The sequence below is a fragment of the Nicotiana attenuata genome, chromosome 1 (assembly GCF_001879085.1).
Source record: "Nicotiana attenuata strain UT chromosome 1, NIATTr2, whole genome shotgun sequence".
NCBI classification, from domain to species: domain Eukaryota; kingdom Viridiplantae; phylum Streptophyta; class Magnoliopsida; order Solanales; family Solanaceae; genus Nicotiana; species Nicotiana attenuata.
In genome coordinates, this window is record NC_031989.1 from 65514160 (window position 1) to 65586248 (window position 72089).

The following is a 72089-nucleotide window of genomic DNA, read 5'->3' on the forward strand; positions in this document are numbered from 1 at the left end:
TGAAGAATATCCCAAGAATACTCCCTCATCACTTCTGGGATCAAACTTACCTAGGGAGTTTTTTCCATTATTGTGCACAAAGCACTTACATCCAAATGCCCTAAGATGATATATTTGGTTTTCTCCCTTTAAGTAACTCATAGGGAGTCTTCTCTACAAGACGTCTAGTCATGCATCTATTGATAATGTAACATGCAGTGTCTACAGCCTCTGCCCAGAAGCTATGGGGCAGCTTACTAGAAAGAAACATAGTCCTAGCCATGTCTTCAAGAGTCCTGTTCTTTCTTTCAACTACTCCATTGTGATCTATACCATTTTCATCACAAAATTCAGCAAACTTAGCATTTTCAAATTCAGTTCCATGATCAGACCTAATGGATGCAAGTTGATTTCCTAATTGTTTCTGAGTTTTTCTAACAAAGGCAGTAAACATGTCAAATGCTTCATCTTTAGATGTTAGAAATAGTACCCAGGTAAATCTAGAATAATCATCAACAAGTACCATTACATATTTCTTTCCACCTCTGCTCATGGTTCTCATTGGACCACAGAGATCCATATGGACCAGTTCCAACGACTTGGTTGTGCTTACCATTTTCTTGCTTTTGAAGAATGATCTTACCTGCTTCCCCCTTGCACAGGCCTCACAAACTTCGTCTTCCTTGAACTTGATGCTAGGTAACCCTATCACCAAGTCCTTAGAGACTAATTTGTTTAGCTGATTCAGACTGGCATGACCAAGTCTTTTGTGCCACAGGAGGGGATCATTATCCAGCACACTCAGGCAGGTTAGTTCATTTTCTAAGAGAGTAGACAAATCTACAATGTAAATATTGTTAACTCTTTTTCCCTGCAAAACAATCTTGCCAGTGGTAAGGTTAATCACAAAGCATTTAGTAGAGGTGAATGCTACAAGGTTACCTTTGTCACACAGTTGTGACACACTGAACATGCTGTATTTCAAGCCATCTATCAAGTAGACATTCTTAATGGAGTGAGAGTCTGTCTTACCTACCTTTCCAACCCCAATAATCTCACCTTTCTTCCCATTTCCAAAGGAGACATTACCTCCCTTTAAGTCCTCAAGTGAAAGGAACTGGTTCTTGCTTCCAGTCATATATTTTGAGCAGCCACTATCCATGTATCATATTTGGCTACTTCCCTTCACTTGGACCTGCAAAAAGAAATCAGGGGTTAGTGTTAGGAACCCAAACTAGTTTGGGTCCCTTTCTATAGGCAAAGGAATAAATCAGATTCCTTCTAGCCCACCCAGGCAGCCTATTTTTTTCTTGAACAAAAGCTTTGTTCTTTTGACTGGCCTTTTCTTTTGCATTGCATTCTTTTTTGTAATGGCCAGTCTTGCCACAGTGTGTGCAGATTTTGTTCTTCTTTGTAGTTGCCAAAGGACCATCAGTGACTATGTCCCAGAGTTCATAGTCCTCTCCTATGATATGATCTCTCATCCTGTTCTTCCACCAGGAATAGTCCTGACCATTGAAGAGTGGAGGCTTAGCAGTGGATTGCCCTTCCCAGTTCCCAGGTGGTGCACTCTTGTTGATCTTTTCCTAAGGTGTTAGCCTCTTCAAGGATAACCTGCTCTGATACCAATTGATGTTCTAAACGTCAATACCACACAAGAGGGGGGTGATTTGTGTGGTACCCAATTTTCGCTCTAGAAGAACCTGGTTCTTCTAGATGTACTAACTACTACTGTTTGCGGAATAATAAGTACATAAAATAAAGAACACAGAGATTTTTACGTGGAAAACACCTGGCTCAAAAGGTGAAAAAACCATGACCTACTACTCAGTAGGATTTTCCCAAACTTCCACTAATATCACTGAGCCAAAACAGCATTTACAAAAACTCTTTGTAAACCTAAGGATTAACTCTAATCCCGTTGTAGCACACAACCTCAACTGTTGCGACAACTTCAAGTTAGCTTATAACTTGAACACTCTATGTACCTAATACAATTGCTTCTATGAAAGTTGAAAGGTACAATTTTAAACCACCTACTACAATTGAACTAGAATCAAAGAAAGACACTATGGAACTGATTCTTCTATCTCGTTCAAGTAGTTTCAGGAGTGCACGCTCAAATCTCACATAAATTGCTTGCAAAATCGCCTTGCTCTTTTGCTCTCAATTTACTTTAACTTCTGCGTATGTGCAATACCTGTAAAAGAGAATAATCACTATCTTTTAATAGGTTAGTAATCAGAGTTTGATTGGGACTCAATTGCTGATCTCTATCGTAGTTGAGTCCTTGAAGATCTCAAACTCCAACACTATCTTTATCCGGATTGTGTTCTATTCATATAAGGAGACTTTCTCCCCTTATCCAATATGCAACTTTTTCGATCAGATCAGGAGATATTGCTGCTTGATCAGTAGGACTTATCTCCTTCACGTGCATCTCACATGTATAGGTTGATCATGACTGTGCTTCACACGATGGACCTGGTCCATGACTGAGTTCTTTTGTCATTCTTCAAAACTTCACCTGTTCTTGGGCCAACAAGCTCCCCACGAAATTGAGTCCGTTTTGCTGAAGAAATTCAGGGAGACTCTTCACCAAAGATCTGAATCTGAGAAGTTCCGACTCTTCCCTGAAGTTGAAAGAAAGTTTGCTTGAGTTCCAGGCGAGAACTTAGGCGGATGTTCACAATCGGTAAGAGTTAAAAATAAGGATTGAAGATGATTAGCTAGGTTTTTCGGCGTCGGTTAAGTGTTGGGACCGGGAGAAGAATAAAGAGAAAAGCGACTTCGACATAGATCGATGGTCTTTGAGGAGTCGGTTTTTGCCCTATGAACGGGCCTAAGAACGCGATAGAGGTTTCTGATCGACGGACAGATTTGCTACCGATAGGAGAACCGATCGCGACCAAAAAAATAGGTCGTTCCTGAACATGGAAACGTCAGATTCTTCCACCCTACCCCAGACTTTCCGAATACAACTTCAACATTAGTGTAGAGGAGCTGGTATTGACATGAGGAACATTAAAGAAGTATGATTCCGGAAGCCAATGAGATCAGATCCCGGCGGGAGTGATCTAATTTGTGGTGTGAATACCACAGGACAAACGGTCACCGGACTAGAACTACCGGCATTTGCGCAAAGAGGTGACAAAATTGCTGAAAAATAGCCATCTCAGGGAATTTTTAAGCAACCGGGTTGATTACAACTATGGTCGCAATTGTAATAATGTGAAGCCTTCAAAAGCAGAAGAAGATCCCCCCACGCTTGACGATCAACATGATTTACGGGGGAAATGAGATCAATGGAGTTACATTTTCGGCGGCAAAAAAGACAAAAGTATCACTGATCCACAATAAAAGACTTCGGGAAGTTGCTGAAGACGACATCACTTTTACGGAGGAAGACACTGATGTACTGCTGCTACCGCATAACGACGCCTTGGTAATTTCTCTAAATGTCTTAGATTTTAAGATTAAGTGTGTTCTGGTGGATCCAGGAAGTTCGGCCTATATCATCAAATGGAGGGTGTTGGAGCAAGCCAAGCTCACCTAAAGTATCATTCCGGCCATAAAACTCCTCACTGGGTTCAATTTCGCAAACGTATCAACCTGGGGAGAAATCTTGTTTCCCACAAATGTTGAGGGGGTGATGAAGACAACCCTTTTCGAGGTAGTGGATGGCGATATGGGTTACAATATCATCTTGGGGAGACCATGGCATCATGAAATGAAGGTTGTGCCATCAATATATCATCAGTTACTGAAATTTCCAACGCCCGAGGGAGTTAAACAAATAAGAGGTGACCAACCGGCAGCAAGGGAGATGAATGCAATCTCAGTCTCCAGTAGCAAAGGGAAGGAGCATGCGGCGTAGTAATTATGGAGCCGGCGCCTGTTCTAGAGCCAAGAAAAGTCAGCCATGGGGGAAGGGGCGTCGGAATCCTATCAGGTGCCAAGGTATTTCCAGGTACCAGAAGAGACAGACGCAACAAAGTCCACAACAGAAGAACATGAGCAAGTCACATTGTTCGAGAAATTCTTGGAGAGGAAATTCTACTTGGAATAGGACTGCACCCCGAACTCAAGTCTAGTTTTATTGAATATCTTAAATTTAATGACGAGTGTTTTGTGTGGTCGCATGCGGATATGACAGGTATCCCGCCAGAGGTGGCCATACAAAAGCTAAGCTTGGATCACAACATTCCTCCTGTAAGACATAAGAAACATCCTATTGCCGATACCAGAAATAAATTCGTCAAGGAAGAGGTATCGGTTCTATCCAAGAGGTAAAGTATCCCAACTAGCTAGCTAACGTAGTAGTAGTTCCAAAGAAGAATAATAAATTTTTCATGTGCATAAACTATAAGGAATTAAATAAAGCATGCCCTCCGGAGGATCAGGAAAAAACGTGATGCCTTTCAGGCTAAAGAATGCCGAAACTTATCAATGGCTCGTGAACAAGATGTTTGAAAAAAATAGGGATATCCATGGAAGTTTACATAGATGATATGCTTGTAAAGTCTTTGAACGCAGATGATCATCTCAAACACTTGCAATAAACTTTTAATGCCTTAAGGAAGCACAACATGAAGCTTAACCCCGAGAAGTGTGCATTCGGGATCAGCTCCGGTAAGTTCTTGGGATTCTTGGTGTCACAAAGGAGGATCAAGGTTAACCCTGATAAAATCAAGGCCATCAAAGACATTCTATACCAGCTATCAAGCGTAAAAGAGGTTCAGAGGCTAATAGGGAGATTGGCTGCTTTGAGCAGATTCATTTCCCGGTCTTCGAAGAAATGCCATCATTTCTTCTCACTGCTAAAAAAGAAGAACAACTTCGAATAGACCCTAGAATGTCAATATGCTTTGAGGGATTTGAAAAGGTATTTGTCAAGCCCTCCGTTACTACCGAAACCGAAAGAAGGCAAAAAACTATTGGTCTACTTAGCAGTTTCGGAGGGAGCGGTAAGTGTTGTTCTAGTCTGTGAGGATGAAGGTACGCAATCTCTTATCTATTACGTTAGTAAAATTTTAACGGGAGCAGAAACTCTCTACCCACATCTAGAGAAATCGGCCTTAGCTCTCTTAATCGCCGCTCGAAAACTAAGGCCTTACTTCTAATGTCATTCGATAATTATGGTGACCACATTTTCCATGCGGAATATCCTTCATAAACTCAAAATTTCGGTTAGGCTGGCCAAGTAGGCCATAAAAATGAGTGAATTTGACATAAAAAATAAACATAGGGCTGCAATTAAGTTACAAGTTTTGGCTGACTTTGTGGCTGATTTCAGTCCGAGACTGTTACCTTTGGCAACCAAAGAAGCAGTGATGGTGTCCGAATCGACATCAGGAGTTTGACCCTATTCACTGATGAAGCTTCCAGCGTAAAAGGGTCTGGGATAGTACTAATCACACCTTCAGGGGAAATCCAAAGGCAGGCCATAAGAACGGTCCTGCTGACTAACATTGAGGCGAAGTATGAAGCTTTGATTGCAGGGCTCGAATTGTCTGTGGGAATGGACTCCGAGGTCAAAGAAATCAAATGTGACTACCAGTTGGTGGTAAATCAGGTCTATGGGATCTTCGAAGCCAAGGAGGAACACATACAGCAATACGTAATGAAGGTTCAGGCTCTTATATCTCGGTCTCAAAAGAGGTCATTCACGCATATTTCGAGGGAAGAAAATACAGAAGAAGACGAATTAGCTAACCTTGGCTCGTCCACGAAAATGAAAGGATCGGACTTCGGTACGATCATACAGCTTATGCACTCGATTCTGGATGCGGATAGCTATTACAATGTAAACGTGACTAATTTGGTCTAGGATTGGAGAAACGAAATTTTTGACTATCTCAAACACGGAAAACTGCCCGAGGATCCTAAGGCATCTCGGGAGCTACGAACTAAGGCCATACTATATAGTTTCAAAGGAGGTCAATTACACAGAAAATATTTCCAAGGACCGTTGGCCCGATGTTTGGGAACCTCCGAGGCTAACTATATTATGCGAGAAGTCCACGAAGGAATCTACGGGAACCACTCGGGCGCAGATTCCTTAGTACTAAAATTAATAAGGGTAGGATAATATCGGCCCCATATGGAACAAGAAGCCAAAACATATGCTCAAAAATGCGATAAATGTCAACGCTATGCACTGTTGGTGCATCAACCGGCAGAGCCACTACATTCAGTTCTGTCACCATGGCCGTTCATGAAATGGAGGATGTATATCATCGGACCGTTGCCCCCAGCCTCCGGTAAGGTAAGATTCCTTTTGATTAAAACTGACTATTTTTCTTAGTGGGTTGAAGCAGGTCCTTATTAGAAGATCGGCGAACGTGAAGTAGTAGATTTCTTGTGGGAGAACATTATTTGTAGATTTGGGATACCAAAATAAATAGCCTGCGACAATGGGCCACAATTCATAGGCGTAAAAATCACAAAATACTTTGAAGATTTGAAAATCAAGAGGATCACATCATCACCTTATCATCCGAGTGCAAACGGCCAAGCAAAATCAACGAACAAAGTCATCACACAAAATCTCAAAAAGATATTAGAAGCAGCTAAAGGAATGGCCCGAAGAGCTTCCAGGTGTACTATGGGCATACCGAACAACTGCCAAATCAAGCACGGGAGAGACTCCTTTTTTTATTGGTACGTGGCAGAAGCCTTGATCCTAGTGGAAGTAGGTGAACCTATCATGAGATATTTTTGGTCAAATGAAGAAGCAAATAGTGAAGCAATGTTAGTCAATTTGGAGTTACTCGATGAACGCAGGGACTTGGCGTATATAAGGATGGCAGCTCAAAAACACCGAATAGAGAGATATTACAATCGAAGGGCCAACCTCCGTTACTTCAAAGTAGGAGACTTGGTTTTAAGGAAAGTAACTCAGAACACACGGGAACACAATGCGGGAAAGCTAGGTCCAACATGGGAAGGTCCCTACCGGGTTTCAATTGTCACCGGGAAAAGGGTCATACGAGTTAGAGAATCAAGATGGAGAAAAGTTTCTAAGAAGACGTGGCACACCTCAAGAGATATTATTGCTGATGACATCACCTGTACTGAAAGTATGTGTTGCACTCTTTTCTCTTCGTCCGGCTTTTTGTCCCAATTGGGTTTTTCTGGCAAGGTTTTTAACAAGGCAGCAACAGAAATCATACTACCAAGGAAGTTTCAACAACAGTAGTAAGACCTTTTAATGACAAGGCGCACAAGTGAGTAACCACTATTGAGCGGTTAGATAGTCTTTAGCTCGATAGCAAAGTTCCTACCAGGAAGTTGAGTTAGCAGTTGAATAGAATTACCCGACAGATCACAAATGCAAGCCACTAGGGGATTGTTAGATAATATTTGGCTCGATAGCATAAATTCCTGAGGAGAAGTGAAGTTTGTTACCGAACTGAAGATTACCTAGCAATTCACTAGTGGAATCCTCGAAGGTGTAAAACTCCCAGTGTTCTAATTCGCATTCTTCGCATTCGAACATTGGGGTGAATTATATCAGGATATGGCAACAACAACTGCCACTTCGACCGGAACACAAAACCCGAAAACATAATTGTATCATCCGGACAGGGGACTGCACGGCCATCCCCGGAGAAACAAGTTGTATAAGTTAGCCACAAGAAATGATAATTTTTTTAGCACAACGACTGCTTATGTACTTTTGAAATGGAAGAAATAAAGTAAAGTCCTTTTATTTCTATATTGTTTCTTGTCTGAACGATGAATTAATTTTATCATTTGAAAGTTAAACAAGTAATTCAAATACTAGTGTCGTAATGAACAGGAGACATCCTTTTCAAGAGCACCATAAACACAAGAGGCCCCTCTCTTATGAAAACCCTCACGTTAAAGGGTTGATTTCAGAAGAAATTATGCCCGGAATCCCAATGCTTTCGGAGGAGAATACACCCAAAGCCTTACATGATCAGACGCAAATAGTAAAACTTATGCAAACACTTAAACAAAAAAAAGATGCAACAAAAACAAACTTTCGCAAATACTTAAACAAAAAATACGCAAAGAACAAACTTGAACAAATATTCAAACGAAAGTACGTAGAAAGGGAAACTTATACGATACTTGAACAAAAAAGTGTTTTTATTTACAAAAAAGTGCCAAACGAACCAAGCACAAAAGTTTGAAAAGGAAATCAAGAACTAAGCTGCTGCATCTCCGGAACCTGGAGGAAGAGAAGCATCCGCGCCCCAGGAGAAGTGGGTAGATCCGTCGCCGGTTCGATATCCTGGCCTTCATCATTTTAGCCCTCAACATCATCACCTTCCGGTTCCTCTTCAGTTCTCGAGAACTCATACCCGAAACCAGAAGAATATTTAGCATCTTGCATGGCCCGAAGACCCCTTTTAGCAGCCAACTCCAGCTCACGGGCTTTAGCGATTCTGGCATCAAAGTCAATGACACCTGCGTTAGCCTCTTCCAAGGTTTTTCTTGTCATGCTGTACATAGCATATGTTTCTTTCAACAATGAGAGAAGCCGCTCGGTGCTGAAGTTCTCCTTTAAGATGGCCAACCTCAGCATAGAGGTTGTCTCACGCGAATCTCATGGAATGGAGGTTGGCTTCAAAATCACAGACAGTGGAGTCATAAATCTTAATACGCTCTAAGGCTTTCTTATATTTCTCGTCCAACCGTGCATGCTTTCCTCGACAATAGCAAGTTCTTCAGCCTTGAAATTTGAGGCTGCCTCCAAATTATGCAATCTTTCAGTAGAGGCAGACTCACTATCGGATGCAGCAAGGACAACATTATGAACTTCAACCCATTTGGCCTTAGTTTCTTCATATTGTGCCCTTAATGGAACAAACTCTTGGCTAAGATTCATTGCATCCTGTTCGCTTTGCTGCAACTGAGCCTCCAATTCAACAACCTCAACAACTCGAGTTTCTAGTTTTGAGAGGCGAGCAACAATTTGGCCCCTCTCGTCGAAAGTTGATCCCGCTCGGAGGTAAGTTCCTCCTTATCACGAATCAATCTTTGAAGGCCCTTGGAGGCAAGGAAATTGGCATGCAAAACAAGAATGCATATTCAAAACTTTTCCTTAACACAAGTAGAAGACACAACAGAAGAAAACAAAGACTATACCACCGCTGTGTTGTGCATAGCATTGTTCAATAAACATTCTCCCGAGAGAGTTTGTATCTTTTCCCAATCTTCCTCTGAAGCCAGGGGCTTCAGATAGTTAGCATGTTCCACCAGCCAGGACAATAGATTGTATCCAGTGGAAACCGAGAGGGTGGCGACCCTCCTCCTTTGGAGATCTTCTGAGGGAGCAGCATAATTTTGCCCCAGGTTCCCATGAACTGGGGATTGGGGAAGAGGGACATCCTCCTCTCGGGCAGATGCGACCGACAGAAATGATGTAGCATCTGGTGGCGAAGGCTGAGTTGGAGAAGAAAGAGATGAAGTAGATGGCGTTGTAGGGCGAGAAGTGGCTGCGGCAGGTTACAATGCTAGTTGATGGTTGCTCTTCAATCGAAGATGGAAGAGGCCCGGTACTTAGCCCTTTCGTACCGGGCGTGGCATCTGGGACTCGAAATCGTGAGTTGGCATCTTCTACCACATCAAAATCCCCCCAGAGTGCCAAGGCATCATCCCCGATTTGTGTAGCTAACTCAATAGATTGAGCATTCCGTTGAGTTGATGAAGGTCGTCGTCTCTATGTAGAGAATCCCCCTCATCACCACAATATCCAAAGACGACTCGGGTTCTGTGCTCTTTGCCTTTTTATTTGTTCCCCCAGTCGCGGATGAGCGTCTCCTTTTTTTGTTGTTTGTTCTCCGGCCAAGGACTCCGAGACGAAGCACTTGCACTAGAAGCAGGCCTGGAACACTTGTTTGCGTAAAGGCTTTTTGCAGCAGCCTCGCTGCATCAGTAGGATCAGCCAAAACATCCTCCTCAAGGACAACAACTGAGCCCTGAGGTAGACCTAAATTCAACAAAGAAAAAGGGGCAAACAATTTCCTTACATGAAGGGGAAAAATGAGATGAGTTTTACTTACCATTATTTTTGGCCTTCGATCCGTATTTGAGGGCTAATTCCTTCCAAATATGGGTTTCTAGCGTAATGACGTCCAAAATCTTTTGGACCCACTGGTCTAAACCTTCAACCCGCGGTGGAACCCACCGAGTTGCTGAAACAAATAAAAGAGAAGGAATTAGTAACGACATGGAATGATCTTTAACTAGAAGAAGGGATAAAAGATGGACTTACGAGCACGGTTCCATAATTCCGGAAGGATGACGTTGTGGCCGAAATGATATCCTTGGTAGCAACTTCAACGAACTGTTCCATCCACCCACAGTCGTTGTTATCATCCATGCTGGCCAGTAGGCAGGGTGGCCACGTTTGCTGAAGTTAATCATTCCCCCGCGAAAAATCCTAGGGGAATAGAGATTCATTAACCGAGCTAGGGTTAGCTCATCTCCCATCTCCCGGAAAAAATGCCGAAGACAAGAGACTGTTCTCTACACAGAAGGACTTACCCGTGCCAGACCCACTTGGGGATGCAAAATTCCACAATAACGGAATCAAGCTCCTCGCTCAAAGAGAATGGCCGCAAAGTGAAGGGATACATATAAAAATACATGAAACTCTTCTTGGGAATAGTTATTCACTCCGCCAGATCAAGATCAATAATTTCTAAATCTTGGCAATTGCAGTCTTCTTTCACACTGGGAATGCTGGAAGGACGAATGAAAGAAGGGTACACGCTAACAACTCACGTGTGAGGGTTAGCGGATAACTCTTTGGTCATAACAAGACTCTTTGGGATGATAGTGCTTACCGTAGGAGGAATGATGTTATCAACTTTACCTTTATTCTTTGAAGAACTAGGGTTTCTGGAAGAGGAGGCCATTTCTTATCTGAAAAGAAGGGAAGTTCTCTCTCAAGAAGAAGGTTAAATAAAGCTTGAAGACAAAGTACGAGTTGAGTAAAGGGAGTTTGAAAAAGTGTAGATAATTATTAAGTGTAAATGAAGAGGTTTGATACGTATAAGTAAAGGTATAGGCGGCTAAAATCGTGGCCATAATTCCCTCGATGACCGGCAAAAGTGATGTGTGTTCAGGGCATTAAATGCGGAGAGACGTGTGTCTAATTAACCGTCAGAAACTTTTCAAATTGGATTAGAGAATTTCCCGCCAAAAAAGGTACTTCTGCCAACTTCCCGGTGACACAAAGTTATGTCACCGAAAAGCAGGGGGTCTATTTGTATGGGGTAAAATATGTTCATATTTAAGGAATGCATGAGAAATCCACACGTGGAACCGAAAGCAGAAGATAGCTAAATCGAAGGCAATGATCTCGCTTGTCACCGGAGAGAATGATACTCATAACGACAAAATTAATGCCGCCATCCAATAGCATTCGATGAAGAATATTTTACAACATTAAGTGCATGATCCGTTACAGAGAATACGACATTTACTACCCGCCATTACACATACTTTAGTGGCCCTCATAATTGTCATTAAAGAGGAGCTTATTCCTAGGACCTTGTTCCCTAGGTGCAGCTATAAATAGTGAGCTCTTCCATCATTGTAGAGGACACAAATTTTCTAACAAGCATACACTATATTCTATCAAAAGCTCAATAACATTTTACTTTCTTGCTTATTTGTATTATTCTTATTGCTCCGGGTAGCTCTGCGCCCGGAACCAAGATATCTGCCGACTATTTCAATTTTAAGGCTAAGTCTTATATTTCTATCTAATTCATCTATTATTTTTGGGATCAAATTAATTCACTTTTTTACAAACCACGTATAAATTCAACTATACCGTTTTACGGGTAAACAAATAGCATATGATTAGGAAAGGCCATTCCACTTCAGAAAAATAAGTAAGTAAAAGCGGTAAAGAACATATTTTATTAATAATCGAATAGTATTTGAATGTTATTGATTTGATTTAATTTAGATTCACGCCGCATAAAATTCAGTAAGAAAGATAGCAAGAACCTCTTCATTTTCTAAAATTGGATTTAAAATCTTTTGATTACTAGTAAAGTAAGGTCTCCACATTCTTAGGGATAGAACTAGAAAGATAATGGCTTTGTCTTTTTTTTGGTGCAAGATAATGGCTCTATCAACAAAAAAGAAATGCATCAAGGCTTAACAAGACAATAACATTTTGTTATTTCCCAGACAATCTATTCTGTTCATTATTTTCAATTCAAGTTACAACCTAGAAAGAATTTTTTTAAATCGAATTAGAATTAAAAAAGTTGCTTAAATCACTAATGCCGACAAAATTTTGTAAGCGTATTCTTACACAATCTCGTGGCATGTTTTTTTGTCCAGGAAATTTCATTGTATGTGTATTTTTAAGTCATTATTCAAATTTTTTCTCCGTTTCAAAACGCATTGTAAATATAGATCCAGCATCGGTTATCACTTTCTGTCACGATCTAATTTTCACCAGAGGTCGTGATGGCGCCCTACGGTGCCGTTAGGCAAGTTAACGGCAGACCTCCAATTTAATTATATATTTTAACTTTTAAATCAGGAATAACATTAAGTAAATGAAATTAAATCTAGAAACCAGGGAAACATATGTTCTTCCTTGTCAAATCATAGATTATGAATAAAATATAAAGCGAAGTGATAATAACATTAAGTACAACCGTGAACATCCACTAGAAATTGGCGAGCGCAAAACACACATTTAATTATGCTTGCGAATCAAAGATATTATATTATAATATCGTATCCACAGGGATTGGATTTAAACAGTATTCTCGTAGTTTCTAGCTTGACTGCTATCCAGTAGGATCAACAATTGAGATTTATATGACTAAGAATTGAAATTAACTAAGAATCTAAAGCTATTGACTAATGACTATCGAGACAAGGAATAAGCAACTAAGGTTATCAGTTGGAGAAGATAGGTTATCAAAGCTTCAACGTGTTCAAATTAGCTTCAAATTATCTTAATAGCTTGGAACCACTTTCTGCAAGGCATATAACATAATAAGTGCGATACATTAACATTTAAGCTCAAACACAATTAAAATGCAGTAATTGGAGTGCAATCTACGACTAAAATATGGGATTCTAGCCTGCATCAACACCCCACACTTAGACCATTGCTTGTCCTTGAGCAATCAAACTGCACTTCACATAGAGACGACCCTCTTATCAGATAACTTCCCTAACGCATCATGCCAAGAATACTTAAAACATACTAAGCACCATATCATAACATCCTAGCCTCAACACTCGACTCACAAGCACCACACATTTTTTTTTCACAAACCGCTCACTTACTCTAACACAGAAGTCAAAGTCATTGCCTTTCCTTTGCAAGTCATGTGACCTCACACAAACAATAGAGAGTAGTTCCGCATATAATAAAGTTCAAGAATAATTATGAGTTCTAGATAAAAAGAAATCACTCACTCTTAGAATTAAAATTCATGTTCCACATAAGACGTACCATAGGTTTGCCCTTAGTGTAATACTCTACTAATTCGAGCTCATTCAGTCAAGGATCTACTAGGACTTTATTTGGTTGTAATGTATGCTGCGGGATTGATAGGATACATTTGGATATAAGAGTGACTACACCTCCCTAAGCACTTTAATACATACATTTAACTGTTCAAAACCCACACATGTCAAACCATAACTCCACCTTCACATCAATATACGTCAACTCCCTACTTCTTTACGCACAATTGCATCAAGAGTTACCACTATCAAGGAATATTTTTCACAACCATGCAACTACTTTTTTCATTACTTTTTCAATTCAGGTGGCTCTTACTTTTTTAAAACAATGCACATTTCTCCTTATTTCAATAGTTCCACTCAAAAGCCAAACCAAAATCTCACGCTTTAACTTTTATAAAGTTCGTAACAAATTCAAGTGCTCACGAGAGGTAAAAGGTTCAAACAGGTGGTCAATTCAAACAAATGGTTAGGGCTTTTAATGTGGTTGCCAAAGAAATGTGATTACATGCTTAAAGGAGTTAACTAGGATACATAATAATTAGGTGGGTAAAAGCATATAATTAGCTCCACAAAGAAACACCTATATCATTTTCAAGACTGAATAAAACTACTATTTCGCTTTGCAAACACAAGGGGCAAGCAAAATAACACAAAGCCTCACACACACATGGCACATAACTTACTTAGGATCGGATCTATCCCGATTCTATAATCAAAGCAGTTAAGCAGAGTCGATATCAAACAAATTAAGGTACTTATCCATGAGTCATGAACTAAGCCTAGGCGTCACAACTAAGGCACTTACTATTCTCTAGGCATAATAAAGTCCGGAGATATTGCTTTCATTTCAAATCAAAGCACAAGGTTTCCTTATTCCTAATAAAAGAAAAACTAACTACACCCGATTCATAGAAAACCCTTGGAAAAGAACCACGACACTAAGAAAAACCAAGGGGTATTTATTACACTACCTAAGAAAAACAAAATAGTTTTTTTCCGACTTTAATCCCTCAAGAAGACAGCCGAGGAAATCCATCATCGGGAAAAATCAAAATTTCCAATCAAAAGAAATGATTACAAACACACATATACATATATACATTCCCCACCCCACACATTAAATGGTAACATGTCCCATGGCACACATTAAAAAGCATAGGGTAAAGGAAAATTCCCTGAACATCTAGTCGGGGTCTGAGTCGAAGTTGGGCTCCATCCCTCGCGCCCGAACTAATGTACACATCCATGCGGATAGCTTATTCTCGGACTTCTTTGGGTACACCCCACACTTATCTTTCTCGCTCTCCGCAGACTTCTCTTTCGCACACTTTACTTTCCATTCAACACTCGCAACTGGTTTGTCCTTTTGTTCCCCCTTTGCTACCTCCATCTTAAAAGTCACAGTTTCCTCACCCACTCTAAGCATGAGTTTTCTCTCTTGTATATCTAATATAGCTCTACCCGTCACTAAGAATGGTCTTCCTAGGATGAGGGGTACCTCCTTGTTTTCTTCCATATTTACCACTATAAAATCCACAGGAAGTACGAACTTATCCCCCGGAATTAACACATCTTCCACTATCCCCTCGGGTGTTATAGTCGTTTGGTCTGCCAGCTGCAAAGATATAGGTGCAGAACTTATCTCTTCAATCTCCTTCTCTAGTTTTCTGTAGATAGATAGAGGAATTAAATTAATTAAAGCTCCAGAATCACATAAGGATTTATCCAAAATTAATAGTTCCTAAAGACCAAGGTATAGTAAAACTCCCTGGATCTCCACACTTTTGTGGGAGTTTATTTTGCATTATCGCGTTGCAATGCTCTGTGAACTTAACCACTAAGGTCTCCTCTATTTTCATATTCTTCGTAAGAATATATTTCAAGAATTTAGCATAAGCAGGCATCTGTGAGAGCACTTCTGTGAATGGTAAGTTTACATTAATCTGTTTTAACACATCCAGAAATCTCTCAAACTGCTTATCCAGCTTTTCTCTACTTAGATTTTGGGGGGAAAGGTAGAGCAGGCATATGGTTGCTCGCTTCAGGTTCCTCCCTTCTCGAGTTTTCTTCCTTCTTCATTTTCTCAGCTTCCATTGCTTGCCCACTTCTCAAAGTTACAACATTCGCTGTTTTTCATTGTGATTTCTTTCTGTATCAGCCAGGAGCATTCCTAGGTGTTACACCCCATGTTTTCATACGTGAAAGTATGCGATAAATAAATTGATGAAAGCTCGGAAATGAGATGTTATATCCCGCATTTTTGTACGTTAAAGTTTCGTCGAAAGTTAATCGATGTGAGCTCGGGAATGAGATTATTTTGAGAATATAAGTATTACGCTATTTCAAACAAGTGATAAGTAAATTCGTGAAGGTGAGAGCGAATCAAAGAAAGTGAGTTCGTTGAAGTTTGTCAATTTGGGATAAAATACGATCCGAGCTATAATACTCGGTATTTATGGACTAGTACCATACAAGGTACCACATCATCATGATAATAAGGTGTATAAGGTATGTTAAAAGTGAGTAGTATTTTAAGTAATTTGAGATAATTCTTAATTGTGTGGGCATTAATCCACGTGTAAGTAGCTAGAATGACTAATCACTACTTAGTAGGTGGACGTGGATACACCTAAAGAAGGGGTTCTCTTATGATTAGCTGGCTGGAGGCTTGACAACATAATTGATCATAAGTGTAACACGTGTGATCAAAAGTTCCACGTAATCATGTCACTTTTGGAAACAAAGTGAAACTATTTCCTTTTCTCTACTACTACTCGAATATTAGTATAACTCATTTAATTGAAAAGGGCATGATGCTTGAGAATTTTTGAGCAGCAAAGCAAAACTATTTCCTCTTCTCAAAGTTCGATTGCTCAAATTCACGAAGAAGGCAATTGAACTTCAAGTTTCTTATAATGCTTAACTCATATGGGCGATTCCCAGAGATTATGATTGAGGTGTGGAGGAGATTGTTCATGGATACAAGTAAAAAGTTGGCCTTAAAGGTAAGTTAAGGCTATCCACTTTCCTTTTGGCATGATCCATACGATACAAACGAAACGAGCAAATGCACAACTTCCATAAATGACTCTATTCATAGAAATACTAGAGGTTCCTATGTTCTTGATTCCCCATATGTCTTATTGTTCTATCGTCTGTTCATGGGTCTCAAAAAATACGTATGTTGATAAAGTTTATTTTATGATATTAATCAAAGGCATAATGGTCTTATGATGTTCCAAGAGATTTTATTGACGTACTTCTCATGCATTGCATTCATTTATACATGTACATTGACCCATGACCAGATGGTATTATATATGCGTATATATGTATATATATATATATATATATATATGGGATATGGGAAAAGGTTACGGCGTTATATACGCATCGCTGCCTGATCAGCCGGTATACATTGATGATTTGCCCATAATGGCCGAGATGACATGATGGGATGCCCTCAGAGGCTTGATAATGTTGTGAACGCATATACCTATGCATGGTATGACATTTATACGCATATGCATGACATTATAATTATTAATGATTCATAGAGTTATTCTGACTTACATGTTGATTCTTTTACTCTATGTTTCTCTCATGTCTATTATTTACTGATTTTCATTCCTTACATACTCGGTACATTATTTGTACTGATGTCGCTTTGCCTGGAGACGTTGCGTTTCATGCCCGCAGGTCTTGATAGGCAGGTTGAGAGTCCTCTAAGTAAGCTATCAGCTCAGCAGAAGGTGTGGTGCGCTCCATTTGCTCCGGAGTTGCCTATTTGGTCAGTATGCATTGGACACTTATTGATTGGTATGTCGGGGCCCTGTCCCCGCCTTATGACGTTTATGTACTCCTAGAGGCTTGTAGACATATGTCATATACGTGAATAATTGCATGGCCTTATCGACCTATGTTCAGTATACGAGTGATCATTTTGGTCTTATACCATATTTCATATGTATAAGTTTGTATTACAGGTTGTATCGTCCTATGATGAGTATTCTCTCATGTTTCGTTCTGGTTATCTCACGGCAACCTTTCCATCTCATTTACCTATAACCATATGATACGAAAAGATACGTTACGTTGGTACTCGGTTGAGTAAGGTACCGGGTGCCCGTCGCGGTCCATCGGTTTGGGTCATGACAAAAAGTGGTATTAGAGCAATTCTGTCCTAGGGAGTCTACAAGTCGTGTCTAGTAGAGTCTTGTTTATGGGTATGTTGTGCACCAGACTTATAAGCAAGAGGCTACAAGGCATTTAGGATTATCACTCTTTCTTCTTACTCTAGATCGTGTGGTAGAGCTCAGCTGTAAGAACTCAATTTCCTAAACTCTATCTTATTCATAATACGATGATGCCTACTTCCAGAAAGACACTTGCTAAGAGATTGAATGTGGCCGTGGAAGAGTTGAGTTGGAGGAACTCGATTTTTCATGATGCTTATGATGAGTAAATGTAAGGTCTTCAGTAGATCATGTGTGTACTAAGACGTGTAAGCTTCTTGATAAGGATCCTTAAGGCAAGAATATCTATCCACACCTATGGCGAAAGGAAATGAGAGATTCAGAAGATAGATACAAGTTTCAACAATTAAAGAAGCAAGATGAAGAAGGGTACGAGGCGCCCTGTTAATGAAGATTATCAGTATTTACAATTCAAGCAGAGGAATATAAGCCTTTTGAGTTACCCTCAACAATAACAGAGGTTTGTACAATTGGCCACACCCATCTCATTTATGCCCTATGAGGGATAACAGAAGTAGAATAAGAGAAGGACGGATATCAGGATCTGGCTGGGGTTAGAGTTACCCAAAATGATGGATGGATTGTTTGCGTTAGTTGACATTTCCGAAGAATATTGCAAATGTGCTAATAAGATCTCCTTGTGAGACCCAGATGGTGCACTCTATAATAGTATAGCTAGATAAGAATACTAGAATGTTCATAAAAAATTACAAAGATAGGCACTGGAAGTCTGGAAGGGATAAATATTACCTTAATGTGGCTCCCGTCCCTAGTAGAGAGAGAGTGTTAAGAAACCCGAAGAGCCAGTGGATGGATCAAGGGGAGCTAAAAGCAAAAGAATGTCTTGTTGAACTTTTCAAAATAAAGGAATAGACAGAAATGTTAGCAGGGAAATAAGAAGAGAGTTAATAAAGCATTATGAGTAAGATGTGATACATAGATGGCAACGGTAGATAAAAAAAATGAATGACAGTATTACAAAGTCTATAGACAAGGAAAGGAAAATACAAGAGGTAACAGGCCTTGAGGCAACAAAAGAGTATAGGTCATAAAGTTACATCCTCATTTTGAGAAATAAGTCCGTGACTCTAACGTGATTACTAGAAGGAAAGTTAGGCCCTAGAGTAATAGAAATCAATATGGATTGGTGAACAGGATAAACTAAACATGAATTAGGGACTGAGTAATTTGATAATGGGCGGCATTAGGAGAATTTCAGGTTGCGTTCCGGCGATAATAGAATGGACAACACAAGAAGATTCATGAGAAATTCAGAGAATAGTCATTTAGGAAGACGCTTCCCTAAATCAAGAAATGTGAGCAATGTTAAGCTTAAGGGACTGTATGTGCCAGTTACACTAAATGTCACCCTCGCGAGTGAGGAAATTTGTTATCCTTGGTACAGAAGGATTATCGCAAGGCGAGTAAGGGTCATCGATGATCTGAAGAGACGCCAAAGATGAAGAGGTAAAATATTTATACGTAGATCATCGTAGCACTAAATCTTAGTACTTCCCTAAAGGGGGGAATATAGAGTGATGTGGCATTAAGTCAGAATCAAGTGGTTCTAGTAACTATGGAAGGTTAAAGGAAGAATGCGATAAAAATGAGAAAGGGATGAAATTTCACTTATCCAAATCCTACCGATATGTTCTGATTCCAGAACATTATGCAAGTACAACGCCGGGGAGATGCAGTAAGGTTTTACCCAGGAAGTTATTGATAAATAAGTGTGAATGAACACTTGAGACTTAGGAGCTAGTGCGAGAGGTAAGTTAAGACAAAGAAAACAACCCAAGAGAGATTAGCGGAATATAGATATGAGAATGGGCCAACGAATAGTTAGTAGTTGATACAGGAAGAGCCTAGTTATGGCTAAACAAGAGGATACAGACAAATCAATAGATCGTGCAAGATAAACCTAGTAAACCCCAACATGGGGAATTCAGTCTCGCAGATATGACATCGTGATCCTTGAGAATATGAGTAGGGATAGCTAAAGGTTCCGTGTAAGTTTTACGAAAATAAAAGAGAGTGACACTGGGAAACAGGCAAAATTTAAGTTCAGAAGCAACCCTACGAGCACAAGGGCGTGGAGGTAAGTAAGTAAGGATAATTAAAAGTGAGAAAGAACATCAAAAATTTCGTCGGGTAAGCGATGTGATAAGCTCGCAGCTTTACAAGAGTCATCGAGTCCTCCCTAAGTTCTACAATGAAAGACTAGCTGAGGAAATAAGAAAGAAGGCTCCAACCTCAGCATAGTAACTTGAAGAAGGAATGCTCATGTAAAAAAAAAACAGTCTCACTACAACATTGTATGCATTCTATAAGAAAGTGGCTCCTACCGTGGCTAATGAACAGGAAGTTAAATCAAAAGTAATATTCGAGATCATACGAGTTGCAAACTTCGGCATGCGTGGGAACTAATATAAGATAAGTATGCAAGCAACAAGGGGGCAGAAAGACCAGGAAAAGTAATAGTTTATGTTTAAAGAAAGCTGAGAAGGAACGAAAAGAATTATTCGATTAATGATCCAGAGTTAGTTACATTTTGAATGCACTTAAGAGTTCAGAGTATTATCCATATAGCATATATGTTGACAATCATACAGCCGTAGAATATTCCAGTATAAGTTAAAAGAAAGAATTGAGCCTAGGTCATAGACAAAGCATTGAATTGTTAGAAGAATAGATATTCCATAGCGTCCATGAAGGGCTAAAGTAATAAGTAATACCATGAGCGGCAGATTGGAAGATATCTTAAGCCTACATAAAGGTTGATCAGAAGGAAGAGGAAACTAAAGAGTTACATTAACTAAGTAAAAATCAGGAGTCTGATTACTGTACCCAGAGAATTATAGACCTCATGATTGAGAACATTGAAGAATCACTCTTAATATCATAGGTACAAGAGAGATAGTGAAATAGCCATATTTTATAACGGGCCTACGATAAAGCCAGTTAGAAAAGTAATAGCCTCATAAGAAGTCAGTATAAAGCTCCCACCGGATTATGTATGCACCAAAGGTGCAAGTATTATAATAGAGCTTCAAGTCGTGGATGTGAACTATACCTATGTGGAAGGGAGGTCATGAAAGAGATAGAAGATGTGATGCGAGATTTTAAGGTAAGTAAGGTAAAGGTGAACAATGTACGAGATACTCAAATGCAGAAGGTTGTGAATTGTCCATACTTCAGATAGAAGGCTAGAAGCACTGGGATTCAGTATCCAGGAATGATAGCGGCGTCATTAGTGGCATATCTTCCAGCCTATGGTATCTAGGTACTGAGAGGTCTAGTTAAGAGAGTAGAGAAGATTTAGAGACGATCTGATGTCTTGCTTGATGTTCCAGAATAACACAAGGAAATCTATGGTGCAAGCAAGTTGAAGGAAGGTTGCGAGTAGTATAAATAGATATGTGTAGGTCACAAGCTAAAGTATGGTAAAGCGACAAGGTTTTAGGAAGACAGGAGTAAGGATAAGAAAGGGCAAAAGAGAAGGTGACGAGAATGGATAAGTCCTTAGGATTAAGCCCATGAATACAAGAGAGCTGATGGTTCCTCTAAGTTATAGAAAGCTAAGTATAGCCTGAATGAATTCAAAGAAGTTACTCATCATAAGTAGCATTTAGGAGAGATGGAATGCTGCTCTGATAGTAGAATAAAGGTGTAATTGTAATAGATAAAGGATGACGTTTGGGCCTTCGATTGAGTAATGATTTGAAGAAAAAAAAGAAGAAGAAGAGATTCATGAATTGTACGGAATTAAAATACCCACGTAAGGTGAATCACATTGGGGTGCTATGAAATACGGTTATGGAAGCATGGTATCTCCCCCGGGTGGATCAGTGTAACCATTTCAGATGTTCCCCGATGAGACGTGAGCCCTAGTGAATACGTAAGAAGTTTCAAGTTATCACTTATAGATTGTAGATCATTATTGAGGTAAATCAACATTAGATGGAAAAAAGTTACAAAGTATGAGGTGAGATTAGGCCATCATTCTTAAAATAAACGGTAATGAAGAAGCATTAAAGGATTAGATTTGTACATACATGATAAGCAGCGAGAGAGTAACCTAGAGTTGGTAGCAGACCTCAGTAACGACATATCGAAGTAAGGGTTATGGTATAGTATGACCTACCTAGATCCATTAAAGTCATACAGATGGATAAACGGGTCCATGAAGTAAGATATAGCAATATTCATAAATTCAACAAAGTACCGAGCGAAGAACTTCAGTATACCTATAGATGCCCAGAGGAACATCTTGTCACGCTCTGCATATGTTTAGAAAGTGAGGCCTAGAGATTGGCTAAAAACAGGAGGAAAAAGCCGAAGGGAAGAGTCGCATAGGCGCACATACAAGGAAAAAGTGGTACAGGCTGCATGACAGAAGGTAGCTACAATTACGAGATTTGAAGAATTTCGATCACAAGTCATGGTGCAAGACAAAGGCCTAAAGGGAGGCCCTGACCTTTGGATTTATTCACAGAACAGTGGCCTAGAAGCCAAGGAGAGTACTAAAGTATTCGGAAGACATAGGTTATGAAAATGAAAAGTGCATCATTCAACATTGGGGGACGAATGTTCCAAAGGGGGGAATGATGTTACACCCCATGTTTTCTTACGTGAAAGTACGCCATAAGTAAATTGATGAAAACTCGGAAATGAGATGTTACATCCTGCATTTTCATACGTTAAAGTTTCGTCGTAAGTTAATCGACGTGAGCTCGGGAATGAGATTATTTTGAGAATATAAGTATTACGCTATTTCAAACAAGTTATAAGTAAATTCGTGAAGGTGAGAGGGTAAGCGAATCGAAGAAAGTGAGTTTCGTCGAAGTTTGTCAATTTGGGATAAAATACGGTCCGAGCTATAATACCCGGTATTAATGGACTAGTACCATACAAGGTAAAACATGACCATGATAATAAGGTGTATAAGGTATGTTAAAAGTGAGTAGTATTTTAAGTAATTTGAGATAATTCTTAATTGTGTGGGCATTAATCCACGTGTAAGTAGCTAGAATGACTAATCACTACTTAGTAGGTGGACGTGGATACACCTAAAGAAGGGGTTCTCTTATGATTAGCTAGCTGGAGGCTTGACAACATAATTGCTCAAAAGTGTAACACATATGTGATCAAAAGTTCCACGTAATCATGTCACTTTTGGAAACAAAGTGAAACTATTTTCTCTTCTCTACTACTACTAGAATATTAGTAGAACTCATTTAATTGAAAAGGGCATGATGCTTGAGAATTTTTGAGCAGCAAAGCAAAACTATTTCCTCTTCTCAAAGTTCGATTGCTCAAATCCACGAAGAAGGCAATTGAACTTCAAGTTTCTTATAATGCGTAACTCATATACCCGATTCCCAGAGATTATGATTGAGGCGTGGAGGAGATTTTTCATGGATACAAGTAGAAAGTTGGCCTTAAAGATATGTTAAATCTATCCCTTCTTTTCTTTTGGAATGATCCATACAATACAAACGAAACGAGCAAATGCACAACTTCCATAAGTGATTCTACTCATAGAAATACTAGAGGTTCCTATGTTCTTGATTTCCCATATGTCTTATTATTCTATCGTCTGTTCATGGGTCTCAGAAAATACATAAGTTGATAAAGTTTATTTCATGATATTAATCAAAGGCATAATGGTCTTATGAAGTTCTAAGAGATTTTATTGACGTACTTCTCATGCATTTCATTTATTTATACATGTACATTGACCCACCAGATGGCATTATATACGTGTATATATGTATATGCGATATGGGAGAAGGTTACGGCGTTATATACGCACCACCACCTGATCAGCTGGTATACATTGATGATTTGCCCATAGTGGCCGAGATGATATGATGGGATGCCCTCAGAGGCTTGGTGATGTTATGAACGCATATACCTATGCATGGTATGACATTTATATGCATATGCATGAAATTATAAATATTAATGATTCATAGAGTTATTCAGACTTACATGTTGAGTCTTTTACTCCATGTTTCTCTCATGTCTATTATTTACTGATTTTCATTCCGTACATACTCGGTACATTATTTGTACTGACGTCCCTTTGCCTAGTGACACTGCGTTTCATGCCTGCAGGTCCCGATAGACATGTTGAGAGTCCTCCAAGTAAGCTATCAGCTCAGTTGAAGGTGTTGGTACGCTCCATTTGCTCCGGAGTTGCCTATTTGGTCAGTATGCATTGGACATGTATGATTGATATGTCGGGGCCCTATCCTGGCCTTATGACATTTATGTACTCTTAGAGGCTTGTAGACATATGTCATGTACGTGAAAGATTGCATGGCCTTATCGGCCTATGTTCAGTATACGAGTGATCATTTTGGTCTTATACCATATGTCATATGTATAAGTTTGTATTACAGGTTGCGTCATCCTATGACGAGTATTCTCTCATGTTTTATTCTAGTTATCTCACGGTAACCTTTCCATCTTATTTACCTATAAGAGTATGATACGAAAAGATACGTTATATTGTTACTCGGTTGAGTAAGGTACCAGGTGCCCGTCGTGGCCCATCGGTTTGGGTCGTGACACTAGGACCCTCTCAGATAATATTATTGCAATCTGTACCACTTGCTTCTCTAAATTTCAAATTTCTACCCCTTGTACTTCAAATCTTTCATCAGTTTTCACAATGAAGGCTTTCATGAGATCTTCTAGGCCAGGCTGATTGGGTTGTTGAGGATGAAACTGCTGCCTCGACTGATTCATAAAACCAGGAGCTCCTTGTCCCTAGAATCTGGTGTTGTTTTGTTGCCATGCATTTGCAGTACCCCCAGGTGATGTCCATGAAAAACTGGGGTGCCTCTAACCCATTGCATTAAAATTATAGTTTCCCACAACATTCACTTCCTCAGTTAAGGCTTGACACTCATGAGTAGGGTATCCTCTTCCATATATATCACAAGCTACGTGAGGCTTATTTTGCATCGAGGCTAAGGTCAGCTTTCGTATTTCTTTAGCCATAGTATCAAGTTGTACTTGCATAGATGTATTAGCATAAACTTGGTGAACACCAGTTAATCTTCTTCTTTCAGCACTCTCAGAGGGCCATTGATTAGCATCTTAAGATAACACATCAAGAATTGCAACTATCTCCTCTGGAGTCTTCTTCATCAAAGAGCCTCTAACTGCATTGCTCAATGTTTTACGCGAGGCCAGTGTCAATCCTTCCCAAAAGTTTTGGAGTTGCATCCAGAGTTCAATTTTGCTATGTTGACACTTTCTAACTATCTCTTTAAACCTCTCCCATGCTTTAAAAACAGTTTCAGTCTTTTTCTGGAAGAAGTTATAGATTTCTCTTCTAAACTTCCCCGTCTCAGCTGAGGAGAAATATTTATCAAGGAATTTTCTGGTCATCTCTTCCCGTGTTCTAATCGATCCATTGGGCAAGCTTCGAAGCCACTGCTTCGCACAATCTTTAAGTGAAAAGGGGAATTCCCTTAAGGACACTGCATCTTGTGACACTCCATTGTATTAAAAGGTGTTCATAATCTCCTCGAAGTCCACTAGATGCGTGTTTGGATCTTCGTTCATCTTCCCTCTAAAGACACAACAGTTTTGAATGGTTTGAAGCAACCCTTGCTTCACTCGAAATTGTTTGCTGCAATTGGAGGTGGTCTAACACTTGATAATCCTTGATTGTAGAATGGTCTGGCATTGTCACCCAATGCTCTACCAAGCCTAGGTACCACATTCTAGAACTAGTCTTCAATCAAGGGTCGATTTAGATTGAATCTTTGACCCATATTATCTTCGATGGTTTCCTCAGCAGCTCTACAGACTGCCTCAACTTCTATCCTTGTAGCTTCTTCTCTATGCTGTGCTTCCTCTCTTGTAGCTACTTCTACCTCGTCGTCACCGTTATTAGCCATGTGTTCTAGGTTTGAAGGTTGCACCAAGAACTTTTTGGTGAACTCTTTCTCTTTCCTGAGTTGGCGCAGGTGTTTTTCCAATTCCGGTTTGTAGGGTATTACTTCTTTTGAAGAAGATCGAGTCATACACCACAAACTTAACTTGTTTCCTGCACACGGAAGAGAAACCCGTGAAGAACAAAACAAAAAAAAATTCCTGAATTATCACTACAAACTATTTCAAACACTATTGATTACCAATGTCCGACAACAGCGCCAAAATTTGAGGAGGGCAAAACACACACTTAAATTATGCTCGCTAATCAAAGATAGTATAGTATAATATCATATCCACAGTGTCACGCCCCAAACTCGGGGAGCGCGACCGACGCTCCACCGAGTTTGGGGCATGACAAACTTGGTATCAGAGCCAAACGTTTTAAAGTGTCCTAGGATGTGTCAGAGCCGTGTCTAGTAGAGTCCTTATCGGTGTGTTGTCGACCACATCTATAATTAGGAGGCTACTTGGACATTTAGGAATAATACCCTTCTTTGATATTCTGGATCGTGCGATAAAACTGATTGTGAGACTGTTCCTCCTCTAACTCGTGCATTGCGCTAACTTTTAGTGCATGCCACCTAAGAAGAAAACAAGAATGGGCCAAGGAGCCAATGCCACCCCAGTAGTGGCAGTTGATTCTTTACTCGATGATGCAGGTGAGTACCCGAGGTGTGAGGATATTCCCCCGACTACTACACTGCCTGATTCCACTACACCTGACCAGACTACACAAGTTCCTACATCTACTGAGGGTGCAACGATCCCTCCAACTGATATTCCGATTCAACCTCCAGCCCCAGCTTCTGATCCCGGTGTTTCTGATGAGGATCTTAGGGCAGCCATACAGATGTTGGCTCAGACAGTGGCTTCCCAGGCCTAGAGATCAAATGTTGCACCTACTTCTTCTAGCCAGCAAGGGGATTCTTCTAGTTCCAGGGTAAATAGGTTCCCTCAATTAGATCCTCCAGTGTACGCGGGTGCTAATCCCGAGGAGGACCCCTAGGATTTCATTGATGAGATGCACAAGACTCTTAGAGTTATGCGTGCAAATGAGACAGAGGGAGTGGAGTTGGCCGCTTACCGCCTGAAGGGAGTGGCCAATTCTTGGTTTGAGCCATGGGAGGACTCCCGTGAGGAGGGGAGCCCTCCAGCGAGGTGGAGTGAGTTTGTTGATGCCTCCATGGATCATTTCTTGCCTGCCAAGACAAAGGCAGCCCGTGCCGCTGAGTTTGAGAACCTAAAGCAAGGTAACAAGAGTGTGTGGGAGTACCAAATGGAGTTTGCGCGCCTGTCCAAGTATGCTATTCACATGCTGCCCACTGTGGAGGCTAGAGTGCACCGGGTCGTGCAGGGCCTTAGCCCCTTGGTTATCAATGAGGCCACTACAACTGCTTTGAATTCTGACATGAAATATGGGAAGATGGTGGCATTTGCTCAAGCTATAGAGAACCGTAAGTTGAAGAACAAAATAGAGCAAGAGGGTAGCAGTAAGGCCCGGTCCGTGGGCAACCTTGGAGATTCATTTGGTGGTGGTAGGTCAGCCTTCAGGGGAGGGTTACCAGGGCTATGCCGGTCGTTTGCCCAGTCTTCACCCAGTGCACCTCCATCAGGGCCTAGTCAGTAGTAGTGGAGCCGTTTCAGGCCCAGTCGGGGCAGCAGGGTCGGTCAGAAGGGAGATTCCAGCAGCAGTGGAGGCCCCCGTGCCCCAGTTGTGGAAAGATGCACTTAGGGATCTGCTACATGGACATACCTGTATGATATGAGAGCGGATTGAGGGGTTATATTCAGAGAGAGTGTCGTTCGTCCCGCCAGGGTGCGGCCAGGGGCACAGCACATCCATCCAGTCCTGCAGCTGCTACATCCTCAGCACCCTCTCCAGCTCGAGGCACTCCAACACTCGCAGGGAATGGTTCATCTAGGGGTGGTGCACAGAGTCCGGGAGTACCCAGTCGTTTCTATGCTATGAGTGGTCGCCAGAGTGTAGAGGCTTCTCCAGATATTGTCACAAGTTTACTGACTATCCAATCTCATGATGTGTATGCTCTTATTAATCCCGGTTCCACTTTTTCCTATGCCACTCCTTATGTTGCTATGGAATTCGGGATAGAACCATAACAACTTCATGAGCCATTCTTTGTATCTACTCTAGTTGGTGAGTCTATTATGGCCACGTCGGTTTATAGAGATTGTGTTGTCACGGTACGTGGAGGGGATACCATGGTCGATCTCATTAAATTTGGGATGATTGATTTTGATGTAATAATGGGAATCGATTGGCTTTATTCATGTTTTTCTAAGATCGATTGCCGAACTAGAACTAGGAGGCTTGAATTTCCTAATGAGCCAGTTGTTGAATGGAAGGGGGATAATGTGGCACCAAAGGGTAGGTTTATTTCTTACCTTAAGTCCACAAAGATGATTAACAAGGAGTTTATTTACCATTTGGTACGCGTTACGGACACCGATGTTGAGGCACCTACACTTGAGTATGTACCAGTTGTGAATGAATTTCCGGATGTCTTTCCAGATGAGCTCCTTGGGATTCCACCAGACAGGGAGATTGATTTTGGGATTGATGTGATGCCAGGCACGCAGCCTATATCTATTCCACCTTACAGAATGGCACCGACAGAATTGAAGGAGCTAAAGGAGCTATTGAAGGATCTGCTAGAGAAAGGCTTCATCCAACCGAGTGTGTCGCCTTGGGCCACACCGATCCTCTTTGTAAGAAAGAAAGATGGGTCGCTACGGATGTGTATTGACTACCCGTAGCTCAACAAAGTCACAATCAAAAATAAGTACCCACTACCAAGGATAAATGATTTGTTTGATCAATTACACGGTGAAAGGTACTTCTCCAAAATTGAATTAAGGTCCGGGTATCACCAATTGAATATTAGGGAGCAGGATATTTCGAAAATAGCTTTCAGGACCTGGTATGGGCACTTTGAATTTCTAGTAGTGTCTTTTGGTCTAACAAATGCCCCGACGGCTTTCATGATCTTATGAATCGAGTCTTCAAGCCTTTTCTTTACTCTTTTTTAATAGTGTTCATTGATAATATTCTTGTACATTCACGAAGTCGAGAGGACCATGTCGGTCATCTCAGGGTAGTTCTGCAGACTCTTCGTCAACACCAATTGTATGTGACGTTTTCGAAATGTGAATTTGGCTTGGATCTGTCACATTCTTGGGTCATGTCGTTTCCATAGAAGGAATTAAGGTTGATCCTCAGAAGATTGCTGTGAAAAATTGGCCTAGACCTACAACTCCAACAGAGATTCACAGTTTCTTGGGCTTAGTAGGGTATTATAGGAAGTTTGTGGAGGGGTTCTCTACTCGTGCCTCTCCGTTGACTAAATTAACACAGAAAGCAGTTAAGTTCCAATGGTCCGATGCTTGTGAAAGGAGATTCAGGAGCCGGTGTTGACCCAGCCAGAGGGTACAAATGGGATTGTGGTATATTGAGATGCTTCAAGGATCGGGCTTGGGTGTGTATTAATGCAATATGGCAAGGTTATATCTTATGCTTCTAGGCAACCCAAGAATCATGAAAAGAGTTATCCAACAAATGACTTAGAACTTGCAGTGGTGGTTTTTGCATTGAAGATTTGGCGTCATTATTTGTACGGGGTCCATGTGGATATATTCACGGACCATAAGAGCCTTTAATACATTTTCAAACAGAAAGAACTGAATTTAAGGCAAAGAAGATGGCTGGAGTTACCCAAAAATTACGACATCGATATTCTATATCACCCGGGAAAAGCTAATGTTTTGGCGGATGCTCTCAGCCAGAAATCTATGGGTAGTTTGGCTCACTTGGAGGCATATCAAAGGCTGTTGGCCAGGGAGGTTCATCGGTTGGCTATCTTGGGAGTTCGTCTTGCAGACTCTAGTGAAGGCGGGGTGATTGTACAAAATAGGGCTGGATCATCTGGCGGAGGTCAAGGAGAAACATACAACGATCCATTGTTGGTACAGTTGAAGGAGGGGATTCATAAACATAAGACCACAACTTTTTCTCTTAGCATAGATGATGGTACACTACGGTACCAAGGGCGACTATGTGTTCCAAATATAGATGGTCTTTGGTAAAGAATCATGGCTGAAGCTCACACTTCTAGGTATTTCGTGCACCCAGGTTCTACAAAGATGTATCATGATCTCAAGGAAGTCTATTGGTGGAATGACATAACGAGGAATGTAGCGGACTTTGTGATAAAATGTCCAAATTGTCAACAAGCAAAGGCCGAGCATCAAAGGCCCGATGGGTTGGCACAGAACATAGAAATTCCAATGTGGAAGTGGGAAATGATTAACATGGACTTTGTGGTAGGACTATCGCGCACTGCACGCAAGTTTGACTCAATTTGGGTTATTGTGGACCGACTCACAAAATCAGCACACTTCTTGCCAGTTAAATCTATCGACACAGTAGAATAATATGCTCAGTTGTATATCAAGGAAATAGTCAGGTTGCATGGCACGCCAGTTTCTATCATCTCTGATCATGGGGCATAGTTCACGGCTAATTTTGGCAAGAAATTTTAGCAAGGTTTGGGGTATTCAGGTGAATCTTAGTACAGCCTTTCATCCACAGACTTATGGGCAGGAAGAGCGGACTATTCAGACGCTTGAGGACATGTTGCGTGCTTGCATTCTTGACTTCAAAGGTAGCTGGGATGACCATTTGCCACTCATAGAATTTGCTTACAAAAACAGCTATCATACTAGTATTCAGATGGCACCATTTGAGGCGATATATAGTAGAAGATGTAGATCTCCCATTGGGTGGTTCGAGATTGTGGAAGCTAAGTTGATAGGACCTGACCTCGTGAATCAGGCTATGGAAAAAGTTAATATCATTAAGGAGCGGTTGAAAACTGCTCAGAGCCGTCAGAAGTCCTATTCGAATGTTCGTCGTAGGGATTTGGAGTTCAAATAAGATGATTGGGCATTATTGAAGGTCTCCCCCATGAAGGGTATAATGCGCTTTGGAAAGAAAGGGAAATTGAGTCCGAGGTATGTCGGACCGTACAAAATCATTCGAAGGACTGGTCAGGTGGAATACAAGCTTGAGCTACCACCTGAGATGTCATTAGTGCACCCAATATTTCATGTGTCTATGTTGAAGAAGGTAGTTGGAGATTCATCGACTATTGTGCCAATTGAGACTATCGAGGTTAATGAAGAACTGTCATATGAAGAAATTCTAGTTGCCGTTCTTGATAAGCAAGTCTGAAAATTGAAGAATAAAGAAATTTCCTCCGTGAAGGTGTTATGGAGAAACCAGCAGGTTGAAGAGGCTACTTGGGAGGCCGAGGAAGAGATGAAGAAGAAGTATTCTTACTTGTTTGAATAGCTATGTAATCTTTAATGAAATTGTCGCTTATGAATTTTGTAAAGGCATTCCTTTTTGGTTATATGTTGCTTACGAGGCCACGGTTGGTGTTGTTTTGTGTTGTGTTACATCATTGGATTATGTATATGTTGTTAGGATGTGTTTTTGGGATTCTCTGGCATGTGGATAGGCCCATCTACAAAGGAAACTCTGGCGAAATTTTTTGGAAATTTGGGGAGTCAGTCAAAATTTAGGATTGCTGGTGTGTAGTATGGTAGTTGGGTTGAATCGGATGCTAATAGTGAACTTTGACCCTCATTCGAGGACGAATGATCTTAAGTGGGGGAAGATGTAAGGCCCCGTAAAATTTCACTTAAAACATGGGATTTCGCGGGGCTGATGTAGGTTTACGTGTTCATGATTGTAGAGATTCAAGCTCGCCGCGGTACGGACTTTTTGGGTTGAACAGTATGCTAGGGAGTTAAAAGGAAATGTTTGGCAGAATTGGGCATTTCTGCGGCCCATTATGCGGCCACATAATCACTCTGCGGGCCGCTGAATGGCCGCAGAGTGAGGCAGTCATTTGGGCAGTTTTTGATGTCATTTTTACGGCCCATTATGCGACCACAAAACCATTTTGCGGGCCGCACTCCTATCGCATATCCAGCATTGAATTTTTTTCAGAGGGAGGTTCTGCGGACCGCAAACTGGTCGTAGAGTGAAGCAGAAATGTCAGTTCCGGAGGGCCAATTATGCGGCCCATTTTGCGGACTGCAGAAGCATTATGCTGTCGCATATGCGACTGCAAATCTTGTTCCGGGGCTTTATTTTTGGGTTTTTATAACCCGACCCTACTTCGTTAAAATAGATGCCATGGTCCATTTTGAGCAAAAATCTGATACTTTTAGAGTGAGAGAGAGAGGGCTTAGAGTGAGGGAGTGATCCTCAACCAATTATCCATCAATTCTTGCTCAAATCAATGAAGATTAACAAGGAAAAATTCACTAAGTCTTTATCCTAGAGGTAAGAATATATACCCTTACCCTTAATTTTGAAATTTAACTAAAATGAGTAATTAGCAAGACAGTTCTTGGGTAGGGGAGTTGTTTATCTTGCATGCATGTGTTATCAAAGAGTGTAGGAAGATTGTGAGCTAAAAATGGTAAAGAATGGGTTGTGGGATGATGAAGTCTTTCATAAAAGGACCTTGAACCCCTAATGCACACTTAGTGGTTGATAAAATGCTAAATGATCTGGAACCATGATCATCTTCCTAATTTTGGTACAATTTGTTATATTTCTGAAATAGATTGAAGATGCTAAGAAATTCCGGAATATTTTAGAGTTGAGGAAGCTCAATTGAGGTATGTTGGCTAAACCCCCACTTCTTAGAATTGATTCCCACAGTGTTCATGTAATTAGTGTAAGTCCCAAATTGGTCATTATAAAATTGGCTATTCCGAATAAACTAGTGGTGAAAGATATATGTTCAATATGTGTTCCAAATGCTTTTGTCATGATATGTTATCACTTGAGAATATGTTCAAAGTATGGACTGTGTATTATAAATGTTATGACTTCAAGTCAAGTTAGAATGAAGGTTGTTATGCCAAAGTATATGAAAATCTCTATACGCCTAAGAATCATAATTGCTCACATGTTTGGTGTTTAGTTATACATACTAGTACTATTCGATAGTACTAATGTCCCTTTTGCCGGGGCTGATGCATCTTTAAATGGATGCAGGTGGTTCCATAGCAGCGGTGTTGATTAGCGATAGTGGTACACCCTCTTCCCGACAGACTTGGTGAGCCCCATTTCATCCCGGGTCATGTATTATATCTTTTGTTCATATTATTACCATGTTTTGAGTTATAGCCGGAGCCTTGTTGCCGGCACTATCATAATACTCTTTTGCATCTTTTAGAGGCTCTGTAGACATAGTGTGAGTTGCATGTCGGTGTTGGGGAGAGTCAAACAATTCATGTTATGTGTAAATCACTTGTTCCATTTCACTCTTTGAAAGTGCGTGTATTTTGAGACACTAAATGAAGTAAATAATGAAAATGACTTGGTATTGTATACATGATCTCCCTATTATCTAATTAATGAAAATATGTCTTCTCTTTATTCATGAGTGAGTTTGGGTAGAAAGAATCTAATAGGCTTGCTCAATCGAGTTCACTCGGTTGAGCGCCGGTCGCGCTCTCCGAGTTTGGGGTGTGACACATAGGGATTGGATTTAAACAGTATTCTCGCAGTTTCTAGCTTAATTACTATCCAGGAGAATCAGCAATTGAGATTTATATGACTAAGAATTAAAATAAACTAAAAATCTAAAGCTATTGACTAATGACTATTGAGACAAGGAATAAGCAAGTAAGGTTATCAATTGGAGAAGATAGGTTTTGACAGGATAGATGCAAGATAATTGTTCGGAATCTAACTCTAGATAATTAACTTCCAGTCTTGAAATGAGTAAACGTTCAGCAGAAACTCCTCTCTTGATTAAGTCTTAACCTCACGAAATGAACCAATTTATGCACCATGAAGATATGCAAGAATACGTAGTGGATCGGTCTTTAGAAAACCTCTTTCGATTATTCTCCTAACTAGGTTTAATCAATGATTCAACTAGCCTCTTGCAATTACTCGGAACAATTATGAACTCAACCAACAATATAATGCAAAAATATCACAAGTTATCCCTCTCTCTATTACATGAACTAGTGAATATAGATGTAACAATTAAATCTTCCAAAACGATTCAAATACATAAAATTAGAGTTATAATCCACAAACCATCATCAATACACCAAATCCGTCAAACCCCAAAAGGAACTACTCCATAGACATGGAGAAATTCATCACAAATATAATTGAAGTATAGGAAAACATAGATTCGATCCAAACCAGGGTCTTGAGTGAGGAAGGAATGATGAAATCCTTATGCTTGTGTTCTTCCCACTCCTCCTTAGCCTCCTTAGGTTGAAAATCTGTCAAAAGTCCCCCAAAACGTGTTTTCTAGTGTATTTAAGCCGTCCTCAAAATAAAACCCGGACGAAACTACCCTTTTAGTCGAAATAGGAGTTTACTCTAACATTTTTGTGCTGCCACACCCCGTGCTGCGCCATGCGTCGTGCTTGTGGGTAATTCAGAACGTTTGCCAAAAACATATCTGGCCGCTTTTTGCTCTGCCTCGCCGCTTCGCGGCGCCGCCTGCGGCGTGGCTGTGCAAATTTTACAGAGTATTGATTTTTTTCACTTTGTAGGAAAATTGTACAAGCGCTATGAGGCCTGCCTCTCAGAGTAATTTTTGTTTTCTCACTTTTTGATATCTAGACTTGGTCCTCGACCTAACGTGATCCCGACTTAATTTCTTGGGCTTTTACTCGGATTTCAAAGCTCCAACTTGTTAAATTAGCTCCAAATTATCTTAATAGCTCGAAACCACTTCCTGCAAGGCATAAAATACATAATAAGTGCAATACACTAACATTTAAGCTAAAAAAAGTAAAATGTAGTAATTGGACTGCAAACTACGACTAAAACACGGGATTCTAGCCTACCATCAGAAACCCTCAAAATCCGGTGTCACAAGTGTATTAGCCATCTAGTAGAATATACAAAACTACTATAGCTACTGTCTGAAATAAAATAGATAAAGAAGGAGACTCCGGGTGGTGCAGATCGAAGCGTGGAGAACAACTCACCACTAACTCTCCGAATAGTGCGTCTACGCGCCCGAATGACCACCTGAAGTATCTCCCTCAGTACCAGCATAATTAGTGCAGAAGTATAGCATGAGTACGTAAATCAACGCGTACCGCGTAAGTATCTAGTCAAACCTCAAAGAAGTTGTAACAGGGGGTCGATATCGACACTTACTAGTGATCCAATAACAATGTACATAAAGAAAACATGTATGGAACACAACCAGTAGCAACGAGACATGTAGGTATAAATAATACGATTCTCAAGGAAGAATAATTACGAACACATTAAATACCATAAACTGCCTCGAAGGAACAAGATCAACCAACATCAAATCTCGAGTCAGGAAACTCATATATACGCTGACTCCTTATCAAGTATTGTGTACAAGTTTGGCAAGACGAATGGTCCGACCCCATAAGAATATTGTTACACAATATAACTGAGGCAAATGGCCCGATCCCATAAGAATAACTCACAATACTGTCAAGGCGAACGGCCTGATCCCATAAGAGTAATTTACAATATTGCCGAGGCAAATGGCCCGATCCCATAAGAGTAGAGAAACTCTCTCACTCGCGAAGATACGTGCGAGTCGAGAAGACACGGAACTACCGTTCATCAAATATTTCACAAAATCCAAAGTAAGAGGCTAGATCAATATATTTATCCTAGTCTGAATCTCAATCATCAATTCAAGTAATCAAACACACAAGTTTAATTCAAATAGTACATTTTAGGCATGGTGTGGTTCTAAGTCTACCCGGACATAAACGTGAATCTAGTTACGCATGGACTCTCATCAGCTCGTACGTACATTGCACCCATAATAAGTAGCACACAACAATTGGAATACCTACGGGGATAATTCCGTCCTACAAGATTAGGAAAGAGACTTACCTCACTTCCAAGACCTCTACTCGGCTCTCAAACCTCATTAGTCGCATTAAATCAACACCGAGAAATCCAACACTAATCAAAGGACATACAAATCAATTACCAATCAATATATGATAAAGATCTCATAATTTAACTATTAGATTTATTTTTCAACCCAACTCGGAAAGCCAACAAAAGTCAACCATGGGCCCACGTGAACGGATTCTAGAACTTTTCGAACATAAATATTGCCCATTGAATCATGAACTCAAATATATTACCTGTATCCAATTTCATAATTAATTTCGCTGTCAAATCCCATTTTTACTAAACCCTAGGTTTCTTAAAAAATCATAAAATTATACAAATTTCTTTGTTAAAATCCTTACCTAATTTATTATTTAACTCATAATTGGTAGAAATCACTTATCTTATGATGATTGATAAAAATCCCCCTCCAAAGAGCTCCAAAATCGCCCAAACCAAATGAAAAATGAGGCCTAATCCCGTATTAAAATTCATATTCTTCCCAGGTATTATCCTTCGCGACCACGGATAAAGCCTCGCAATCGCAAAGCACAATTTTTTTTCTTCAATTTCCCATTCGCGAACACGGTAAAAGCCCTCGCAATGCGAAGATTTCCAGGATGGACACATCGTGAACACGAGCCCACTATCGCGAATGCGTAGGCTCCACTGTAGCCCCCTAGAATTTCTCTTCCGCGATCACAGAATATCTCACGCGATTGTGTAGACTAGCTAACTCCCCTGGCCTTCGACCCCAACTCATCGCGTTCACGACCTTAGTCACACGAAGGCGAAGCACTGCCAGGTAAAAAATCACGATCACGATGCCCGCCCCCCGATCGCGTAGCACAAAACCTCATAAGCCCCTCACAGATCTCCCGATTGCGATTCACACCAGACACCAGCAAAATCTACCAACTACGGCCTTGCTCCGGGTGGTCCGAAAGTCACCCGAGCCACCCGGGACCCCGTCCAAATATACCAACAAGTCCATAAACGTACTACAGACCTTCTCGAAGTCTCGAAACACAGATAATAACATCAGAACCAAGAAACACACATCGACACTAAATAAATCAACTTCTAAACTTCAAACTTCTTCCAACCAACTCCAAATAAGATGAATCATACTTAAACAACTCGCAATAATGCCAAACTATATACAAAAGTCGCCAATCACTATACTATAACGATATGACTGGTCTTTTTGTGTATTTTAGTCTTGTTTCCCCAATTCGATTCTTTACATATGTGCATTTATGATTACATGACTTGTTAGGGTGGCTGGTTTGATTTCGGGGAGTTTTGGATTGAATTGGGACACTTAGTCCCTTGGTTGAAGACTTAAGTTGTAAGAGTTGACTGGAGTTTGACTTTTGGGTGGACGAATTTTGAATGGTGATTTGATTGTTCCAATAGCTTCGTATGGTGATTTTGGACTTAGGCGTGTGTCCGGATTTGGATTTGGAGGTTCCTAGGTTATTTTGGCTTAAATTAGCGAAAGTTGGAAGGTTTGGAAAGTTGAAAGATTTGTCCGAGAGTTGAATTTGTTGATATTGGGCTAGGATTGTGGTTCCGAGGGTTGGAATAGGTTCTTTGTGTCATTTGGGACTTGTATGCATAATTTGAGATCATTACGAATTATTTAGTCATGTTCGGCATAAGTTTTGAATTTAAGAATTTGGATTAGTTCCTTAGGCTTTAATTCAGGTGTGATTCTTGGTTTTGATATAGTTTAGTGTTATTTGGGGCCTCGAGTAGGTTTCAGATGGGTTAGTGTGCTTAAATTGGTTAGTGTGATTCGACGGGATCCCGGGGGGCCTCGGGTGTGCTTCAGATGGGTTTCAGACCATTTTCCTTTATTTTGGAACTGCTGGTATTCTGATGTTTTGATGTGCTTCACGATCCCAGATGGTGCATCGTGATCGTGGAGGGTATTTTGGTGTCAGATGGTATTTGTTCTTTGCGTTCGCAAAAAGGTGATCCCAGAGTTGCCTAGATTGGAGTGGAAGGGTTCGTCTGTTAGTACATCTAGTCGGGTTATATCTTTTCTGAAGGCTCGACATATGGTCGAGAAGGTTGTTTGGCTTATCTAGATTATGTTCGGGATACTACCGCAGAGTCTCCAGCGATTGATTCACTGCCAGTAGTCCGGGAGTTCGCCGATGTGTTTCCTTCTGACCTTCCAGGCATGCCACCAGATCGTGACATTGATTTTTGTATTGACTTGGCTCCAAGTACCCAGCCTATATATATCCCACCGTACCGTATGGCTTTGAAAGAGTTGAAAGAGTTAAAGGAGCAGCTTGAGGAGTTGCTAGAAAAGGGGTTCGTCAGACCAAGTGTGTCACCATGGGGTGCACCAGTGTTATTTGTGAAGAATAAAGATGGGACTATGCGGATGTGCATTGATTACCGCCAGTTGAACAAAGTTAAAATTAAGAACAAGTACCGTTGCCACATATTGATGATTTGTTTGACCAGTTGTAGGGTGCTAGGTTGTTCTCTAAGATCGACTTGAGATCAGGGTACCATCAGTTGAAAATTCGGGACTCGGATGTTCCGAAGACTGCTTTCCGTACTAAATATGGCCATTATGAGTTTCTGGTGATGTCCTTCGGCTTGACTAACGCCCCAGTGGCATTTATGGATTTGATGAACAGGTTGTTCAGGCCTTATATTCATTCGTTTGTTATTGTCTTCATTGATGACATCTTGATCTACTCACGTAGCATGGAGGAGCACGAGCAGCATTTGAGAGTGGTACTTTAGACCTTGCGGGAACAGAAACTATATGCTAAGTTCTCCAAGTGTGAGTTTTGGATAGAGTCTGTGGAATTCTTGGGGCGTGTTGTATCAAGCGAGGGTATTAAGGTGGATCCACAGAAGATTAAGGCAATTCAGAGTTGGCCTCGTCCTACTTCGGCGACTGAGATCAGGAGTTTCTTGGGGTTAGCAAGTTATTATTGCCAGTTTGTGGAGGACTTTTCATCCATTGCAGCACCTTTGACTAGATTGACCCAGAAGGGTGCTCCATTTCGTTGGTCCGGTGATTGTGAGGCGAGCTTTCAGAAGCTCAAGACAGCTTTGACTGCAACACCGGTTCTAGTGTTGCCTCCTGGTTTGGGGATGTATATGGTGTATTGCGATGCTGCACGCGTCAGTTTGGGATGTGTATTGATGCAGGAGGGGCGAGTTATTGCATATCTTTCACGTTAGCTGAAGATCCATGAGAAGAATTACCCTGTGCATGATCTAGAGTTATCCGCGATTTTTCAAGCTCTTAAGATCTGGAGGCATTATATTTATGGGATGTCATGTGAGGTTTACACTGATCATCGCAGCTTACAACATTTGCATAAGCAGAGGGACCTCAATTTGAGGCAACGCAGATGGCTTGAGTTACTGAAGGATTATGACATCACCATTCTTTATCATCCGGGCAAGGCGAATATAGTCGTGGATGCCTTGAGCAGAAGGCAAGAGTATGGGTAGCTTGGCATTCATTTCAGCAGAGGAGAGGCCACTAGCTTTGGACATTCACTCCTTGGCTAACAGACTTGTGAGGTTGGACATTTCAGAGCCCAGCCGAGCTCTTGCATACGTTTTTGCTCAGTCTTCACTATTGGAGCAGATCAAGGCTCGACAGTTTGATGATCCGCATTTGGTGGTCCTAAGAGAGACGATACTACAGGGTGGTGCCAAGGAGGTTTCTATCGGCGAGGATGGTATTCTACGACTCCAGGTTCGTCTATGTATTCATAATGTCGATGGCTTGAGAGGGGGGATTCTAAAGGAGGCACACAGTTCTCGGTATTCCATTCACCCAGGTGCTATGAAGATGTCGTGACCTGAGGCAGCATTATTGGTGGTGGCGGATGAAGAAAGACATAGTTGAGTATGTATCTAGGTGCCTAAATAGCCAACAGATTAAGTATGAGCACCAGAGGCCAGGCGGCCTACTCCAGCAGATGACTATACCGGTGAAAATGGGAGCGCATTATTATGGACTTCATAGTTGGGTTGCCGCAGACCTTGCGGAAGTTTGATGCAGTTTGGGTCATTGTCGACATGCTGACCAAGTCGGCACACTTCATTCCAGTTGTGACTGCGTATACTTCAGAGAGGTTGGCCCAGATTTATATTTAGGAGATAGTTCAGTTGCATGGTGTGTCTATTTCCATCATATCAGATAGAGGCCCTCAGTTCACTTTGCATTTTTGGAGAGCAGTACAAGGTGAGTTGGGGACCCGTGTAGAGCTCAGGACAGCATTTCATCCACATATCGACAGGCAGTTAGAGCGGATAGTTCAGTTCTTGGAGGACATGCTCAGAGTATGTGTGATTGACTTTGGAGGGTAGTGGGATCGATTCTTACCTTTGACCGAGTTTGGTACAACAATAGTTGTCAGTCCAGCATCGAGATGGCTCCATTTGAGGCTTTATATGGTCGGTGATATCGTTCTCCCATTGGGTGGTTAGAGCCCGGCGAGGCTAAATTATATGGTACTGATTTGGTGAAGGATTGATCGGCTCCAACCCTAAACCACTATATAATGGCAAGGAGTGGTCGATGCAGCCTTTACCCGAAAGATCGGGATCGATATCCACAAGGAGCTAATATTGGTTGGGAGTTGAGTTTCTATCTAATCTAGCTATGCATGTTGCTTTTAATTGCACTTCTAACATGCTTGGATTTTCTTTTAATTGCACTTTTAAGTGCAATGTTTTTGTAGGATTTTTCTCAATTGATAAAAAGCACTAGGAAAGTGACTTACACCTAGGCGAGTATCTAATGGGGTCTAGAATTTAGGACAAGCTTGTTATATTTGGGGTCATGATATAACCTTTACACATAATTACTCACTCTATACCTCTCGGTAGTTTGAGTGACTTTGCCCTAATTGGCTTTCTCAAGCCCAATTGGGTGTTCAAACAATGCAAGTAAAATTGGCTCAAGTCGGGTATTACTATCTCTAGGTTTAACCCTTTAATTGGGGCTATCAATCTCTTCAATGCCCCCCAATTCCTTGTTAGCCTAAATTTCCTAGACTTAGTCCCTCTTTCTCAAGAAGAGTCTAAGTCATAAAGGCACAAATCAGTGTTTGCAACCACCAATTCTACAATTAAAGCATGAATCAAGCTAAATATCACTAACCCATAAACAATTAAGCCCTAAAATTGAGGACCCATTAACTACCCACACTAAGGTTGGGTCACAACCCTAGCTAATGGGTTTAGCTACTCATAATCAAGGTAGAAATCAAAGCTGGGGATGAAATATAAGCCATAAAAGTTGATTACAAGAATAAAATCTAAGAATAATAGCTAAAGCTGCTCTAAAATTACTCTTAAGTGGTAAAGTACGGCTGTTCACGAGCTCCTCATACAAAAAGATAACCTAAAAATATGAAAAAGATCTATTTATACACAACTAAAATTTCTGGACAAAAATACCCCAACGGAGGTTTCGTTGTAAGCAAAATACTGAGCGCCTCAGCGCATGGACCTACGTGGCCGCGCAAAACAAGCGCGGACCGCGTTTCTTCACTTTTGTGCTTGGTTTGGACTTGATTTCGTGGGCAGCGTAAAAAATACCGCCACCGCGTAAGAATCAATCGCAGCCGCATAATTTGGAAGCGGATCGCGCTCCTCAGTCAGGATCAACTTGCAGGGTCTCTGAACTTTGATCAACGCTCTCAGCAGAAATACCACCGTGGTCGCGTCAGGTATTCCGCGGCTGCACTTTTTCATCGCGGTCAGCGGTCTCTGTTGCACCCAAAACATCCTCTCTAAATCTGACTTCCGCGAACCGCGTAATTGTGGCCGCTTCAGCGGTGGACCTTACGCGGCCGCTCTTTTCCATTGCGGTCAGCGCTTCAGTCCCAGCTTTGAACTTGTGCAATTTTAACTCCTTCATGAGTTGATTATGGCTTTCTTGCCTCATTTTGACCAAACCCTGCAGACAAGCACATTAAGTCAGTTTCAGGAATACTTTTACACATTTTTTATCCAAAACCTAAGCAAAAGAGAGCATAAGATAGGCTAAAATCAATAGTTATCAAGGATGCCTTGGAAAAGGTAAAGTTGATTCAGGAGCGACTTCACACAGCACAATCCAGACAGAAGGGTTACGCGGATCAGAAGGCGTGTGATTTATTATTTATGGTGGGTGAGAAGGCTCTATTGAAAGTCTCAACGATGAAGCGGTCATGAGATTCGGGAAGAAGGGAATGTTGAGCCCAAGGTTTATAGGCCCATTTAAGGTGTTGAGACGAGTTGGGGAGGTTGCTTATGAGCTTGCTTTACCTCCCAGCCTATCGGGAGTTCATTCGATTTTCCACGTGTCTATGATCCGTAGGTACCACGCTGACTTGTCACATGTGTTAGACTTCACCACTATTCAGTTAGATGAGAGCCTGGGTTATGAGGAGGAGCCAGTTTCCATTGTTGCTAGAAAGGATCGCTAGTTGAGATCCAAGAGGATTTCTGCGATAAAGGTTCGGTGGAGGGGCCAACCAGTCGAGGAGGCAACCTGGGAGTACGAGCTGGACATGCGGAGTAGATATCCACACTTATTTAGCACTCCAGGTATGATTCTAAACCCGTTAGAGGACAAACATTTGTTTAAGAGGTAGAGAATGTAACGACCTGACCGATCGTTTTGCTTTCTAAAACCCCATTCCCTTAAATAAGACTTTTCGAATGTGCTTTTACTATTTTATGACTTGCGTGGATGGTTAGTTCGGTATTTGGAAGGGGTCGGGTTGAAATCAGAACACTTGGTTCCTTAAGGTTGGCTTAAAAGGCTAAGTTTGACTTCGGTCAACATTTTGAGTAAACGACCTCAGAATCGGGATTTGACGTTCCAATAGGTTCGTATGATGATTTTGGACTTGGGCGTATGTTCGGTTCTGGTTTTGGACGACCCGGGAGCGTTTCGGCGCCTAATAGTGGAAGTTGGCATTTTGAGTGAATTCCATAAGTTTAGGTTGAAGTGGATTTTACATTCTAGACGTCCGTTTGGGATTCCGAGCCTGGGAATAACTCCGTATGGTGATTCTGGACTTAGGAGCGCGTTCGGAAGTGAATTTGGAGGTCCGTAGGTCGCTTCGAAGTCATTTGGCGAAAGTTAGAAATTTGAAGTTTTTGGAAAGTTGACCGAGGGTGGACTTGTTGATATCGGGTTCTCAGTCGCAGCAACAGGGTTCCCGTGCTATGGTTCAGGCACCAGGTGTTCCACAGCCCACCCAGCCAGCTAGAGGTGGGGGTAGAGGTGCTAGAGGTAGAGGTAGAGGTCCTAGAGGTGGAGCTCAGGCCGCTAGAGGTGGAGGCCAGCCAGCGGCAGGCCGTCCCAGAGATGTGGTTCAGGGTGGTGGAGCCCAGCCCGGATGTTTTGCTCTTCCAGCCAGGCCCGAGGCTGAGGCTTCCGATACAGTTATTACAGGTACCGTTCTGGTTTGTGATAGAGATGCTTCAGTGTTATTTGACCCAGGGTCTACATACTCGTATGTGTCATCTTATTTTGCACTGTACCTGGTCATGCCTAGTGATCCCTTGAGTGCTCCTGTTTATATGTCTACACCGGTGGGTGATTCTATTATGGTAGATCGAGTCCATCGTTCTTGTATTTTGGTGATTGGAGGTCTTGAGACTCGTGTAGATTTGTTGCTTCTGGACATGGTCGATTTCGATGTTATATTGGGGATGGACTGGTTATCACCTTACCACGCTATCTTGGATTGTCATGCCAAGACTGTGACCTTAGCCTTGCCGGGTTTACACCGTTTAGAGTGGAGAGGGACTCCTGGTCATTCTACCCCGTAGTGTTATCTCTTATGTGAAGGCTCGGCGTATGGTCGAGAAGGGGTGTTTGACCTATTTGGCTTATGTTCGTGATTCTAGTGTTGAGGTCCCTTCTATTGATTATGTGCCCGTTGTTCGGGAGTTTCCTGAGGTATTTCCTTCAGACCTGCCGAGTATGCCACCCGACAGGGATATTGACTTTTGCATTGATTTGGCTCCGGCCACTCAGCCCATTTCTATTCCGCCGTATCATATGGCCCCGCTTGAGTTGAAAGAGTTAAAGGAGCAGTTGCAAGACTTGCTTGAGAAGGGTTTCATTAGACCCAGTGTTTCGCCTTGGGGTGCGTCGGTGTTGTTTGTTAAGAAGAAGGATGGGTCAATGAGAATGTGTATTGACTACCAGCAATTGAACAAGGTTACAATCAAGAATAAGTATCCGCTGCCGAGGATTGATGATTTGTTCGATCAGCTTCAGGGTGCCAAGGTATTTTCAAAGATTGACTTGAGATCTGGCTACCATCAGTTGAGGATTAGGGCATCCGATGTCCCTAAGACAGCTTTTCGCACTCGGTACGGGCATTATGAGTTCTTGGTTATGCCATTCGGGTTGACAAATGCCCCAGCAGCCTTCATGGATTTGATGAACCGAGTGTTCAGGCCTTATTTGGATTCGTTCGTGATAGTCTTCACTGATGATATTTTGATATATTCCCGCAGACGGGAGGAGCACGAGTAGCACCATAGAGTGGTTCTTCAGACTCTGAGGGATAGTCAGTTATATGCTAAGTTCTCGAAGTGTGAGTTTTGGTTGAGTTCAATCGCATTTCTGGGTCATGTTATCAGCAGAGGGTATTCAGGTTGATCCGAAGAAGATTGAGGCAGTCAAGAACTGGCCTAGAACAGCATCAGCTACAGAGATTCGGAGTTTCTTGGGATTGGCAGGCTACTATCGTCGGTTCGTGGAGGGGTTTTCATCTATTGCAGCCCCGATGACCAGGTTGACCCAGAAGGGTGCCCAGTTCAGATGGTCAGATGAGTGTGAGGCGAGCTTTCAGAAGCTCAAGACAGCTCTGACTATTGCACCGGTGTTGGTTTTGCCCACAGGTTCAGGGCCTTATACAGTTTATTGTGATGCTTCTCGTATTGGACTTGGTGCAGTGTTGATGCAGGATGGCAAGGTCATTGCCTATGCTTCGCGGCAGTAGAAGATTCATGAGAAGAACTATCCAGTTCATGATTTGGAGTTGGCAGCCATTGTTCACGCATTGAAGATTTGGAGGCATTATCTGTATGGCGTGGCATGTAAGGTGTTCACGGATCACAAGATTCTTCAGTAGTTGTTCAAGCAAAAGGAGTTGAATTTAAGGCAGAGGAGGTGGTTGGAATTGTTGAAAGACTATGATATCACCATCTTATATCATCCGGGAAAGGCTAATGTGGTGGCCGATGCTATGAGTAGGAAGTCGGCCAGTATGGGCAGTCTCACTTATATTCCGGTGGGTGAGAGACCTTTTGCTTTGGATGTTAAGGCTTTGGCCATTCAGTTCGTGAGGTTGGATGTTTCTGAGCCCAATCGTGTGTTAGCTTGCACGGTCGCTCGTTCTCTATTATTGGAGCGTATCCGTGATCGGCAGTATGATGATCCCCATTTGTGTGTCCTTAGAGACACGGTGCAGCACGGAGGTGCCAAGCAGATTACCTTAGATGATGATGGAGTTCTGAGATTGCAGGGTCAAGTTTGTGTGCCTAATGTGGATGGACGCCGAGAGTTGATTTTAGAGGAGGCCCATAGCTCCCGGTACTCTATTCATCCGGGCGCCGCGAAGATGTACCAGGATTTGCGGCAACATTATTGGTGGCAAAGAATGAAGAAGGATATCGTTGCATATGTGGCTCGGTGTTTGAATTGTCAGCAGGTTAAGTACGAGCATCAGAGGCCTGGTGGTTCATTTCAGAGGATTGAGCTTCCCGAGTGGAAGTGGGAGCGGATCACTATGGATTTCGTTGTTGGACTCCCGCAGACTCGGAAGAAGTTCGACACAGTATGGGTCATTGTTGATAGGCTGACCAAGTCAGCGCATTTCATTCCTGTGGCAGTCTCCTATTCTTCTGAGAGGTTAGCTGAGATCTATATCCGGGAGATTGTTCGCCTTCATGGTGTGCCCGTGTCTATCATTTCGGACCGAGGTACACAGTATACCTCACATTTCTGGAGAGCAGTTCAGCGGGAGTTGGGCATAGGGGTTGAGTTGAGCACAGCATTTCATCCCCAGACGGACGGGCAGTCCGAGCGAACTATTCAGATTTTGGAGGATATGCTCCGAGCTTGTGTCATTGACTTTGGAGGCTCGTGGGATCAGTTTTTTCCTTTACCAGAGTTTGCCTACAACAACAGCTACCAGTCGAGTATCCAGATGGCTCCTTATGAGGCTTTGTATGGTAGGCGGTGTCGGTTGCCGGTTGGATGGTTTGAGCCGGGAGAGGCTCGGTTGTTGCGTACGAATTTGGTCCAGGATGCCTTGGACAAGGTAAGGATCATTCAGGATAGGCTTCGTACAACTCAGTCCAGGCAAAAGAGTTATGCCGACCGCAAGGTTCGAGATTTGGCTTTCATGGTCGGTGAGCGGGTATTGCTTCGAGTGTCGCCTATGAAGGGCGTGATAAGATTTGGGAGGAAGGGCAAGCTTAGCCCTAGGTTCATTTGTCCGTTCGAGATTCTTGATCGAGTGATAGAGGTGGCTTATAGACTTGCATTGCCGCCGAGCTTATCAGCCGTGCATCCAGTGTTTCATGTGTCCACGCTTCGGAAGTATCACGGTGATCCATCCCACGTGTTAGATTTCAGCACTGTCCAGTTGGACAAGGACTTGTCTTATGAGGAGGATCCGGTAGCCATTCTAGATCGGCAGGTTTGTCAGTTGAGGTCGAAGAGTTTTCCTTCTATTCGTCTTCAGTGGAGAGGTCAGCCTCAGGCCTCGACCTGGGAGTCCGAGTCCGATATGTGGAGCCGTTATCCCATCTTTTCCCTGACTCAGGTACTTCCATCTTCTGTCTGTTCGAGGATGAACGGTTGTTTTAGAGGTGGAGAATGTGATGACCCAAAAGGTCATCACTTGTATTTAAAATGAATTCTGTGTTCCGAGGCCGTAAAAACCTCTTTTATCTTCACCTCGATTTGCGTGCGCAATCCGGGCGTGTAGTCGGAAAGCTGTTATGTGAAAAATCTGTGAAATATTGAAATTTTGACTTAAAATGCATTTAAGTTGACTTCGCTCAACATTTTGGGTAAACGGACTCGGACCCGTGATTTGACGGTCCCGGAGGGTTCGTAGGAAAATATGGGACTTGGTCGTATGCCCGGAATCGAATTCCGAGTTCCCAAGCCCGAGAAATGAATATTTAAAGAAAATTGTTTTCTGAAATTGTTTAAAGGATTTGGAAATGAAATTTGATTAGAACATGTTGGTATCGGGCCCGTATTTTGGTTCCGGCGCCTGGTACAGGTCTTATATATGATTTAAGATAATTCTGTGATGTTTGGTAAGAAACGGAATCCGTTTGACGTGATTCGAGCCTTAATTGCAAAATTTGATGTTTCAAGAAGTTTGAAATATTTCATTGATTCTAAGGTTTAGTTCGTTGTTAACGATGTTAGTTTGGCGATTTGATCGCACGGATAAGTTCGTGTGATGTTTTGAGTTAGTATGTATGTTTGGTTTGGAGCCCCGAGGGCTCGGGTGAGTTTCGGATGTGTTTCGGAAGGTTTTGAAACTCAAAAAAGTTGCAGGTTTTTCCAGTTTCTCGTGTGCTGATACTTTCTTCTTCGCATTCGCGAGAGGACCCTCGCAAACGCGATGTGTTATGCTGAAGGAAATTCCTTCTACGTGAACGCGTAACCCAGGATGCGAACGCGAGGCGTTGGGGGGTCTTCCCTTTGCGAACGCGGTCCTGGCCACGCGAACGCGAAGGCCAATTGAGCCTGGTCAGGGGAGGGGAAATAAACCTACGCGAACGCAAACGCGAAGGCTCGAGGGGTCGCTTCTCCGCGAACGCGAGCCATCTTCCGCGAACGCGAAGGCCTAGCAGGCCTAACCCATCGCGAACGCGATGAACTTGTCGCGAACGCGATGAACAATTTCGCCCAGTTATTTTAAGTTTCAATAACAGAACACATTACCGGATTTTTATTACTTTTCACAAACTTCTTCTTCTCCACGCCTCTTGGGCGATTTTTGAAGAACTTCATCACCATAACCTCTTGGGTAAGTAATCGTTGACTTGTTTTCTTCCATTTTTATCAACACCCACTAGATTTCTAGGCCTAAAACATGTGATTAAGGGTAGAAAAATTAGGGATTTGGGTAGAATTAGGGCTTTTTGATTATTTGGGAATTTGACCTCGTTTTGGGGTCGGATTTCAAAACAAATTGTATATTCAGGCTCGTGGGTGAATGGGTGATCGGGCTTTGGTCCGAACCTCATGTTTTGACCAAACGGGCCCAGGGTCAATTTTTGATTTTTTGGGAAGAATGGTTAAAAGCCATAATTAAGCATTGGAATTGGATTGTTTAGCGTTTATTGATGTTATGAAGTCGATTATGTATAGATACAATTGATTTGGAGCCGAATTCGAAAGGAAATGCGGTGTTTGAGGATTGAGTTGGTCGTGAAAGTTCGAGGTAAGTGTTCGGTCTAACCTTAGCTGGAGGGATTAGGAGTTGAGTCCTATTTTCTATTATCTTCTTGTTGAGTACGACGTATAGGCATGGTGACGAGTATCTATACGTTGATGTCGAGCATGACCGTGAGTCTTAAATTGATATTGTTGTGTTCTTGTATGATACTACTGATGCTTTAATTGATGATTCTCGTTATTGAGTAAGAATTAAGTTTGTTCTCATGGGAATTACTCATGATTTGAATATTGGTGTTAGCTGAGATGAATAGACGTTGAGTTAAGATTGGTTATAGCTGATTCTCCCTTGCCGGGACGCATTTACTTTTATTGTTGATCCCTTGCCGGGATAGTGTAGTTTATTGTTGATCCCTTGCTGGGACTCTTGGTATGGTGGTTGCCAAAGGTATATGAATATATGGATCGAGTTGCACGCCGCAACAATATTATAAATATGGATCGGGTTGCACGCCGAAACAATATTTTAAATATGGATCGGGTTGCACGGCGCAACAATATTATAAATATGGATCGGGTTGCACGCCGCAACAATATTATAAATATGGATCGGGTTGCACGCCGCAACAATACTAAATATGGATCGGGTTGCACGCCACAACAATATTATATTGGATCGGGTTGCACGCCGCAACAGTATTAAATGATAAAGGATCGGGTTGCGCGCCGCAACAGTATTATTATTGTTATGTTGTAGATTCTGAGTTGTTCTTTCATATTTCTTTTAAGTTCCTGCTGGATTTGACATTCTTCTCCGTAGCATGTATCCCCTCCCATTTAAAATGTTTATTCCTGTTTAATTTCCGCTGTATATTATATAACTGCACAGGTTTATCTGGGGTCTGGTCCTAGCCTTGTCACTACCTCGCCAGGGTTAGGCCAGGCACATACCAGCACATGGGGTCGGTTGTGCTGATGCTACACTCTGCACTATGTGCAGATACCGGAGCAGCATTTGGACAGTAGCACTTGGGGAGCCAACCTTCAGTCCATCTAGAGATCCCGAGGTAGTCCTGCAGGCGTTCGCAAGCCCGGCGTTCTCTTCTATCTCATTATGTACTCTGTTTTCATTAGATTTCGAGACAGATTGTATTTCTTTCATACATTTGTTGTAGTAATCTTAGTCCGTCCGTGAATATTGTGACACCAGATTCCGGGTAGAGGAGTATATAGGCATTGTAGTACTGGCTTGGTTATTTTTAGTTGCTTAAGTCTTCCGCTTATTTCTGTTACCGTAAATTTTAATATGTTGATTACCTGTTAATTCAAGTTGTCAAAAAGGATTAAAATGAAAAAGTTAAGCATTTCTATATTTCGTGGCTTGCCTAGCTTCTACGAGTAGGCGCCATCACGATTCCCGAGGGAGGGAAATCCGGGTCGTGACATTCTATCTATATCTATATCTTCTATATTTATCTATATTATAATAAAAGCATGAAAACCATGTTTGTTTATAAAAATAACCTTATAAGTAATATTAAGCATAATAATTCACAATACAAGGACATAACAAGAATTCTAGATATTAATATTGTAGTCCTGTTAGTTCTTGGACATAATACTAAATGTCACGACCCAAAATCCACTAAGGGTCGTGATGGCGCCGGACACCACTGTCAGGCAAGCCAACCAAAAATACTTAATTAAATTCTTATTTTAATACTCTTGAAAACTATGACTTTTCTTCAAATTTACCAATTTAAAAAGATAACTGCTTCAAGTCAAGTTAAATGATAAGCAACTAATACAAAATACTTCATAACCATCCCAGAACCCGGTGTCACAAGTGCATGAGCAATTTCTAAGAAAATCGAATAAAGTACAACAGCTGTCCGGAATACAATTGGACAGAAAATAAATAGAATCCTGAGAGACACTATCCTAGCTGCGGGTCGCCTCAAGGAAATACAGCTCACCTAGTCTTCGTGTCAACCATGCTGCTACGCCCACTAGGACACTAGAGGTGCATGTGCCTGTGCAACAAAAATGCACAGAAGTGTAGTATGAGTACAAAAACAACGTGTACTCAGTAAGTATTCCGCCTAATCTGGAAGAAGTAGAGTCGAGATGGCAACTTCGACACTTACTAAAGGTCCAGTAATAATATTATTAATGCGACGACTCACGGATTTATTAAGAACAACAGTAAAATTTAAATGCGTCACTAAACAGGTGAAAGTTCCTTTTTATTTATAGTCTCCGGATTCATAATCCATTAATTAACAATTATCTCAAGTCGGGGAGAGCAACTATTAGTATCAACAAATATCAAGGCAAGCAATACAAGCATGCGCAACTCATGCCGAGGTCGTACGGCCCGATCCAACAATATTTAAACCGTGCACTGCCAGAGGGTCGAATGGCGCGAACCATAGATGCATCTATTTAATCTACCGAGGCGTTCGGCCCGTTCCACAATAGATAAACACATTCAAACAATCAAATCGACAATTCATCAAGGAGCAATTATCCAGGAAAAGCAAGTTTCTCTTTTAAAAGTCAAGTAAGGATATCTAGTCTTTTAAAAATTCATTTACACGTTCGATATGTTTTAAGCATTCGGATATCTAGTCTTTTAGAAATTCATTTACACGTTCGATATGTTTTAAGAATTCTTAAATTTGTCAACAAGGTTGCATTTATTACCCTTAAGCATAATAGTAGCTACGCACGGACTCTCATCACCTCGTGCGTACGTAGCCCCCACAAATAGGAGCACACAACCAATATGGGGACAATTCTCTCTTACAAGGTTAGAAAGGAGACTCACCTCGCTCCGAAGATCCATAACCAGCATTTCACGCCCTTCCGAAGACTCGAATCGATGCTAAATGCTCCAAAGCTAGCCAATAATTATGCAAATACATTAATATATTCTCAATTACTCATTACAATGCAATTTATAACAATTCCTAACCCCGATCGAAAAGTTGACAAAATCGCCCTCGGGCCCACGTGCCCGGATTCCGAAATTTTTCGAAGATAAAGTCTACCCATGAACTCACGAACTCAAACATATGATTTTCTCTTAATTCCATACCCAAAATCGTGGTAAAAATCCATCAATATAAATTTCTAGGTCTTCCACCAAAACCCCAAATTTCTACCAATTTACATGCTAAAATCCATACATAATCAATGTATTTAACACAAGATAGGTGGGATTAACTTACCTCCAAGTTGCTAGGTGGAAGCCCCTCTCAAAAAGCTCCAAAATCTCCCCAAAGAAGAGAAAAATGGATGAAATGAACTCAACCCCGCTTTTTAAGACATTCTCCCTAGTGACTTCCGCACTTGCGGACACCTCACCGCTTCTGCACTTGCGCAGATGCGGCCAAAACCCCGCATCTGCAGTCCTCCCCTTGGCTGCCCCAGCGCGCTTCTGCGCCGCACTGACCGCAGCTGCAATCACGCAGGTGCGGTAATTCCTTCGCACCTGCGGCCTCTGCTCCCTTCACATCTAACCGCTTCTGCGGGGCCGCTTCTGTGGTGAACCTTCCGCAGAAGCGGTTATACCAGCAACCAAACCCCTTCAGCTCATCCTTCAAGCTCCAATTCGATCCGTTAACCACCCGGAATCCATCCGAGGCCCCCGGGACCCCAACCAATCATACCAACCAGTCCCAAAACACGTTGCGGACTTGCTCGAGGCCTCAAATCATATCAAACAACGCTTAAACCACGAATCGACCTCCAATCCAAACTTTATGAACTTTAGAATTTCAGACTTCTACTTTCGATGTTTAATTCTAACAAATCACGTCCGATTGACTTCAAATTTTGCACACATGTCATATTCGACATTACGGACCTACTCCAACTTTTGGAATCGGATTCCGACCCCGATATTAAAAGTCCACTTCAGGTCAAACTTCTCAAAAACCTTCAAATTTCTATCTTTAGCCAAATGACTCCAAAATGACCCACGGACCTCTGAATTCACTTCCGATCGCGCTCCCAACACCAGAATCACCATACGGAGCTACTCCCAGACTCGGATTTCCAAACGGACGTCGGTAACACTGAAATGCACTGCAACCCAAACTTATGAAATTTCTTCCAAAATAGGTGCCAAAATGCTCGCGGGTCATCCAAAACTCGATCCGGGCATACGCCCAAGTCCGAAATCATCATATGAACCTGCTGGAACCTTCGAATCCCGATTCTAATGTCGTTTACTCAAAAATACAATCCTACTTAATTCTTTCAACTTAAAGCTTCGGAAATGAAAATTTCCTCTCCAAATCAACTTTGAACTTCCCGAAATTTAATTCCGACCACGCGTAGAAGTCGTAATACTTGAAATGAAGTTGTTCATGGCTTCAAACTGATGAACGGCACGCTAGAGCTGAAAACGACCGGTCGGGTCATTACATCCTCTCCCACTTAAACATACGTTCGTCCTCGAACGTGCTAGGAACAGTGCTGGGGTTATCTGGAATCACTGGTTAACACCTCGAGCACTTACCCGTGCTACCACAACTCAGCTGGGCACCCTAGCTCGGTAAATCTGAAGATATCCTTTTTCACTTAAGCAAATAAGCCTTAGAGCCCAATTCCATCATCCGAAATTCTCTACCAGACCTGTTCCAACATATGCTCACTGTATCAATAACTATACGCAGCACCAAAACACGACTGCATATCTTAGTTGAATTCACACCTTTCACCACTTTACTCACAGGACCACAATAGCATTCTCTGATCGAATAAATCAAAATTCCACGAATCTGATGCTCCCATTGCACCTCATGACCTACATAGGTCTTCTTCTAACTCTTACAATACTTCCACGACGAAAAAGATGTGTAGAAATCCATAACCAACTGCAGAATCAACAAATCATTGGGTCTATACTCCTGACAAGAACCATCATCTCATTCTGAACCAAATAATGGTATTTGCTCCTTAAAATACTTCATGTAATCAGGTTGCACTGATCCTAATCCAATGATCTCGTCTTACCCAGTACGAACCGCTTAGGCAATAAGCCACCCCGTACATGCTCAAAAGTCTCATATGATGCTACAATGTGCCAATAGGCTACCAACTCGAATGCGATACATAAGGAAAATGAACTCTGGAAGGGACTACTCAAATCACGCAACTAATATGAACCTCCCTCAGAAAATGGAGAAAGAAAACACATACAATAGAATATAAGGGACTGTAATTATCATAACACTGTTGCGGCGTGCAACCCAATCCGCACATAAAACTCATATAAGGAGATACACATCGAGCTGAATTGCTCTTTACAACAAGATACCGAGTATCGGTCACAAGCACACTAAGTGCATAATACCATTCTTGAGGGGACATATAGTGCCATAAGCCAACAAACTCAAGCACAACTGAGGTGCGATATATGTTCTGAAACTAAAGAGTCGTACTGCTCACATAACACCATCGCTACGCGGAATCTCAACACATAAGAAATTACCAAGCTGTTTCGCAAATCACACGGCACAATATAGCATCACATGAAATAGCCGACAACGAATTAACACCCAACGTCCGAATACTCCTCTATAATGAGGGCTACACTGAAATGAACATATCTTGCCTGATACAGAGCCCATATCCACATTTAAATCCATCCATAGACCTCAAGCTGATTCTGATCGCACCGAACTAGGCTAATAACCTTTCTAAGGTCCATAAATACTCCCCTTTCTCTCATAACACATAAGAACAACCATCATAACCGGAGTAATCATCCACAGTCCACAACCCCAATAAATCGAGTGCCCTCCAGGCGTAAATTCTCAAAGTAACGATACCACCACGATCTCCATACTTGGTTTCATTCTCCAATCAATCAGCGACTACATGCCACACTTGTACAATCTTCCCATGGAACACGCCCCCACGACCTTTCTTAACTGATAACAAGTCTGTATATCGATACCACCGGCCGCACTAACACTGAAAAGCGATCAAGAATCCATAACCAGGATGCAAAGCCTCTTTCACAAATGCCGATCTCAGGTGACGCTGAAGACAATACCAACTTACTTTAAACATCGAAACTACTTTCCTGCTCATCCGAGCTCGTGACATTCCCGTCAACACCGAACTGTAACCTTGATCCTCACTTCAAATTCCATACCACTCTCTGCACCCAACACACCAATATACGATAGAACACGATTTTCATCATAACTCCGGAAACACTAATAGATTAACACTTCATCATATAAAACTTTTCAATTAACTCACTCCAGAAGAACCATTGCGACACACAGGTGAATTCTCATAACCGTAGGATACGCCAAATCTCTAAGTAGTGGTCTTAAGCCACCATAGCCCTTCCGGGACCCGCCTACACATGACAGGCCATAACAGTATACTTCTGAATAACATCAATTACCGCGGCCGACAAGCCTCACATGTACCACCACAAATCACTTTCATAACTTGATTGCGCTGAAGGGACCGATCACTGCCACCAATATGCCAATTCAACTATGGCTAATCAATCTATCCTCTTCCAATTTATCCTTGATTGTCTTAGAAATAATAATACTCCATCCAACACATAGCATGCTCCATCTATACTCATCCCGAGTGACCCTGAATCACGAGACCATGCCGTCTCAAACCCCACGAACCATTTCATACCTCCCGAGGGCTACACTGTAAGTCAAAACATCATAGAACATTCTGTGCCCCTTCTCATAAGCTGCTATAAGGCTTGATTCTTAACTGTATCTATAGGCTCGAAGCCATTAGGCACCACACTTTACCCCTTTGAATCCACTAGGACCGTTGTTGAGAGCCACCCGCTCTGACTTGGCCCCGAATATAATCAACTCCATAAATCTTCTAGCACATGAATACCCTCTCGGCAAAGCACCCGGCAGAATCACTTCCCTTGAAACCCACATCTATATAAGGCATAAATCCTGAATCCTTCCCCAAGTCTGAACATGGGCCAATAAGGCCAACCATAGCACACCTTTAGCAATTCTTTTGCTCAATTTACCACTTATGTTCCTTTCCTGTAGCTGAAATAACCCATCAATATGCTAATAATCAGAAACCTCGCAAGTAGTTAACCAGGCAATCCTAAATCATAGGTGGTGGAACTCTCCCACTTAGCCTGAAGCCATTATAACACAAATTCTGGAATTCACCGGGATCCTTTATCTTTTGTTGACATAACCTTGCTCAATCAACCGCCAAGATTCTCGGAATCTTTCTATAAAACCCTCTTGTTATAATCTGAATCATCAACCACGTTTACACGACCGATCTCCTTGCTGTATAGCCAATAGAATTTTTGCAGAAGCTTCGCCAACCATGCAACTACCGATCCGCTCACTGGAGATAACCCACCTGTGGGATTTACGTACCGACGTCTTCCAACGCTGCTACACGGGGTGCAATCCCCACGACATTAATGACCCATCCTAAGCCCAAGCTCACTCCCTAGCTGCACAAGTCCATACATCTCTCGTGGACATCAATTAAGTGCGCGGCAACATCCTTCCAATTCAAAGTCAGGTTGTATCCTTCTTCATTTCAAGCGGCTCATTTCCATCATATCAAATCTCCTGCCGCATAACAGTTCATACTTCAAATTAATCCATAGGCCCAAATCACCGATCACTAAAATTCCCAAATCACTCCAAACTCTCCCACTTTGGCGAAACTCACCCCTTTAGTCGACTACTCGACCTGTGCTTCTTATACCTGGCCTTCTAGAAATTTTAACCACCGCCTGGCACTCCCCACATGTCCTTCCTCATCCTTTGCTGCTCGGTCGTTGCCTTAAATAAAATCTATCTTTGTGGCACTTGGACCAACAATTGCTGCTAACTTTAAACCTTTCCGAAGATCATCTTCCTCGAACCGTCGACATTAGAAACACTGATTCAATCCTGAACTACCGCACCCCACGGTATCTGACAGCCGCATCTTCAATACTATTTCACAATATCTTACCCCAAAGGCAAATTGTAGAAGATCATAACACCGGCGAACCGAGTACGTTCAATTAGGACAACGACACTTCATCATAGGAGAAAACTCCACCATGCTCGCAAATACCAATTCTCGTTACTCCACCAGCCCACGTCTGACCATTCTTAGTCCGTTTGCCTTTCCCCTGCCGGGAATAAAATACTGAATCTCTAGATCATGCACTGAATAAACCTTCCTTCAAGTCATTCACTGCTCCGACACGTAGGTAAACATCCTACCATCATATCAATATTGTGGAACAATCGTTCATAGCATCATGGCAACTTGTGCCTAGCCTCAGAGCTCTCGGAAGTACCGCTACTGAGCTGAAACGATAGAATATCCTTCCACAGGGCGACGATAATAGCTCAGACAACCCCGCAGGGAGAAATACCCCGCACCATATTCGTAGTACCATTACAAATTCTTAAATTCTCGATTTATAACCAGCGGTTCGCGTCGCGTAAGATTGAGTAGGAAGGAAGCAAGGGCATAAGCCTCAAGGAATCAAATCGCAAGATGAGGAATCAAGAAGGGAAGCACTCCTAACAGTCCTGCAGCCTCCCGAAGATAAGTACAGACGTCTCCGTACCGATCCGCGAGACTCTACTAGACTTGCTCATAACTCGTGAGACCTACGGGAACCTAGTGCTCTGATACCATGTTGTCACGACCCAAAATCCACTACGGGTCATGATGGCGCCAGACACCACTGTTAGGCAAGCCAACCAAAAATACTTAATTAAATTCTCATTTTAGTACTCTTGAAAACTATGACTTTTCTTCAAATTCACCAATTTAAACAGATAATTGCCTCAAGTCAAATTAAATGATAAGCAATTAATACAAAATACTTCATAACCATCCCAGAACCCGGTGTCACAAGTGCATGAGCAATTTCTAAGAAAATCAAAAGTACAACAGCTGTCCGGAATACAATTGGACAGAAAATATATAGAAGCCTGAGAGAGACTATACTAGCTGCGGGTCGCCTCGAGGAAATACAGCTCACCTAGTCTCCGTGTCAACCATGCTGCTACGCCCACTAGGCCACTAGAGGTGCATGTGCATGTGCAATAAAAATGCACAGAAGTGTAGTATGAGCACAAAAACAACGTGTACTCAGTAAGTATCCCGCCTAATCTCGAAGAAGTAGAGACGAGATGGCAACTTCGACACTTACTAAAGGTCCAGTAATAATATTATTAATGCGATGACTCGCGGATTTATTAAGAACAACAGAAAAATTTAAATGCGTCACGAAACAGGTGAAAGTTCCTTTTTATATAAAGTCTCCGAATTAATAATCCATTAATTAATAATTATCTCAAGTCGGGGAGAGCAACTATTAGTATCAACAAATATCAAGGCAAGCAATACAAGCATGCGCAACTCATGCCGAGGTCGTACGGCCCGATCCAACAATATTTAAACGGTGCACTGCCAGAGGGTCGAATGGCGCGAACCATAGATGCATCTATTTAATCTACCGAGGCGTTCGGCCCGTTCCACAATAGATAAACACATTCAAACAATCAAATCGACAATTCATCAAGGAGCAATTATACAGGAAAAGCAAGTTTCTCTTTTAAAAGTCAAGTAAGGATATCTAGTCTTTTAGAAATTCATTTACACGTTCGATATGTTTTAAGCATTCTTAAATTTATCAACAAGGTTGCATTTATTACAAGTTAGCATGCTTCTGGGTCCTAGACTACCCGGACTTAAGCATAACAGTAGCTACGCACGGACTCTCGTCACCTCGTGCGTACGTAGCCCTCACAAATAGGAGCACACAACCAATTATTTCACCTATGGGGACAATTCCCTCTTACAAGGTTAGAAAGGAGACTCACCTCGCTCCGAAGATCCATAACCGGCATTTTACGCCCTTCCGAAGACTCGAATCGATGCTAAATGCTCCAAAGCTAGCAAATAATTATCCATATCCATTAATATATGCTCAATTACTCATTACAATCCAATTTATAACAATTTTTAACCCCGATTGAAAAGTTGACAAAATCGCCCTCGGGCCCACGTGCCCGGATTCCGAAATTTTTCGAAGATAAAGTCTACCCATGAACTCACGAACTCAAACATATGATTTTCTCTTAATTCCATACCCAAAATCGTGGTAAAAATCCATAAATATAAATTTCTAGGTCTTCCACCAAAACCCCAAATTTCAACCAATTTACATGCTAAAATCCATACATAATCAATGTATTTAACTCAAGATAGGTGGGATTAACTTACCTCCAAGTTGCTAGGTGGAAGCCCCTCTGAAAAAGCTCCAAAATCGCCCCAAAGAAGAGAAAAATGGGAGAAATGAACTCAACCCCGCTTTTTAAAACATTCTGCCCAGCGACTTCCGCACCTGCGGACACCTCACCGCTTCTGCGCTTGCGCAGATGCGGCCAAAACCCCACATCTGCGGTCCTCCCCTTGGTTGCCCCAGCCCGCTTCTGCGCCGCACTAACCGCATCTGCGATCACGCAGGTGCGGTAATTCTTTCGCACCTGCGGCCTCTGCTCCCTTCACATCTAACCGCTTCTGTGGTTCATTTCTTCGCTTCTGCGGGGCCGCTTCTGCGGTGAACCCTCCGCAGAAGCGGTTATACCAACAACCAGACCCCTTCAGCTCATCCTTCAAGCTCCAATTCGATTCGTTAACCACCCGGAATCCACCCGAGGCCCCCGGGACCCCAACCAATCATACCAACCAGTCCCAAAATACGTTACGGACTTGCTCGAGGCCTCAATCATATCAAACAACGCTTAAACCACGAATCGACCTCCAATCCAAACTTTATGAACTTTAGAATTTCAAACTTCTACTTTCGATGTTTAAACCTATCAAATCACGTCCGATTGACTTCAAATTTTGTACACAAGTCATATTCGATATTACGGACCTACTCCAACTTTCGGAATCGAATTCCGACCCCGATATTAAAAGCCCACTTCCGGTCAAACTTCTCAAAAACCTTAAAATTTCTATCTTTAGCCAAATGACTCCAAAATGACCCACGGACCTCCGAATTCACTTCCGATCGCGCTCCCAACACCAGAATCACCATACGGAGCTACTCCCAGACTCGGATTCCCAAACGGACGTCGGTAACACTGAAATGCACTGCAACCCAAACTTATAAAATTTCTTCCAAAATAGGCGCCAAAATGCTCCCGGATCATCCAAAACCCGATCCGGGCATACGCCCAAGCCCGAAATCATCATATGAACCTGCTGGAACCTTCGAATGCCGATTCCGATGTCGTCTACTCAAAAATACAATCCTAGTTAATTCTTTCAACTTAAAGCTTCGGAAATGAGAATTTTCTCTCCAAGTCAACTCCGAACTTCCCGAAATTATATTCCGACCACGCGTAGAAGTCGTAATACTTGAAATAAAGCTGCTCATGGCCTCAAACTGCTGAACGGCGCGCTAGAGCTCAAAACGACCGGTCGGGTCGTTACACTAAACGTTAAGAATCCTACATGATTACCTTTAGAAATCTTATTATAGTATAATTACTTCCGGGCATAGACATATAATACTATATGTTAGCATGTAAACCTAATACCTCTAAAAACATGTTAGATTTCCTATTAGTATAATTACTTTCGGGATAGAGACGTATTTTTAGCCATCTAATCCTATTACTTTTAGGATATAGTTCTTAAAAATTTTTATTACTAATTTAATTTGAAAACGTATTATATTATCCTATTACTAATTTAATTTAAGAATGTATTAAACAGAAGAGTTCATAGGGAAGGACATCTGTAATAACCTATTTATTTGGACTACAATACCTTCTATATGATTTTTTTTATATTAAGATTTTAAATAAAATATTGTCTATTAATGCTTATTAAAAATATGTAGGAAGGTTTAATAAATTAATTTTATATGAATCCTCCATATTGGCAATATATTACCACTCTATAATGTCTAATACCCAAAAATAAAATAGAAGTAATGTTAAATGGATTGCATCAAGTGTTAAAATTGAGGGGAAAAAATATTCCCACGATAATATTTTTTTGTATTATATTTGAACTGCTTTGCTACTCAAATAATATTTTTTTATAATTAATTTTTTGGGTAATATTGAAAAATATACCCAATTATTAAAAAATAACTAAAAAATATTTAAGAATATAAATGTATGAGAAAAGAGAAAGAAAAATAGTTAATAAGAGTTAATACCAATAATGATTCTGCAAACATAAAGATCTAAAAGTGAAATGTTAGATCGATCTTTTTACTCATTGAAAATAAAATTTATGATAGATAAAATTATAATTACGTATCAAAACAAGATATGTACTAATAATAAAAACATAAATCAACATTAAATAAACTATTTTTTATGTTAAGATCAAATAATTAAATCATTCAATTAATTGTTTAACAAGAGGATCCAATTCAATTATTTTTTAGATTCATTGAGTAAAATTATTTTTAAAGTTAAAAAAATCTTAGGGTACATAAATTTATTCCTTAGAAATAGCATTAGAGAATAAAAAATTATAACACAAAGTAAAAAAAAGGTTCAGTATAGTATTAAGAATCAAAGGTCATAAAAGTGTCTGAGGAAGCACAATCAAAACTAAATCCTGAACAAAAACAAACTTTCAGGACAATATTATAAATAGTCGACTCTGGTATAGCGAGATTATCCTTTGTAGATGCCTCCGCAGAATCGAAATAATATTCTTATGTCATGCATTACTTGCAAATATTAGATCAAGAGATATGATACTGTTAGCAATAATAACAAGTGGTGTACCAACAACGATTTTATTATGAGATCATACAAGTCACTTTAGATTTGATATACCTCTTCAAAGAACTGAAATAACCATCACAAATATATCAAAGCAGCACAATAGTACTAAATTTATAAGGAAAGCAAAATTGATAATATAGGATGAAGCGCTTAAAGCTAAGCGTCAAACGATTGAAACAATTGACTAGAGTTTTAGAGATATATTTGATATCAATGAACCATTTGGTAGAAAAGTAATGGTTTCGGAGGTGATTTCTTTCAAGTACTACCAGTAGTTTCAAAATCGACAAAAGCAGAGAATGTAAAAGCTAGCTTGCCAGAATTATACTTATGGACTCAAATGAAAAAGATTCAAATGACAAGAAATATAAAAGTAAGAACTTGTCCAACATTCAATGACTTATTGCTTTGCGTTGGAAACGAAGAAGAGTATCCAATAAAAGATGATTTGGTTCTTCCAGAACACTTGGTTATCAACCCCAATGGTAAGAGTAGTGCATTTAATAGGGAAATATTTCCATCATTATATTAAAATATAATTTGAGCAAATTACATGATAAAGATTAAAGAGATATCTTAGCTAGCAAAAATGAATATGTTGATCAACTAAATAAAAGGTTGATTGTTAAATTTTATGGTAAACGAAATGTTTTTCAATTTTTGACTCAGCGGAAGTGATACCAACAATAACTACCAAGAAGAATACTTAAATACTTAATACCAAATGACCTTCTACCATACATATTTGTTGTCAAGTTGGTTATTTCCTATATATGTTAGTGGCACCGTATCTACAGTAGACTAAGTTAAAACAGATCTTCCATTGCATATAGCTTGATTTTAAAGAAAATTATGCTCGTCATGCTACTAAACACTTAGATCCACCAAATAGCTTATGTAATAGCACACATATGGTATATAAAAGTTTTGATAATAATGTCACACATACAAGAATTATGATACTGGTCAATGTGCTTATAAGTATGTGTTTATCTCCGAATTCAACTTTCATCTTCCGAAACGAAAGAATATCTTTTTAAATGTGAAAATAATTTTCAGTATGTTTATGTTTTGAAATTATAATAAATAAAGCACAAGGACAAACATCCTAAATATTGGAATATATTTATCGCAATATATTTTATTGCACGAACAACAGTATTGTACTCAAGAAAGATATCAATATCGATAACAAAAGTTCTTGTTATGGCATAGCAACCAAAGCATTGGAAGGAAATATACATAAAAATATCGTCTACAAAGAAGTGTTTGGTAAGATACCATCAAATTAAATACTTTTAAACTATAATACATAATTATCTAACTAACATGACTAAATTGATCATTTGTGTAAGTTCTGATAATGTCCTTTCATTTTGAATTCACGTATTATGCTAATGTAATCATATTTTTCGATATTTAGATGAGTTGTATTATTATGCATAAAATAAAATTTCTCTCATTAATTAAATTTTATTATTCCTTCATATAAATAAATATATAAACCATCATGTGCCATTATTAACGTGCAACGCACGTTCATAGATACTAGTTTAAAAATATATATGGACTAGTCATACTATACATAACTCAGGCGGTGGATTATAAGGTGTAAGAAAGACATGCCAGCATGAATATGGTGTCGCAAATATAGAAAAAGGCGTGAAGCCATCCGCACGCAAACCTAACTGAATGTTTCTTGGTTCACTAGCATAATCTGGATATGTCCAATCAAATTACTTCCAAGCTTCTCCATCTGAAGGATGACACATAACACCAGGTGGTCTTCTATTTTCAAAGTGTAATCTCATATGAGGAGCAGAACGTATCACGCATATAACCTCTTTAACCTAGGTATAAGAGGCAAATAATGCACTGCTTTCACATCAATCATATTTTCGCTGGAAAGCCTCTTGAAACGAGACTTTTCACAGAATTTACAACTTTCTAAATTTGCATCATCTTTATAATATAACATGCAACCATCTTCACAACAATCAATTCTTATCGACGAAAGTCCTAACATAGAAACCAATCTCTTTTTCTTATAGAAATCACCAGGTAAGTTGATATCTAGGTTAAGGTCACGACCCAATTTCAACAATAGGCCATGATGGCGTCCAACGTCGCTACTAGGCAAGCCAACAGTGAACTACCCATTTAATTCCTCATTTTTTAATATTTTTTAAAGTTTGTGATTTTTATTCAAATGCCGAAAACAAATAGCAATGAGCATGGTAATGTAAAACATAAACTAAAAGGAGAAGGTAGTAAGTTAAATAATCAAAACCCATGAATGTATACTAGAATTCCCAAAATCCGGTGTCATAAGTGCACGAGCATCTAGTAGAATATACAAAACTCCCTAAGAATTACTGTCTGCAACAAGGTAGACAGGAATGATAAAAACATGACAAGAGAAGGCTCCGGGTGTTGCAGAACGGAGCATGGGAAAGCAGCTCACCACTAATCCTCCAGATAATGTGGGTATACGCCCGGACGAACTCCGGATGCACCTGCCTCAGAACCTACACAATATGTGCAGAAGTGTAGCGTGAGTACATAAACAACATGTACCCACTAAGTATCTAGTCTAACCTCGAAGAAGTAGTAACGAGGGGTCGACTTTGACACTTACTAATGGGCAATATACATAATGCACAAGATTATTAATAGGCATGAAATGCAACAACAATAATGGAATAAGAGGCAACAATTAAATGACCATTTATCAAATAACAATTAAAAGTCCTCAAACATCACATATTAATCTCAACAAGTAAGGGCTTAACATGTATCATAAATCCTCAAGTCATGACAGACATATCAAGTAAAATCAGACTCCGAGTGACAACACGCGCGAGTTATGTCGAGGTCGTACGACCCGATCCATAATATTCGTGTACATACACTACCGTGTTTGTACGGTCCAATCATAGATGCATCCCATATATATATATATATATATATATATATATATATTGGCGAGGCTTTTGGGTCAATCCACAAGAATAGGGAAACTTTTCGAATTTCATATTTGCAACTCCGAGGTAAACCCATGAAAGGATATAATTTCCGTCATAATTAAACATTTCTGCCAACTCTCTAAGTAATGATGCTCGATTTAACATAATTTTTAACCAAGTTTTACTTACTAATCCAAGCAATTAAACTAACAAGTAGAGTCCAAATAGTGCAAGTAATAGCATAATAAAGGCCTACGTCTACCTGGACATAAAATAAATTCTAGCTACGCATGGACTCTAGTCACTTCGTGTGTACGTAGCACCTACAATTAGTAACAAATAGCAATTTAAATACCTATGGGGTAAATTCCCTCTTACAAGGTTAGGCAAGAGACTTACCTCATTCCAAAGTTCACTTTTCGGTCCACAATTCACTGTAAAAGCCTCAAGTCGGTGCCGAACAATCCGAAACTAGCGAAATATTGTATAAATTAATCAATATATACTCAAAAGTTTATAACTTAGCTATTAGAGTAATTACCCAACCCAAATTGGAAGATTCCTAAGATTCACCCCCAGGCCCACGTGCCCGGATTCCCAAAAATTTTGAAGATAAATATTACCCATAACCTCACGAACCCAAATATATAATTTCTACTCAATTCCATAATCATTTTTGTGGTCTAATCAAATTTTTATCAAAACCTAGGTTTTTCAACAATCTCCTAAAATTTCCACAATTTATATGTTAAAATCTACCCATAATGTATGTATTAAACTCAAATTGTGTAGAAAATACTTACCTCAAAGTGCTAGGTGGAAATCCCTCATAAAGAGCTCTAAATTCGGCCACAAGTTGAGAGACATGAACCAAATAAGCCTAAGTCACGGAAGAGGCCTCGCGATCGTGAAGGCAAACTGCCCAGGCCCAGAAAAATGACCTTCGTAGACGCGACCAGAGCCTCGCGAACGCGAAGGCTTGCCTATCCTGCCCTACGGGAACGCAAGGTCTTCTTCGCGAACACGAAGACCAATAGCATGCCACCCCCAGTCCCAACTTCCTCTACGCGAACGCGGGCCCATCCACGCGAAGGCCACAGGTCCCAGGCCTTCGCGAACGCGGACTGGGTATTGCGAACGCGAAGCACAAATTTCCAGTCCCCCAAATTCCTTCTTCGTGAACACGTCCCAACCCCAGCGATCGCGAAGAAGGAAACTAGAACCAGCAGTGACAGATTTTTGGACTTAGCTCCGGGCAGTCCGAAACTCACCCGAGCCACCCAGGACCCCGTCTAAATGTACCAACAAGTTCATAAACATAATACGGACTTGATCTAACTCTCGAAACACATAAAGTAACATCAAAACTAAGAATCGCACCCCAAATCCAAATTGAATCAAATTATGAACTTCAAGCTTTTCAACTTACTCCGACTACGCCTAATCATAAATAGACTACTCGGAATGACACCAAATTTTGCGTACAAGCCATAAATCACCATATAGAACTATTCCAAGGCTTGGAATCCCGAATGGACCTCGATAACACAAAAGTCTACTCCAAACTAAATTTAAAGAACTTGAAAACCTTCATTGCGCCAACTTTCAACATTAAGCGACGAAAGGCTCCCGGGTGATCCGAAACCCAATCTGAATACATGCCCAAGTCCAAAATCATCATGCGAACCTATTGGAACCGTCAAATCCCGATTTCGAGGTCATTTACTTAAAACGTTGACTCAAGTCAAACTTGGCCATTATATACTCAAAACGTTGACTCAATTCAAACTTGGCCATTATAGGCCACTATTAAGGAACTATGTGTTCCGATTTCAACCTGAATCCTCCCGAACCCAAGTCAACCATCCCCGCAAGTCATAAAATAGTAAAGGCACATAATGGGAGTCTTAATTAGGGGAACACGGATCTAAAAACCAAAACGACCAGTCAGGTCGTATAGTTGACTAGTTCACTCATATGGTCAATGAATGAGTCCGTGGCCGTTAGAGAAATATTCAAATCAGATTCAATACTTAGTAATCTAACCGTAACAGACAGAAATGCAACATCAATAATGGAATAAGAGGCAATAATTAAATGACCATTTATCAAAAACCAAACAAAAGTCCCAAAATATCACATATTAATCACAAGTAAGGGCTTAACATGTATCATAAATCCTCAAGTCATGACATACATATCAAGTGAAATCAGACTCCGAATGATAAGACGCACGAGTTATGTCGAGGTCGTACGGTCCGATCCATGGATGCATCCCATATATAATTTTCATTAATAATTAAACATTTCTGCTAATTCTCTAAGTAATGAGGCTCAATTTAGCATAATCTTTAACCAAGTTTTACTTACTAATCCAAGCAATTAAACTAACAAGTTGAGTCCAAATAGTGCAAGTAATAAATAATAAAGGCCTACGTCGACCCGGACATAACATGAATTCTAGCAAAACACAGACTCTCGTCATTTTGTGCGTATGTAGAACCCACAATTAGTAACCAATAGCAATTTAAACACCTATGGGGGTAAATTCTCTCTTACAAGGTTAGGCAAGAGACTTACCTCGTTCCAACGTCCACTTTTCAATCCACAATTCACTCTAACAGCCTCAAGTAAGTGCCGAACAATTCGAAACTAGCCAAATATTGTATAAATTAATCAATATATACTCAAAAGTTCATAACTTAGCTATTAGAGTAATTACCCAACCCAAATTTGAAGATTCCTAAAATTTACCCCCGGGCCAACATGCTCGGATTCCGAAAATTTTCGAAGATAAATGTTACCATAATCTCACGAACCCAAATATATAATTTCTACTCAATTTCATAATCATTTTTGTGATCTAGTCCCAATTTTATAAAAACCTAGGTTTTTCAACAATCTCCTAAAATTTCCACAAATTCTATGATAAAATCTACCCATAATGTATATATTAAACTCATATTTTGTAGAAAATATTTACCTCAAAGTGCTAAGTGAAAATCCCTCCTCAAAGAGCTATAAAATCGGCCACAAGTTGAGAGAAAGGAACCAAATAAGCCTAAGACCCGACCTTTTAAGACATTTCTGCCCAGGTATCCTTCTTCGCAATCACGAAGGCAAGCTGCCCAGGCCCAGGAAAATGACCTTCGCGAATGAGAGCCTCGAACGCGAAGGCTTGCCTGGCCTGCCCTATGCGAATGCGAGGTCTTCTTCGTGAACGCGAAGACCAACATCGTGCCACCCCCAGCCCCAGTTTCCTCTAAGCGAACACGGGCCAATCCACACGAACGCGAAGGCACAGGTCCCATACCTCCGCGAACGCGGACTGGTGTCGCGTTCGCGAAGAAAAAATTCCAAGTTCCCTAAATTCCTTCTTCGCGAATGCGTCCCAACCCCTGCGATCACGAAGAAGAAAACCAGAACCAGCACCCGTCTAAATGCTCCAACAAGTTCATAAACATAATACGGACCTGCTAAAACTCTCGAAACACGTAAAGTAACATTAAAACTAAGAATCGCACCCCAAAACCAAATTGAATCAAATTATGAAAGTCAAGCTTTTCAACTTACTCTGAACACGCCGAATCATAATTATACTACTCGGAATGACACCAAATTTTACGTACAAGCAATAAATCACCATACGGAACTATTCCCAAGCTCGGAATCCCAAATGGACCTCAATAACATCATAGTCTACTCCAAACCAAATTTAAAGAACTTGAAAACCTTCAATGCACCAACTTTCAACATTATGCGTCGAAACTCTCCAGGGTCATTCGAAACCCGATCCGAACACATGATCAAGTCCAAAATCATCATATGAACCTATCGGAACAGTTAAATCCCAGTTCTAAGGTCGTTTACTCAAGTCAAACTTGGCCATTATAGGCCACCTTTATGGAACTAAGTGTTTCGATTTCAACCCGAACCCAAGTCAACCATCCCCTCAAGTCATAAACAGTAAATGCACATACGAGTAGTCTTAATTAGGATAACGGGGATCTAAAAAGCAAAACGAACGGTTGGGTCGTTACATTCTCCACCTCTTAAACAAAAAGTTGTCCTTAAACGGGTCTAGAACCATACCTGGAGTGCTGAATAGGTGTGGATATATACTCTGCATGTTCTCCTCGATCTCCCAAGTCGCCTACTCGACTGGTTGACCCCTCCATTGGACCTTTACCGTATAAATCTTCTTAGACCTCAATTGGCAAACCTGCCTGTCAATAATAGCAATTGGATCCTCCTCATAACCCAAGCACTCATCTAATTAAACTGCGCTGTAATATAACACATGCGACATGTCGGCATGGTACCTCCGGAGCATAGACACATGGAAGATCGGATGAAATCCCGATAGACGGAAGGCAAAGCAAGCTCATAAGCAACCTCCCCAACTCGTCTCAACACCTCAAATGGGCCAATAAACCTTGGGCTCGGCTTGCCCTTCTTTCTGAACCTCGTGATTCCCTTCATTTGCGAGACGTACAAGAGAACCTTCTCGCCCACCATAAATGATAAATCATGTGCCTTATAATCTGCGTAACTCTTATGTCTGGACTGTTCTGTGTGAAGTTTCTCCTGAATCAACTTTACCTTTTCCAAGGCATCCTTCACTAAATCAGTGCCATATAACCTAGCCTCGCCCGGGCTCAAACCATCTGATGGGAAAACGACATCGCCGACCATTTAAAAGCCTCAAATAGAACCATCTCAATGTTGGACTGATAATTGTTGTTATAAGCTAACTCATCCAAAGGCAAGAATCGATCCCACTACCCTCCAAAGTCAATCACACATGATCTAAGCATATCCTCCAGGATATGAACTGTCCGCTCCGACTGCCCGTCGGTCTATGGATGAAAGGCTGTGTTGAGCTCTACCCGGGTGCCCAAATCACTCTGTACTGCTCTTCAAAAGTGTGAAGTGAACTGAGGGCCTCTATCTAAAATAATGGAAATACGCACACCATGCAACCGGACAATCTCCTAAATGTAAATCTGGGCAAATCTCTTTGAAGAGTACGTAGTCATAACCGAATAAAGTGTGCTGACTTAGTCAACCTGTCGACAATGACCCAAACAGCATCAAACTTCCTCAACGTCCGCGGCAACCCAACTACAAAATCTATAGTGATTCGCTCCCATTTCCACTCCGGTATAACCATTTATTGGGGTAGGCCACGTGGCCTATGGTGCTCATCTTAACTTGTTAGCAATTTAGACACCTCGCGACATACTCAACTATGTCTTTATTCATCCATCACCACCAATAATGCTTCCTCAAGTCGTGATAAATCTTCATAGAACTAGGATGAATAGGATACTGAGTATTGTAGGAACACATAAATGACCCTAAAGTTATAGAACACCATCTTCGTCGATAGTAACCTCTTCGGCACCACCCCGTAGTACCGTCTCTCTAAGAACCAGAAGGTGCAGATCATCATACTAACGAGCCTTGATCCGCTCAAATATTGAAGACTAAGCCACAACACATGCAAGAGCTTGACTGGGCTCTAAAATATGCAACATCACAAGTCTGTTAGCTAAGGACTGAATGTCCAAAGCCAATGGCCTCTCCTCCGCTAAAATGAATGCCAAGCTACCCATACTCCCAGCCTTTTTGCTTATGGCATCCGCAACCACATTCGCCTTGCCCTGATGATAAAGGATTGTAATATCATAGTCCTTTAGCAACTCAAGCCACCTGTGATGCCTCAAATTGAGATCCCTCTTCTTGAACAAATGCTGCAAGTTGCGATGATCGGTGTAAACCTCACATGACACCACATAAAGATAATGCCTCAAGATCTTGAGAGCATGAACTATCGCGGCCAACTCCAAAACATGTACAGGGTAATTCTTCTCGTGGGGATTCAGCTGACGTGAAGCATATGCAATAACTCGCCCCTCCTGCATCAATACACAACCAAAGCTAATGCGTGAAGAGTCGCAATACACGGTATACATCCCTGAACCGGAAGGCACCGCTAAAATTAGTATTGTAGTCAAGCCGTCTTGAACTTCTAAAAGCTCACCTCGCAATCATCGGACCGTCGGAACAGAGCACCCTTCTGGGTCAATCTAGTCAAAGGTGCTGCAATAGATGAGAATCCCTCCACAAACCGTCGATAATAACCTGCTAACCCCAAGAAACTCCTAATTTCGGTCGTTGTTGTAGGACGAGACCAACTCTGGACTGCCTTGATCTTCCTGGGATCCACCTTAATACCCTCACCTGATACAACATGTTCCAAGAATGCCACAGAATCTAACCAGAACTCACACTTGGAGAACTTAGTATATAAGCTTCTGTTCTCGCAAGGTCTGAAGCACAACTCTCAAATGTTGCTCATGCTCCTCCATACTACGCGAGTAGATCAATATGTCATCAATGAAGACGATGACGAATGAGTCAAAATATGGCCTGAACACCCGGTTCATCAAATCCATACACTCCGCTGGAGTGTTAGTCAAGCCGAAAGACATCACTAGAAGCTCATAGTGGCCATACCTAGTCCGGAAGCCATCTTTGAACATCCGAAGCACGAATCTTGAGTTGATGATACCCAGATCTCAAGTTGATCTTAGAGAACAACCTAGCACCCTGCAATCGGTCAAACAAATCATCAATACGCTACAACGGGTACTTGTTCTTAATGCTAACCTTATTCGACTAGCAATAATCAATGCACATCGCATACTCCCATCCTTCTTTTCACATAACAACGGCGCACCCTATGATGACACACTCGGCTTGATGAACCCCTTTGCCAGCAACTCCTCAAGCTGCTCTTCAACTCTTTCGAAGTCATGCGGTACGGTGGAATAGAGATAGGTTGGGTACCTGGTGCCAAATCAATGCTGAAATCGATATCGCGATCTGGTGGCATGCCCAGTAAATCAGAAGGAAACACATTGGAGAACTCCCGCACCACGGGCACTAAATCAATCGTAGGAGTCTCTGCAGCAGTATCCCAAACATAATCTACATAAGCCAAACAACCCTTATTGACCATGTGTCGTGCCTTCATGAAAGAGATAACCCGACTAAGCACTGACAGATGAACCCCTCCACTCCAATCTAGGCAACTCTGGCATCGCCAAGGTAACATTCTTGGCATGGAAATCAAGGATAACATGATACGAAGACAACCAGTCCATGCCCAGGATAACCTCAAAGTTGGTCATGTCGAGCAATAGAATATCCGCTCTGGTATCATAACCACAGAAAGTCACAATACAGGATCGGTAGACCCGATCCACAATAATAGAGTTGCCAACGAGCATTGACACATAAAAAGGAATACCCAAGAACTCACGAGGGACATCTAGATAATGAGAAAATAGAGAAGAAGCATATGAATATGTAGGCCCCAGATCCAATAATACTAAAGCATCCCCACCGCAGACAGAAATAATACCTGTGATCACGGTATCTGAGGCTATTGCATCTGGTTTGGCTGGAAAAGCATAGAACATAGTTGGAGTGCCATTTTCCTGGCCTCTACCTCTAGGGCGGCCCCTACCCGCCTGCCCTCCGCCTCTAGGCGGCCGGACGACTGGTACGGCAGCTGGTGCGATAATCATGGGCCGATGGCCCTGCTATCCCTGCTGCACTACCTTTGCCCGGAACCTGAGGCAAGATCTCCTCATGTGACCAAGCTCCTCGCACTCATAGCAACCTCTCGGTGCGGAAGATGACTAACCCTGAGTCTGGCCCTAGGGACCTGAATACCCGTTGAAAGGGCCCTAAATAGCCGGTGGACGGTAGGAAATCTCTAGAGTGACACTGAAATAAGGTCGCACAGGTGCACCTCGAGAAGGATGTGGTGCTGAATAAGTGGGTATGCTGGACTAACCCCTCACGAACTGAGCCCTGCCCCTAGACGGGGCACCGCTGAATCCTTCAGAATGCCGAGGCCTCTTCTCCCTTGTCGTATACAATCAGACCTTGGTGCGGATACCCTCAATCTACCGAGCTATCTCCACAACCTACTTGTAAGGAGTCCCCATCTCCACCTCTCGGGCCATAGTAACCTGAATACCATAATGCAAACCCGCAATAAACCTCCGCACTCCCTCTGCATTGGTAGGGAGTATCCTAAGTTCATGGTGGGACAACTCGGAGAACCTCACTCATAATCGGTCACAGATATCTGACCCTGCTAGAGCCGCTCAAACTGGCCCTGTAGCTCTT